This window comes from Ursus arctos, unplaced genomic scaffold, assembly GCF_023065955.2.
Source record: "Ursus arctos isolate Adak ecotype North America unplaced genomic scaffold, UrsArc2.0 scaffold_26, whole genome shotgun sequence".
Lineage (NCBI taxonomy): Eukaryota > Metazoa > Chordata > Mammalia > Carnivora > Ursidae > Ursus > Ursus arctos.
Window position 1 is genome coordinate 43,796,380 of NW_026622941.1, and position 71,634 is coordinate 43,868,013.

Genomic DNA, 71,634 nt, shown 5'->3' on the forward strand with positions numbered 1-71,634 from the left:
GGGCAGGGCAAAGCCACTCTGCCCTCATCAACCTGTTTGAGGTACGACATGTATGCCAGGCAAAGTGTGTAAGGCTGTGGACCCATGCAGCCACACCGTCTGCTCGCTTCCACGCACAGAAATCATCTGCTTTCATGTGATTCTTTATCACTGACCAGTTAGAGTCCTAACGATGTGTTTGGAGGGAGAAAGTTGTATTAAGGAATCATGATTTTGTCATGCACTAAACAACAGTGAAAGAAATTTTCTTATGAGAGAAAAATTTCAATTAATTAATTAAATTTATTTTTTAAAAATTTTAAAATTTTTGATATTTTTAGATCTTTTTTTTTTTTCCTGACAGAGAAAGACAGACAGACAGAGCACAAGCAGGGTAAGCAGCAGGCAGAGGGAGAGGGAGAAGCAGACTCACTGAGCAGGGAGCCTGATGCGGGACTCGATTCCGGGACCCTGGCATTATGACCTGAGCCGAAGGCAGACGCTTAATGACTGAGCCACCCAGGCACCCCGAGAAAAATTTTTATAAAACAATTTTCGTTGGCATTGTTCAGAGCCATTCGTCATCTCAGTTCGGGTCTCTTGTGAAAGCCCTTGATGGAAACATCTCTGCCTGGAGACAGAAGTAAGGAAAGATGGATCAAAGGGAGGGGTCTTCTCTGGCCACCTCCATGCTAGGAATTCCGATCCTCACACTAGCAAAGAGGCAGTTAGGGGAAATGATCATGGTCATCAGCAGATAATTCGACAGCAATTTTGAATTAGATCTTAACAAGCACTGACCATCAGACTTCTCCGCCCCTATAAAATTCATGTCATTAATGTGGTTTGCTTTATAAAGACTGTGAAGTTAGTTCATGTTTCCTGGGACCTAGAGGCTGTGCAGGTTTTAGAACAGGCAGCAGAATATGTAGTGAGGGAGGGCAGGAAACTGGCTGCAACTGAGAATGTGCCTTGGGGGGCACCTGGTGGCTCAGGTGGTTAAGCATCTGTCTTCAGCTCAGGTCATGATCCCAGGGTCCTGGGATCCAGCCCCACACTGGGCTTCCTGCTCAGCAGGGAGTCTGCTTCTCCCTCTCTCTTGTACTCTCTCTCTTGCTCTCCCTCTCTCAAATAAATAAATAAAGTCTTTAAAAAAAGAAAAAGAAAAAGAAAATGCATGTTGGAAAATTGCCAGAGTACAAGCTGATGACCAGGTAATTGAGATGGTTGTTTCATGCGAAAAATACTGTTCTCCTGTTTTAAAGTCAGCGTGTTCTAAAAATTTAATGAAGCTCAAAATGGAAGAAATCTGAGACATCACTTTTAACATTAATAATTTCAAAGGGAAGCCTTTGTTCCCTGGCTAATAATAGAATCTTACCCAAGTGATTAATAAATGCAAGGCATGCTTCTCTGCTCCCTACAGAGAATAAGTCATTCAACGCCCACAGCGAGCTTATGAATGGCGTAGTAGTATCACTATTGAGCAAGGTGACCTTAATGTTCTCTGTAACTTGACTAGGCTTTAGGCAGGCTTCTTCCAGATTCTAGGCCCCTGACCTCCATTTTCTTATAGTGTTTCCTTTAGAGAACTTATCATCATTGTAAATTCTTCCTCTGCGCCTTTGAGATGTAAATCTCCTCCCAGGCCCTGGCCAGTTTTATAACTCCTTCAAGCCTTTCTCCAGGACAGGGAGCCATCTCTCTGAAATACAGTCATCAGAGAAGATTAACACCTTTATCTCCTAATTTCTGTGGGAGGCTCAGAGCCTAACATTAGAGCATGCCTGGCTTCAAGCAAAAGCATCTCCTGTTATAAAGATATGAGAGAGATTTTTCCTTTGATAAAGCTAGTTAGCAAATACAGATGGCCTAGGACTACCTCTTAAGGTCCTCTAGTGCTTTTCCATTAGCTCAGTCCAGCTCTTAAAAATTCTATCACCCAGGGGCGCCTGGGGGGCTCAGTCACTTAAGCGTCTGCTTTCATCAGTTCAGGTCAGGATCCCAGGGTCCTGGGGTGGAGCCTGGGTCTTTGTGTCCTTGGGCTCCCTGCTCAGTGGGGACCTTGCTTCTCCCTCACGCTCTCCCCTCCCACCCACTTGTGCTCTCTCATGCTTCCCCCCTCAAATAAACAAATAAATCTTAAAAAAAAAATTCTGTTATCCCTGCTTCGGCAGAGTTGACATCACACTTAGCGCTGTCCTTTCTCCCCTACTGCAAGAGCCACAGTGAAGTCTTTCTTGCCTGTTTCATCGGCGCCATTTTTACTTCGACATTATCCACAACGTGCTGATGAAAGAACCCGAGGCTCAGAGCCCTTGAGGCACTTGTCTGCGATCACCCAGTTAGTGAGTGGCTTGATTCTAGTACCACCCCTCACTTTGCTGACATACGGATGCCGTGAATCGGGATTTTCTGTGTCATTGAATCCTACCTCGAATAAATATCACTGTCTCTAAAGCACTTTCATTCCATTTTTCGTTTGATCCAACCCAGTAAACTAGACAGGGCAAGTAATTGCATCTTTGTAGTTCAGAACTTAGGGATATTAAACACTTTGCTTATTCACACAGCTGGGTAGTGAACAATCCAAGTAAATATATTTTTCTTTTTCTTTTTTAAAAGATTTTATTTATTTGACAGAGAGAGAGAGAGCACAAGTAGGGGGTAGGGGCAGAGGCAGAGGGAGAAGCAGTCTCCCCACTGAACAAGGAGCCTAATGGGGGGGGGGGGCTTGATCCCAGGACCCTAGGATCATGAGCTGAGCCAAAGGCAGACACTTAACCGACTGAGCCACCCAGGTACCCAGGTATGTTTCTGAGTTATTCTTTCTAAACCCGAACTTTGGGGTTCGTGGAGCTGTGAATCTGACTAGAGCCAGATACCTGGGAAGGGCTAACCTGACATAACCACCAGAGTCTCGGATCTTAGCAACTCTGGAAGTCTATACCCTCTCCAAGCCTGCTCAGTACCTCTGGTCCCTCCCTCCCCATTCCAATAGTACCCCCCAACTCCCCTCGTTCACTCAGCAGCCTTCGGAGGCCTCTCTGTAGTTCAGGAAGGCCATCTCCTACAGGCTTTTCCACTCACATTACTTTCCTTTGAACCTGCTTGCTGCAATCACTTTGGCATTCCCTATCCTTTTAGAATTTACTTAGGAACCCTAATTTGAATATAAGTACTTGTCACTTTGCCTTGGGGGCGTCCCCAGCATGAGCTCCAGCCTGATTCTTGCAGGTCCCATCTCCCAGATTGGCCTCTCTTCCTTACCTGGGGTTTCCTAGGTAATTCAGAGTGGCAGTGAGGCAATGGGACGGTGGGGTGGGGCAAGAGTAGTCGTGGTGGAGACAAATCAGCCCTGAAAGGATGTTGGTGAAAGAGGATTGCGTGGAAATTCTTGGACAGCACAGAGAATGGATCTAATGGAAAAAAGTCTAGTCCTGGCTGCCTGTACTGTGATCTTGGTTACATTCATTCCCTTTCGCGGGGCCCTTTTTTCTTTACAGTCAGACAATTAAGCTAGTCCTTTCAAGCTGTGCCATTCGGTGAGTCTCAGGCCTCGACTTTCTCAGTGGGAATGGCACTCACTGGGGTGTAGCAGCTCGGTGGGGACAGCTGGTAAGGGGCGGTACATCGGGCTCCAGGGGCTTTACTGAGACTAGGGCGCCTGCGCTCCCGCTGCACCTGCCGAGCCGCGGAACTGCTAAGGCCTCCAATCCGTTTTTCCCAAACTGGGCGCCCGCCCTGGTAGCCACTCCGTCCCTCTCACCCACACCGGAGAGGGGAGAGGCGAAGACTGCGGGTTGGTCCCACCCGCCCCCGTCGCCGTCCCTGTGGGGACGTTTTGTGACGGGGGACGCGGGCTGTGTTGCCGGGTTGTCCTTAGCAGCAAACGGGAGGAGGCGGAGCGAGGCAGACGCTGGAGAGAGCTAAGGCGAGAGCGGAGCGGGGGGAGCCTTTGTTGCCCAGACTAATCACGGAACCTTACCCAAACGATTCTGAGTACTGTCCGAGTTCTTGGGAGTCTGCTTGGGAGGGGACCAGGAGCAAATGCACTGTTTTTTCTTCTCTCAGTTATTGCTTTTGCGGATCCATCAGTTACAGCCCCGAGGAGGTTATCTTGTCCATTCCCTGCCCCAGAATGCGAGCCCCATCTCCCCCAGACGCACTTTCTAGAAGCCTTCAGTAACTCAGTCCTGCAAGGAATCCGCCAAAGCCGAATGTGACGGTTGCCTTTTCCTGCAGCCCCAGCCCATTTCCTCAATGAGATGGGCTCAGATATACTGTCCTTTAGGCTCTTTAAATGAAATAATCTCAGATCTTTCTGTTCTCTCTCAAGACCAAGATGGCCTTAAGTTTCTTCTCAGCTTGACTGCAGTTTGGACTCCCCACCCCACTCTAGGCCCTGCTCTCTGTTTTCTTACAGCGTTTAATTTAGAAAGCTTGTACTGTAAATCCTTTCTCAGATCCTTTGAGATACAAATCTTCTCCCGGCCTCGTTCTAATTTTACAACTAAGGCAGGTCTTTCTCTGGGATCTGAGAGTCATCTCTCTGAAATGTAAACATCAAGGAAGATAGGCCCCTATCTCCCAAGTTCGGTAAAAGGGTGGAACTTAACTTGGGGGGGGGGGGCTAGCTCCCCGTGGTCACAACGAAGCCAGAAAGCTTACTTGTCCTTTAGATAAGGCCGATCGGCAAACCCAGGTGGTCTAAGATTCCTCCAGCCCAGCTCTTAAACTCTCGAGCTCTTTGTGTTCTAGCCTGACAGCCAGACTTCACCAATGCTCTGCACGTTCTCCCCTCCGGCCGGCAATATTTTTGAAATAAAATCTACCTCTGTCTCTTCGTCATATCTGGTATGATTTTTTTTTCTTTGACACTCACGGTGATGCCTTCCCTCAAATCCCTCTCTCCTGGTCTTTGCTGTCTTGCAAGTTATTGGGCAACTGAGTACTACATTACTGGAAATATATGTGTGTGGGGTGTGTGTGTGTGTGTGTGTGTGTGTGTGTGTGATCTCTCCTGCTCTACTAATGTTTTCTTGGGGCAGCAACACGCCCCAAACGCTCTGTACCACATACTGCCTGCGAGAGTGTGGTAGGGGCTCAAGTCTTGTTTGTTAACAAAATATTTTCCCTACTACACAAACCACAACTGTTAACTCTCTTTTAAAACATGCCAAGGTTTTAAAAAATATTTTTATTTGTGTTTTGTTCTCTGCCAGCAGAAAATACTGTGATTGTATTGCAATGGCCAAGAGGAAGAATGCTGAATCCCACTCATCTCTTTTCCTATGAAGATATAAAATTTGAGCTAGAGGAAGAAATTTGGGATAAGGGGAGGCTCTTCAGGTGAGATTTCAAGAAGAAGAGCAGGACTCTGGTGTCGTGGAAGACTTCCTCGAATTTAATTGGGAACACATCAGGATATATAGAGGCTCCAAGGGAAGGACCCCAGGGCTGGGTGCACCAAGGTTTCAGGGCCTGAGGTGGGATTTCTCCTTCTTCATTTAGCTTGGGTCCTTTCAGAATATTCCAGTAGCAATCCTTGTTGCCCAAACTGGACCATCGTTAAATCCTCTAACCGCCCTAGGCAGTGTCAAAGCTCGGGAGCAAATTAAGTCTTTGTCTAGATTACCACTGTCCACCTTGCATATTCTAATGCCCACATGATAGAGAAACCACAGCACAGAGAAATGACGGGACGTGCCTCAGGTCTTTCTCTGTGCATGCAGTGTGCACCATAGCCTCAGGGCGAAGATTCCAAGTCTCTCAGTCTGGTCTTCTTTCCAGTGTACCCTGCTGCTTTTCTCCTACCGAGTTCAGGGTTTGTAGGGGCAGGGAGCGGGAGCTGGGTGTTGGGGGCAGCACAACCCCTTCTAAGAGGAGGTGGGAGTTAGGCTCGTCTCTGAAGCCAGAGCTCTCAGAGCATGTATGGTTGTGGTGGTGGAGAAAGCCTGCAATGGGGATGAAAAGAAACACATCATGCATTTTTGAGACAACTCTGGGTACTGGGGTTGGTGGATGGTTCCTACCCCACCTGTTGAAATGTTTCTCACTGCTGAAAGTCACATGTAGAGTGACTAGAAGCGGCGGCGGCGGCAGCAAGGAAACCCTCACGTAACGTTTCTGCTGTGCTCACCATGAAGTGAGGTTCCTGGAGGGGTTCGCTTCTTATGTTTTTATACTTACAAAGATATACTTTTATCCTTATTTGTTGACGTGGATTGCTGAACACGGCTGGAGAAAACTATTATTGTTTTTAAAAGACTGTATTTATTTATTTGGGTGAGGGAGAGTGCGCAGGAGGGCAGAGGGAAAGGGAGAGGGAGAAGCAGACTCCTCGCTGAGCAGGGAGCCTGATACGGGACTTGATCCCGGGACTCCAGGATCATGACCTAGGCTGAAGGCAGATGCGTAATGGACTGAGCCACCCAGGTGCCCAGGAGAAAACTCTTCAATCCCCATCAATACATATTCTGCACCTGAGCTGAACCCTAATATTATTCACCTATTCAACTATTAATATGTGCTTCTACTAATAAACATTTCTCATTTATTTTTCATAGTGACAATCTCAGACCTTTACTATTATCTTCAAGTTCCCTGCCTCACACTGTTTAGGGATGATCCTTTCTTTAGGAAAAAGAGAGAGACCAATAGGCAGAAATTTCTTGACTTCTCCAGGTGGCCAATGTAATTGTATTCACGTTTGTCCTTTTTCCTTTTCTCTAATCTCAAAGATCTGTACGTCTAGGTCATGGCTAAGCCCTCCAAAAGCACTTTGTTTTTACTTTTAAATTAAGTTTTCAAAAGTGATTTGGATCTCAACTCATTCCAATTTTCCAGTGACTTCATATCATCATTCTCTCTTCCTTCCTGAACCATGGCCTCCCCTACCCTATTGATTCTTTCCCTTCAGCAAATTAGAAGCTTAAACCTTCCCCATCCTAGAAAAAACGGAGCACTCCTTAACGTCTCTTGACCCCTTTATTCGCACAATTTCCTATTCACTTTTCACATTAATATTTTAAAGCCCTGTCATACAAATAAAAATTCTCTTATCAATGTTTCTAATCATCGTGTAGTTGCAAATCCAATGGTATCTTCGCATTCTCCTTCCTTCTAGATACTTTATGACATGTTACTGACGACGACTCCCTCTTTCTTGAACAAATCTCACTTGGCTTCTATCTGAAACTTTCCAATCCATATGGCTACTCCTTTATGACCATCTTGTGTTTGATTGATTTTTAAATATTAACGTTTCTAAGGGTTCCCTTTACCCTCCGACTCCTGACTCTGCATACTTCCCTGAAGCAAACTACTATTTCTCATGCCTCACCTACTAGAAGTAACCCTTGAATCCAACAAACTCTGTCCTCAAGCTCATATACCTAGCTGCCTGATAGACTTCTTTCTTCTTCTTTCTTCTTCTTTCTCTAGTTTAGTATTTCCGAACTACCTCAAACTCACCATATCTAAATCTTAACTCACCAAATTATTCTAGACTTGGAAACAGACCAACAAGATTACCGAACGTTCTTTCAGGGCAGTGCTAGTCTTGAGTTTCTCTTTCCAGGGCTATTTACTACTCTGTCGGGGCAGAGGTCGCCTCACAAATGTACGTTGAGTAGAGACGCAAGGACTTTATCTCCGGTGTAACCAATAATCTCAGAGACGAGAGTCTGTGGTGTGGCTGCTTGGTAACTGGTTTTGTAGCTAACTCAGGTTGTGTCTTTATAACTAGCTCCTTAAATATTCTTTGGACCAGTTCAAACACATTACTGGAATTCTTATTAATTGATGGATAAAATCTTTGAACATGTTTGTCTTATATTAACACGAGAGTCATTATTTTATCTTTTTGAAAATTATACTTTAAAATATTTGCCTTCCAACTTGCTACTTCTCCTGTATTTTGTTCTTAATAAAAGGACATCAATATTCACTTAGTCACTCAAGAAGAAACCCGGAAATTTCCCTAGGTTTTTTTTCTTTTCCTACCCACTCCCCCCAAACACAAATCTGATTGGGCCTCCATTTTGCCACTGGGCATATTAAATATCTAAGTGCCACTGGTCCCCTCCATTCCTAGTACGCACGTCATATTTCTCTGGCTGTCACATTTCTCCTCGGTCTTCTGTGGTAGGCTTTTAAATGCTCTTCCTCTCTCCATTGGCTCCCTATTCTATCCATCTCCCATATTTCTGCCAGAATGATCTTTCCGAAAGACACATCTAGTCGTATAACTTATTTTGTAAATTTTTAAGTGCCTCCTTATCTTTCTAGACTAAATCAGAACACTTTAAATGACAATTGATGACTTTTGTTTCATATCTAATTTCTATTTATCTTTCCTATTCTTAATTTTGGTCTCCCACATATCGCCGTTCTCCCACGTGGCACAAGGTGTAGTTTCTGAAGATATTATGATATTCCATTTCTCTCTACTTTGAACATGTTTATCTCTCTGTCTGGTCTATCCACGGATAGACTATTGCTGCTTCCTCTACTTCCCCCACTATTCTTCCCCTGTTCGACCTTTCCTCATGTGTCCAGATTCATCTGCGCATGTCAACCTCTAGGAAGTTCATTTTTCTATGTCCCTGTGGCATTTAATGAAATTCAATAAAAGTAACTGTTTATTTTCTTTGTCATGTCTTTTGCTAAGCTGCGAGCATTCCAGCTTAATCTGTACAACATTCCTCTTGTCGGTGAGTTTCTAAGAAGACATGCAAAATCCAGGGGTGACAACGGTAGTGAGGGTATGGGTGCTCAGTGCAAAGGCTTAGGACACATAGTCAGCGATGGTCAGACTCAAGTACACATCGTGAGGCTTGCTCTGAACCCTATCTGCAGCCCGAACTCCTGCACACCCAGGGCAGTGTGTTCTGATGAAAAGAGCACTGGCTTGGGAGTCAGGAGATCTGAGTTTTAACTAACTAGTTATGTGATCCTGCAAAGTAAATCTTTTCTCATCTGGTCTATATGATTAAAAGACTGACATTGAGGTAATGGCTCTGAAAGTGCTATATAATCAGCAGAGGCCCCGTCCACCTGAAGGGCTAGGTCGGGCGCTGTGGATGCAGCCGGGGACTCTGCTTGGCACATCTCCACGAACAATGTTTGCACTGCAGGCTATGTGCACGCTGACCCCTGAAGCTGAGGGGCTCGACAGCCTCGGATGTAGCTTTGGAATTCCACAGAAACATCTGAAATGTAACTCAGAAAATGGGCATTATGCAGGGCAGGGAGAGAGGATCCTGCTTCCTTCCAGAGCTCCAGAGAAGAACGGGGCAGTATGGGTAGAGGGAGGGCCAAGGGAGAGAAGAGGTGCACACACAGGTGTGATAGCAAATAGAATGAAAAATGAGAGGCTTCATTTCCCCTGTTGTGGAAACGGCTTCCCCTCCTTTTCGGAAAGTGTGTTTCTTTAAAAAACTTCCAAGTTCTTCGTCTTTTTGAAATTTATACACATCTTTTTAAAACGCAAATAAGCCTCTTGCCACCTTACCACCCTGGTATGTCTTTCTCAAGGATTATGGAAGCCATTGCTTTGAAATGTAATCATCAAAGATCCTCGTCTCTCAGTCCCCATGAGAGGGTAGGAGTGTAACTGAGGGGCCCGGGTCCCCCTGGCAAAACCACCTGTGCCATGAAGATACAAGAAGTTGTATTATTCCTTTGGATAAAGGCAATTAGTTGACACGGTTGGCCACCCCAGTTCCGAGGTGCATCTAGAATGAACGTGTGTGTGACAAATGGTCCTGCGAGTGCTCTTCCTTGAGGACTAGTTATTGTATGGACGTAAGGGGTTTTATCTGCCTGCTTATAGACGCGGGTGGGATTTCCTTCTGTCTTTGCGATCTCTTTAGTGGATGGCCTCTGACACACATCATATTAAAAAATAAAACTCTTTTCTTTTTCTTATACTTTTCTGGAGAGGTTTTCTGCAGTGGCAGATTTTGTTTTTAGAACACTTTTTTTTTTTTTTTCAAAGCAGACTCCACACCAGCATGGAGCCCAACTCGGGCTTGAACTCACGACCCCGTGATCGAGACCTGAGCTGAGATCAAGAGTCAGATGCTTAACCGACTGAGCCACCCAGGAGCCCCAGAAGATTTTGTTTTTAATTATATTTCCTCAATAGATGCAAAATAATCTTGGTAAGAATTCCAAATGAGGCAAAAAAAATAGTGGCCACATTCTCATGATACCCTCTTGCCTCCCCTCTCCCTTCCCCATCCCTCCCCACACCTCCTGTCTGATAGTCTCTCTTCAGAGACTATGCCAGTGTAATCATCTATAAACTGAGGAACAATAAAAAAGTTGTATCATTGGATTAAATGATTAATTTCCACATAGTGCCAAGGCTTATGCCTGACATGTAGTAAGCACTATATAGAAACATTCGTGGTTAATATTGTCACGGTGGAAAATCTTACAGCAAAGAGCAAGTCTGTAGCTACCTGGGTCACAGAGGTTCCACTAAGTGCCAACAGACAGCTCTGAATTACCTGCCATTTGGGATTATCTAAGACTAGTCTCCTTCTTTACCCTATGTTCTGCACCGGCTCCTCCCACTGCCACCATCAGAGTTGCCCAGAAAAGGCAACTCTTGTGTCTGATGTGATCACTTTGCAAACAGAACACAGGTTAGCCTGTGCTACCTCAGATCTGCTAAAGGAAACACACAGTAACAAAAAATAAAACCTTGGCCCCGCCTCTTATAAACTTGATAAAAGTCAAATGGCTTACATTTCAGCAACGGGGCACTAAGAGAAAGGGCCGTGCATCTGACATTTTTGAATAGGGTGCAAACTATGAGGAATGATGAGGGTCATCCTTTCCCAGGATCTGGGAGGAAGATTAAGTCCTCTTCTCTGGCAGAGACTAAACGAGAGAGTGGAAGGGAAGAAAACTGATAGCTGGGGACAAGGTCCTCTTTTAAGAGAAGGTCCCCTTGTGTTAACCACAGAAAGGCACTCACTTTATGTAGATGAGTTAGGAAGAAAAAAAAAAAAAGGAACTCCCTCTTAGGAGATGAAGACCCTTGAGATTTTGGATGGTAAGCACAGAGAGCTGGATTTCGACCCCCTTTGTCTCTTTGAGAGTCTTTGTGCAACATGAGGACTATACGTCTGGACCCCATGGCCAGATGGGGGCTGCTACCCCTTCCTACCCATGCTTACACCCCTCTCATGCCTGGTGACAAGTCATAGGTGAACAGGGGGCTTGCTACAGAGCTCCTGGGAGATCATTAGTCCCCAGGAGATAATCACAGACCCTGGAGGAGGCAGAGAGGACTTGTTTCTCCGTCGTGCTGAGGAACTGCCCCAGCTCACTCTGCCTTCGATAGTAGTAAGTGAAATTCCCCTCCATAGTTATCACATGGCCTTTAATCTTGCTAGTCCTGAGGTGCTTTCATAGGTATTCCCCCCTTCTTGTGCTCTCTTAACGGATGATGGAGGAGTGGATTGAGAGAGATAATTCATAGCTTTGTGAAAAGATGATTAAACAAATATATGGAACATCTGAAAAATTGGGAACCACTGTGACCCCCTGTCTCAGCCAAAGACTGTGTCAGTGAAGAAGAGGTCTCTTAGTCTTCTAGGGAATCATAGAAGGGAAATCTGCGAAATCATTTCCTCATTTACCTGAGAGAATAAGTACATCTAATTTCTAAAGTTACTGTGTTTCATTGAATCTGATAAGCCATCTTTTGCAAGACTCAATTATTTTGTATTTCATTAAGGAGGAAAAAAATAGAGACGTTAGCTGACAATGCCAATTGTTAAGACCCATTCTATCTCAGAGATATTAAAATGTGGAAAAATGCATGCCTTAGAATAATTGAGACACAGCATTTCTAACCGCAATCTCTTGTGCTGTGATGAGATCCCATAACTCTGGAGGAAAATGGAATGTCGTTCCTTATCTGAAATGTATAGCTCCTAGCAATACTTTCTCCCTGGCAACTCAGTTCTAATCTTTCTGTACACTGACGGTTGGCCAAAGGTGGGGCCGGTGTGAGAGAGGAACTGGCGTCCTGGGTGTTGCAGGTACTGCCCAGAAAGGTGTATAACCTGATAGGTCCTGCGCCCAGCCTGCTTTGCCAGACATCTTGGTATGTTTTCTTGTGTGAGGCTGACATCTGCTGGACAAATAACACAGGAGCAAAGCTTCGCATTTTAGAGTAAATTTGGGTTATTGGCAAAGTATCATATTCTATTTGAATATGATAAGACTACAAGTTAATTTCCTTTTCAAATTCGTACACTGTGGCTCAGTCCGAATGACTGGTAGCAAGAAAGCTTACTCTCAGTGTATCTTTAATATGTGAGGGTAAAGCTCTTTGATTAAAGCAGAGTGAACGAGAGAGAAGGAGCAAGGGGGGGGGCAGAGGGAGGGGGAGAAGCAGACTCCCGGCTGAGCAGGGAGCCTGACATGGGGCTCGATCCCAGGGACTCCAGGATCATGACCTGAGCCAAAGGCAGATGCTTAACCCACTGAGCCACCCAGGCGCCCCTAAAACAGTTATTCTTCACCCCCATGGTGCACCCGAGTCAAGGTGATGGACCGTTTATGAAGATGACACGACAACCCTCCCATTCTACACGGCTTTTTTGCTTTGTGACATTGTCACTCCTGTTAAAACGTAGTTTGTTTTCCTTCCCTTTGAATCTCGGTTGGCCTTGTGACTTAACCAGTAATGTGCTAGGGGGGACATTATGAAACTTGTAACACACCCATAAAAGGAAGCACTGCAATTTCAGTTTTTGCTGAACATTTACGTAAGACGAGTCAAGACTGGTAAGGAATGACACAGCGCCCGGAAAGGGCGCCCCCTGCTGGTCAAGACCAACGTTCCAGACTTGCCGGGGAGCCCATTTCTGACCTTTCAGTCCAGGACAGCCAGACAGCCAAAAAGAGCTGCATAAGGGAGCCCAGGTGAGACAAGCAGTAGAACCTTCCAGTAAACCCACAAAATAGTGACGAAAAAGAAACAACTTTTTCTTTAAGCAACTGCATTTTGGGTTTGCTATGCAGCAAGAGGAAAGTTTTAAGAGAAGAAGGAACGATGATGCCCGAGTGCAAACCTTAAGAGATTTGCATTTAAGCCTATTGGTTGGAGTCCAGACAACAGCAATCAAAAAAATCTTGTAGGATTGAGAATCGCTGATCTAAGTATTTTATGCTCCCGATTACCTTTTCTAAAATCAGCAACAGCTGCAGCAACATCATTATTATTCTAATATATTACCTTCACACACTCCCTGTAAGGTGTTGAAACTACAGAGAGGCCAGTCCACATATATGTAAATGGAATTATTATTCTCCTGTTATGTAGGATCAAATTAAAAGTCCAGTGATTTTTGCAAGATCATGGAATTAGTATAGGGTTGGTCATTTGACCCCACATCCTAAACATTCCCAGCTATGTATAATTATTGCTGCCTTCTGATGTTTACCTCCTTTGTGACTGCTGTATACAAACAATTTATACACCTGGAGATGAAAGTGAGGAGTAAGCGAGAAAGAAGAGTGACTAGGGCCCTAAAATCACAGAGATTTAAAATTAGAAGAGTTAGAAGTATAAAGATCTTGGTGATTCTGGACACGTAACACTGCACATTAAAGGTATTGACCAAAAACAACTCTTGGGCCAGGACGTGCAGGAAACTAAGACATTCGAAATGGAGGGAACTCTAAGCAAGACTCATTGACTTGATTCAAGAAGGATATCGATTTCTACTATCTTAGAAAATTTATTTGTTTATTTGTTTGTTTGTTTATTCATTCATTTATTCCTGATGCCATCTTCTCTCTGGTACTAGAGGGTAGGTGGTAAAAACTACAGGAGCCTCATTTATACTTAGTTTAACAAGTCTTTAGTAAAAATATTCAGAGGCATAAGGGATATCTCTGATACAGTTAATGCTCAAAACTCATATCAAAAGGAAAGACATTTTAGCTTCAGTAACCACCTATGTGAGATTCCCTGTCCTTCCCCGAGGGAAGGAGAGCTATAGACATCAGACCCTCGCTGCAGGAAGGAACTCAGAGCCTAAGGGAGCATAGCTGCGAGACACCCGGGGTCTTCCCCATGCGGCGAGTGGGCTGATCAGAATGTGGGCTGATTAGGATTCCCCTTGAGCAGGAGCTGGGATGAAGCTCTTTATGGCTGGTTGTCACCTGTTAAAAAACCATAGCAGCTGCTTCTCGAACTTCAACATGCAAGCAAATCACCTAAGGATCTTGATAAAATACTTTAAATCCGGGATGGGATCTGAGATGCCACATTTCTCACAGAATCCCAAGTGATGCTACTGCTGCCGGCCCGCAGACTACAGTCTGAAGGTCATGCATTTCTAGAACTCGAACGTTCTCAGGTGCTGATCGCCAGACCAGCAGCATCAGCGTCACCTGGGAACTTGTTAGAAATGCAGCTTCTTGGGCCCTGTCCAGAGCTTCTCAATCAGAAACTCTGGGATTTGGGGCCCAGACACCTGCATTTTATTTAACAAGCCCTCCAGGTGAGGCTAAAATCTGAGAATCACTGATCTAGACAAGTGTCTAACCAGCCATAATAGAATCACCCAAGGAGCTTAAAAACAAACAAACAAAAAATCAGGCACTGATTTCCATGCCATATCAATGAAATCAGAATCACAGGATGTGGGACCCTTCCTTGTGGGTATTTTAAAAAAATTCTTTCTGGGCAATTATAATATGTTGCCAGTTTTGAGAATCACTGCCTGGAGGAGGGCGGGAGAGAGAGAGAGAGAGAGAGAAAGGAAAGAGAGACCCACTTACTTCTTGAGTCTTTGCCAGCAAAAGTCTAGTACAGGTGGGGGTGTCTGGGACTGTTGGGCCCGCAGCTCTCGTCCTCCTCACTGTGGCTTTGCACCTGTAACCAAGATCCCAGCGGAACTCGGAGCCAGTGGGGAAAGGTGTCGGATGGCAGGTGGCCGTAGGGGAAAGAGGCTGAGTGTACTTGAGAGACTCGGCTTCTTCTGCGGTGGCAGGAATGCGGTGGTGAGGAAGGCAGCGGCTGAGGCCCCGCTCTATGTCCAATGAGAGCTGGCGTACATGCAAATCATCACAGCCAGGATCTGAGAGCTTTTCCAAGAGAGCTCAGCACTGGATGGCAGTACTGTCTAGAGTCCCAGGCAAGAGGAGTCTTGAGTTCTCAGAGTCCACAGGATGAGGAGTTGGTGGACCGACAGGTCGTGCCCGCCCGGATCCTGCGCTGCCCCTTCTAGAACATGCTCGGTTACACAGGATACCCAGATACGCTGTTCGGATGCCCCCGAGTCTGTTTCAGGGACTTGCACTGGTCTCGCCTGGTGTCTGTCGTCTTCAAGGGTCGGCCTCTCTACTAGGGTGTGCACCCCCAGGCAGGAGCGATGACCAGAGGATGTGTGGGTGGAGGGTGTGTAGCTTCTGGACATGCAGGCCAGGTGCTCGCACATCTATGTGCAAAGCCTCGTACGGGCCTGGGAAGAGCAGGGGACAGGCCAGAGCTGGGAGTGGCTCTGCCCGCACGGCCGTGTTCTAGCACAGAAGTCCAAAGAGTCTGAGAGTATTAGCTTTGAACCTGGACTTCTAGGTGTTTATGGTTACATGTGTATTAAGGTAGCAGACAGCATATTCTATTTAATAGTGTTTAGCTTAGTGTATCACCACCCTCTGTTTATACCCTGGGGTGGATCCCACAAATGAATGAGCCAGGTGTGCGTGATGAGGAACTTCCGTGAGGATCAGAGAGGATGAGGAATTAGAAAAGCCCCGAAAACCTGGATGCTCTTCGGGAACCAAGCCTATTTATCCTTTTTCTTCTCTACGAACATGTTCCCCAAAGTTTCTGAATGTAATTCAAGAATTGGTATATCTGGTGAGGACAGGGGGCCTGGAGTCCCTTTACTGAAAGGCAAGAATCCAGGACCTTGCTCTGCCGGCCTCTCTCTTGCCCCCAACCCGCTCACCTCCTCCAAGACACAAGTGTCCTGCAGCTGCTGGGCTGGAGATGGGTGCAGCGCTGGTTGCTCCTGACTCTGCTGGATGACGGACAGGTCCAGTGACTTAACTGTCTTGCTCGTGGGATTCTTCTGAAACAAGCTCTTTCTTGCTCTGCTCTTTCTTTTCCAGGAAGTCTCATCTTTGGCCAAATGGACTTCCTTATTGGTGGCCTGTAGACCCCACAGCTGTCTCTTCATCTGTGCGGGGTCTGTGCTCCGCTGTAGATCTGCTCTGGGCAGAGAGTGTGTGCAACAGGTTGTCTCTGGTTTAGGATCCAGAGTTTGCGATGGTGCTTGCATTGTGGACATCCCCTGCTGTGTTTCCTCTTTGGGGCAAAGGGCACATGGACCAGAAGTGGGCAACTTTGGATCCTTGATGAGGGGCACAGGATCTTCCTCTGAGCCTGGCCCAAGCCCAGGGTCTTGCTGCAAGACAAGCTTCTCTCCTCTCACTCTGTCCATCACTTCCCTCACCACTTGGTCCAAACTGTTCCTTTTGGGGATATTCTGGGGTGGTGACAGCCGATCTCGGGGGCTCGTATACAGACACATCTTGGAGATGGCTTTCCGGAGGCGCTCCCTGGGGGAGTGAGGTTCAGGTTCTGGAGCCAGGATCCTGATGGATGGCACATCGCTTGGGTTGTAATTCCAGAACATGTGGGATGGTGTGAACTTCTGGACAGGTGTCTTAGACACATAGGAGTAGAGACAGAAGAAGGCATCAGCAGTGACAGCCAGTGTTTGCACCTGCTTAAACCTGCCTGGGCACAAGGGTTGAAGATGGTGAATCTGGGGGTCATCAGCATACAGATGTCTCTTGTATCTCTTCCGTCAATAGCCTTCCTAAGGCTCAAAATTCAGAAAGAAGATGCTATTTTCCCCACCAATGTTTCTCCCACTTAGATTTCTCACACCCAGGATCCCCTTTCTTGACTTTCTTGACTTCTTGACTCCCTATCCTGAATAGATATTTTCCTTCGTCCAAAAATTAATTCTATATGGGACGAGGAACTTTCCTATATCTTGATTTCACATATCTTTTCTGCTGTCAGTATATTCTAAACAAAGGCTTTGATTGTTGTTTGCTTTGGATGACAAACATGGACACAAAAGGGCAAAACCCACCTCATTTTCTTAGCAACAGAAACTTAGGATTCTAGAAGGCTTTGGAGCAGCAACAAATTGGAATAATGGCAATTACTAACCAATGGACTAGGATGCAGAAATTTTGATGTCTTTTTTTTTTTTAAGTAAACTCTCTGGCCGACGTGGGGCTCGCACCACGACGTCATCATTTTATTAGACCTTGCTTCACACAGTGTGGTCACTAGTCCAGGAGCATTGGCTTTGCTTAGGAACTTGAAATAAATGGAGAATCTCTGACTGTATCTCAAGCATGTTAACAATATCATTTGGGATTTCATATGCACATCCATGTTTGAAAAGCACTGTGATAAGCCACACATCTCTTAAACTGTAAGCTTCCAAAAGGCTGAAGAATCCTGTCCCTCGGGGCACCTGGGTGGCTTAGTCGTTAAGTGTCTGCCTTCCGCTCAGGGCGTGATCCCAGGGTCCTGGGATCAAGCCCCGCATCAGGCTCCCTGCTCTGTTGCGAGCCTGCTTCTTCCTCTCCCACTCCCCCTGCTTGTGTTCCCTCTCTCGCTGGCTGTCTCTTGCTTGTCAAATAAATAAATAAAATCTTAAAAAAAAGAAAAAAAGAATCCTGTTTCTCTTGTCTCGTCTGTTCTTCCAGAATTTAACACCTAATTATGTACCTGGCACATAAAATAAATTCAATCAATTCTACTCTAATTTTAGTGTGTATAAGAATCATCTAAGTTTGTGAAAATACTCCAACCCAAAGTCCTTGTTGCAGCAGGTAGAGCTCAGGAGCGTGGTTTTACCAAGGTTATTTCAAGTTGAATCCGATGAAGAGAATCTAAAACAACACTGTCAGAAACACAACCAGGTTGGGGGTGTAGCAGAACGTAATTGGAAACATATTCTAACATGTAGAATCAAATAGAGTCTTTCATGCCTCATCCAGCTAGAGAAACCCTCTCATATCTTTCCTTAGTGTGAAATCAGGACCACTTAAATCATCGTTTCCCTGGATATGGTCTAAGGATTATACATGAGAACCTTATTTAAAATAAAGTCTCGTGAGCCTTTCTCTCTGTGGGAAAAAACCTACGAATATGAATGTTTTATAAAGTTCCCAGACAATTTAACGTATTTAACTTTGAGAACTTTGAGAACATTGCCCTGAAAGAAATGACTTTAATACAGGGACTGTACAAAAACAGACAAACAAACAAAACAGTGGCTGTAAATGGGGAACATTCTATTGTTCCAACTGAGAAATAAAGACAGGGGTAAGATTTAAAGACACTGTTCTCATTTGATTCCATGAAAGGAGAGAAGGCCTAAGAAAGCAACAGTGATATGAGGTCTCTTGATGACTATTTCTTTAAGAGGAAGAAGCAGACATCAAAGTTCTCCATCGTCACTGAAAACAGTGTGCCAGGACATAGACAGAGGAGACAAAGGGTGGAGTGAAACTGTCCAAGAGAAAGTAGGATCTGGAGCCACTGATCCCTGTCGTGAATGGCAGAGAAGTAGAGCAATGGGTCCATGGGAACACTCACTGGCCAGCATGAGGCAAGGGTCCTCCATCTCAATCCTCCGCACCTGGGCCTTCAGGAAGAGCTGGAAGTCGATGCCTCTGGCCTGAGAGGGGGTGGTGAAAAATCGGGCAGGAATCCGCGAAGTGTCCTTGTGGTCCTCTTGGCCAAAGCCCAGACTGAAGAGGACATCCTCTGCGTCTTCTTGCACCTTGTCCAGAATCTCAGAGATGCTGAAAAGAGGGAGTTTGGTGAATAGGGGCAACTTCGAGTGACAGGGTCATCCAGAGTATTCAATAAACGTGTCAGGAGACTGACCTGCATTTCTGATCATTTCTTTACCTTCCATTCTGACTTTGAGAAAAGCTTTCACTTCTGTGAACTACATTTTTTCGTCTGCAACGTGGGAATTACAATCCAGCGCTGGTTTAAAATGGAATTAGATTCTATTGCAGTACTTTATTATTATTTTTTTAATATTTTATTTCTTTATTGAGAGAGTGAGAGAGACAGAGCAAGTGAGAGTACGAAGAGGGGGAGAGGTAGAGAGAGAAGCAGACTCCCAGCTGAGCAGGGAGCCCGACTCGGGGCTTGATCCCAGGACCCCGCGATCGTGACCTGAGCCGGAGGCAGACCCTTCACTGACTGAGCCACCCGGGTGCCCCTACTGCAGTACTTTAAACACCGTTACAGATGAATGAGAATTTGCTATAAGAGGGATCTGAAAAACCCGAAGCATTCTAGATTTAAAGAAATCCTGTGGTTGTGTTATTAAGCGGTCGTTTCCCACCTGCACACACTGTGGTTTGGCTGGCTCTTGCCAAGGGCTTTGCAGCTTGCTCCCAGCTCCGCCTCACGGTTGTGTGGGACAGCGAGGCAGGAAGTATGTCAGAAACACAAAACTCTTTTTTATTCTTACCCCGAGGGTAAAAATGAACCAATGTAGGTATGCTCAGAATTCTGAGAGGTAGACTCCTCTGTAGCAGTATTTTCAGGACAGAAGCCCTGCATTAGGAAGATCAAGTTCTCTGTCTCTCTCAGAATGGCACTCACATGTGTCTACACCCAAATCCGGGTACCAGCAAGCTGGTGACACGCGAGCTCAGTAACTACCCGTTGCACAGACGTAAGGCGTGGGGATGAAAGTGCAGGATGGGGGATATGGCAGTGACACTGTAATAACATTGCGTGTGACAGATGGTGACGACCCTTATTGCGGTGAGCACAGCATACGATTGTATACAATTGTCGAATCACTATGTTGTACACCTGAAACGAATATAACATTGCATGTCAAGTATACGTCAATAAAAACGTGCAGATATCAGAGTCTCATCTCCAGAGATTCTGACGTAATTGAAGTGGGGTGCAGCCAGGGCTGCGGCTTGGTGGGGGCAAATCACTACGGGTAGTTACATGGCTAATAAATCTGAGAACCGGGTCTCAAATTCAAACTTTGAACCAAATTCCAAATACTTTTTTTTTTTTTAAAGATTTTATTTATTTGACAGAGAGAGACAGCCAGCGAGAGAGGGAACACAGCAGGGGGAGTGGGAGAGGAAGAAGCAGGCTCCCAGCGGAGGAGCCTGATGTGGGGCTCGATCCCGGAACGCCGGGATCACACCCTGAACCAAAGGCAGAAGCCTAACGACTGAGCCACCCAGGCGCCCCCCAAATACTTCTTCTTATACCGCATTAGTTCCCACCACTTTCCGTCTTGTTTTGGAGTTATTTGTGTGTGCCTTTCGTCCACCCTATTAGATTGTTGAACTCCTGGGGGCAAGCACTTTGCTTCAACTTTTCCAATTCCACATAGTAATGCCTGGCCTGCATTACGGGATACAAAATGGCCCTAGTGAATTAATATCTTGTTGTTTCATTTCATTCAATCAACAAATCAATCAATCAATCAATACCTTCATTGACTATTGATTGAGCACTTACTGTAAGTCCAGGGACTGTGATGAGCCCCTTGCTACACCTCCTGGGGTCCAAGGTCACCTCCCTTTACAGAGCACCCAGCTCTAAGCAGTAGGTCCCTCTGCATCCCCCAGTGTTCTTGAAGCAAATATGGTCATACGTCTCGAGTACGTGAGTGCATAAAACCTCCAGTAAGAGAGCCCAGAAAAAACGGGCAATGGTCCCTGGCTCCATTCTCTTCTGCCTCTCCTCTTCCCCACCCTTACACCCCTGCCAAACCCAGGACCTACCTTGAACTAGTCCTGTTGGTGCCACCAGTCATGCTGCTGGAAGCCAAGCTGCAGCCGAGATCGAGGAGCTGGCAGGGCCGGGCTGTGTCCAGGAAACTCCTGCAGGGATCGGAGAAGATGTCTACTAAGCTTGTAAGCAGTCCTCACCCTGGGTCTAAGACACGTTCTGCTGGGCATATTGACTCCCTGCTGGGTACCGTCTACCGTCTACTGGGAAAACCCAGTCTAGGGGCTCATTCCTAGTTGGAAAATCTCACTCTCTCCTGTGACCCTTGAGCTGGTCATTTTCATCTCTTTGCTCTGACACCTCCAGCAGTTCACTAGCTCCTAAAGAAGACACCATTCCGTCTGGGGACCTAACACTTACCTGGAGAAGACTTTGCCATTGGTGGCCAACAGTGTGGCTGGACAAGGAACAGAAAGGCAAAGAGAAAGTTAGAAGGGAAAATGAAAATCACCTAAGCTGCTTCTCGGAGCGTAACACCAGCCCCCTTCACTCCCCTCTGCCACTACCACAGGCTACCTGAACCCCATGAACTCTGCTCTTTGTGGGAGGATCTCAAGTTCATCAGGCATAGACCTGGAGGGGGCAGGTGTGGCAGGAACAAGTGGGCCTGAGCCTCTGGACTTACACACCATGACTGGTGTTGAAGCAAGAGTTTCTCTGTCCTGAGGAGGAGAACACCATTCAGCCCTCCAGGCTAGTGTTCTCGGCCCACAGCCTGAGTCTCCACAGGTCCAGGAGACACTGGCAGTTTGCTATATCTCCATCCTTTATTCAAGCTCTTCTCTCCTTCAGCGTGGTCTCCTGCTTACTCCCAGGGTTCAGGCTGCTTTGGGTTTCCTATACGGACAACAGTTTCACAGCTGTCTGGGCAGCCAATGTTATGGTGATTTTATATGTTGTCTCCCCAGGGGCCACATGAGAGCCCTAGTGATGGACGGGCGGGTGTCATGTCAGGCTGGTGAGGAAGTTTTTCTGGGCACATGAAGCTGTATGAACTTTACATTAGATCATGACGAGACTGCTCTTTCCCTTCAGGTAAGACCCCAGGGAATGGATTGCTTCTTTCTACAGTTCCCTTTCCTTTTACCCCGAATTCATCTCGTTCAGCCTCTTCCTGATTCCAACATCAGAGGGCTGTGCCACTTACCCTCTGCTCCTAAGGTCAAGTCATCTTCAAAGCTGGTTCCATGGCTGAGGCACCCTGTCAAATAAGGCACAGATCACAGAAAATAGGCTTACACACACACACACACACACACACACACACACCTGTATGTATGAATATCTATAACCACGTAATCATGTCAGACATCACGTGTGCAGAACTTTCCCCAGCTCTACACACCCTACCTCAGAAATCACGTTCATGTTTTGATTCAGAAAGACATAAGCAATCACCTACAATTACCCTGTGCCCTATGTCATATAGTCGCGTACACAGTCCTGTGTCAGATAGTGAGCACATGGGGTGTGGACTCACACACGTCTTTTAAAGCTCTTTCCCCACGGCAGCGGTGGTCAACCGCTAACAGAAGATAATCTTCGAGGGCTAGTCAGCCTGTCAGCTCTGAGCGAACGTTCACTCCATCTTCTGGACCACCTGCACTGCCTTGTGACCACTCATAGGTGTTTTGCAGACAGTTAAAAGGCAGTCAGCATTCTTATGCCTGCATATGCCCACGTATGTGCATAAAGACACACACACACACGCACACTCACACACACAGCCATGTCACTATCCACGTAGAACAACAGAAGAAAGAACAGAGCCTGTACTCACCATTGTAGCTCGACTGTCCACTTTCCTCAAAAAACCCTTCTTCAGAGTATCTGAGGATTAGAAATAATCTTACAGGTTGCAATCACTACGTTTTCCAAAGAGCTCCTCCTCAAATGTGTCCCACAAGTTCACATAATTTTCGGGTGAGATTCAGCAGTATTTAATTGCTTTTACGTTGCAGCAAACCAAGAGTAGTTACTTGACAAGTTCCCTGAGGAGGCCAGGGGAAGTGGGACCGGAGCGCACTGGGTTTTGTGCTGCCCGGGGCTGCGTTGTGCGTACACGTGTCCGCACTGTAGGGGGGCTGCCATTGCACCGACCACACTGCGCACAGTCAGCTCGGCGAGCAGCAAGTCCGCCGGTGCTTGGGCAGATAGGAAAGACAGAACAGACACAAAACCGGAGAAATACATTGATACGAGCAGGGGTTTGGGGGCCATCACAAATACTGATATTTCTCAGCTTGGAGGGGGTCAGCTCAGCTCCCCCACCTTCTTCCTTTCCTCTGAGCCAGGGTCTTGCTGATGACCGTATCTCTCAGGAAGCAGCAGAAACTGCATCTTGGTTACAGATTTTAATTTTACATTTTAAGATAGGGCCTTATCAAACTTGTTACCGTCTCCACAAGAGGAACAGACAGACATCAGCATCCATGATGGCAAGAAACAACACAGTTTTACAAGCAGGGAAGAATTCTGTGTGTAAAGCAAGTGAGCAGAACAGTCTATGAAAAGTGGTGACCCCGGACCAGAGCGCCCGGCTGGCATTCCTGCTTCCTGGCTGCTGTTCTGGTCTCAGATAGTACGCAGAGGGACCTGGAGGCCTAGCTGTGATCATTATCTAAGCCCACTTCAAGGACTAATGCGTTATGGGCTTTATAGAGTTCATTTTCCTGAAAGTTTTTAAAGGGAAGTTGCACATGAGGCTTTGAATGTAATCTCAGTATGTAATCACTCAATGAAATGTTTAGTAATAGCGACGGGTTTCCTAATTGAACATCTGTAGATCAGGCTGTGTTTAAGTTTTACAAAATAAATCACTGCATGTGTAGACATCTTTTATTGATGCCTTTCTTTCAATAATGAAACATCAACCATGTTTTCCAAAATCTGGACTTTTATGTCTTCATGAAAAAAAACCCCTGTACATCAAGGTACATTACAACATGTGACACGATACCCAAGCTAATTAAGAAGGGGTAACTCTACTAATGTTAACTAGAACCATGAATGTGTACTTCTTTTGCTAACAGATAATTACAGAAAAATGTATTTTAAGATAATATCACAAACATAAATGTTAGTTTATATACCATTACAAATATCAGTATAAATTTATATTTGCTATTACTCCAAAAAGTCCTAACTTATATATTCAACTATCAGAATACTGAGATTTACTCTTGCTTTAATGCTTGGGCTGCAGCTACACGTTAATGCAAGGGCCAAAGCCTACTGTTATTATAACTACAACTAATACACAGTAGTGTTCCACTGTCTACACTCAATGGAAATGCCTGTATTCGTTCACTAAAAGAAATAATATTCATAATAATCCAGAACCGGGAGACACCAAGTATGTATTGTGAAATGGATAAATTGTATGATAAATATACAATTTACTGCTTCACAGCAATAAAAGAGAATGACCCGTCCCTGCGTGTGAAACCACGGGCGAACATCAAAACATAATGCTCAGTAAAAGAAACAGACGTACAACACTACACACTGAGAGAGGTACGAACTTCCAGGTATAAAAAAACAGGTTACAGGGATGAAAAGTACAGCTTCGGGAATATAGTCAATAGTACTGTAAAGACTTTGTCTGGTGACAGATAGTGAGCATTTCATCACGTAGACAGCTGTGGAATCGCTGTGCTGTACACCTGCAACTAATATAATATTGTAGCCAAGTAAACTTCAACAAAAAATTGGAATAAAAATACTACAGCACCTATTGTATGATTCTATTTACATCAAGCTTAAAAAGTGCAAAATGTTTCTATGATGTTATAAGTCAGGGTTTTGTTTACCCTTGGAAGCAGGCTAGTGAATGGAGGGAGACCTTCCAGAAGGAGACTTCTGGAATGCTGGCCATGTCCTGCTTCAGGTTTTGTGGTTGTATGTATCCTCTTTGAGAAAATTCATGGGGCTCTATATTTAATACTTGCTTATTTTTCAGTAAGTGTTTTATTTTTCAATATAACTAATATGGCTATTATTTTAACAGCTTTGTTGAGGTAAAACTGCCATGCGAAGAAGTATACCGTGTTACGGGATTGGACATATGCGAACACCCGTGGTACCGTTGCCAGTTAAGGTCACAACATCCAGCATCTCCCAGAATCTCCTTTTTTCCCTTAGACTTTTCTCCCCCTGAGGTGAGAACATTTAACATGAGAGCTACCCTCAACAAGTTCTGAAGTGCGCAAACTGCATCGTCAACCCCAGGCACCGTGTCGTACAGAACTGACCCACCCAGCGGACCTGAAACTTCTACCTGTTGAGTTGTCCTACAGGTACAGTAAAAAGAAAAACGCCATTGATATGTATGCTGTACTTCAATAAAATTTACGTTAAAAAATACCACTGATAGGGGCGCCTGGGAGACTCAGTCGGTTAAGTGTCCGACTTTTGATTTTGGCTCAGGTCATGATCTCAGGGTCGTGAGATCAGATCGAGCCCCCCTTCCAGCTCCGTGCTCACCTGGGAGTCTGCTTGAGTTTCTCCCTCTCCCTCTGCCCCTCCCCCACTCATTCTCTCTGTCTCTCTCAAATAAATAAATAAACCTTTAAAAAAATGAAGGAAAGCTTCCTTCTGAAATTAAAAAAAAAATACCTCTGATAAAATTTCTGGTTTGTCCAAACAAAACCCAGTACTCTTCACTAGACACCAGTCTTTGTTGGGTGTTCGTCCTGCGTTTCTCTTCTCTAGTTGTGCCCCGGCAGGCATGCGCGTATTCTTTATCTGAGGACCCGCCTGGGAGGAGCTCTGGGACCGTGGGCTGTGTGTGTGGAATCTACCCCAGAAGCGCGGACATGCGCCTGAATCTACTGATCAAACTGACATTGATTGAAAACTTCATGCCATCACCCAAGTCCCAGGCCTTTCATGGGTTATTGCTTAGGACATAAAATGATGACTAGGGACCAGATCTATGGCTGTTCGTCTGTCTCCATCTTCCACTGAAAGATCCCCTAGCATCACTTCAAGTCTGTGACAGAAGAGCCAGGGAACTGCCCCTCCTGTATACCAAATTCAGAAACAAAAGGAGGAAGGAGGATCAGATTGTGAGAAGGATGTGACTATTTTCAGCTTCTTCCAGCAATTTCCATGGATTTTGCCTGCAGAGATTTAAGCTAAGTCCACACAGATGATTTTGGGGCTCCTAACCCTACCTCCAATGATTCACGAGCAACACATTCATGTCCTAGAAACCCCCCTGAGAGCCGTAAGAGGAGGAAGCAAAAGGACAGGCATAGTGAGTAAAGGTATACATGATCTTGGGGCGCCTGGGTGGCTCAGTCATTAAGCGTCTGCCTTCGGCTCAGGGCATGATCCCGGATTTCTGGGATCGAGCCCCACATCGGGCTCCTCCGCTGGGAGCCTGCTTCTTCTTCTCCCACTCCCCCTGCTGTGTTCCCTCTCTTGCTGGCTGTCTCTCTCTGTCAAATGAATAAATAAAATCTTAAAAAAAAAAAAAAAGTATACGTGATCTTGACCTGCAGCAGGAGGGCCTGCCACTAGCTTCAGTACACTGAGAGACACCGACCCTCAGTCACCAGGAAGCTGGTGGGCTTTCTTGGACAGCTTGTTAGAAAGCAAAGCTGTCTCGATATTAGAGGATATCTGTTTGGCATTGGAAAGAAAATGGAAGCTATACAGTCTTGAAGTAAAAGTTGAAAAGGGCCTCCCAGGCACCTGTCAACAGAGTGGACAGGTGTCCAGTGAATGCAGGTTCCTGTTCATCTTCTTTCCTGTGGTCTTGACAGCCCAAGAACTGACTCAGAACGGCCTGTCTGCAATGCCTTTCCCCCTCTTCTTCATCGTCTATTATTACAATCCAGTGATCTCGACCATCAACCATCATCAAATTTTTCTGATTTTCCCATATAACAAAAAAGTTTACATATATATTAGGGAGAAATATTTATATATATAATATATTATATATATTTGTTATTATATATATATATTTGTTATTTGTTATATATATTATATATATTTGTTATATTATATATTATATATTTTATGTTATATATTTATTACATATTTATTTATATATTTATAATATAATATAATATAATATAATATAATATAATATAATATAATATATATGGGAGAAAATTGGAAATACTTTATGAACCTAAATTCCCCCTGCAGAGACAAAGGTGTGTTAAGAGACTTTCCTGTGGGCTTTTCAAAGTGTAAATATTAACATTTTTTCAACACATAGAAAGGGATAGAAAATGCGACAGACACCCCTGCACTTGCCACCCCGTTTTCACACATGTAAATGTTTTGTCATTTTCGTTTCTGATCCCTGTGAATAAAAATATAAAAATAATACTAAAAATATAACTGAAGTCTCATTTTACTCCCATTCTCTCCTATTTTTTTCCTTCGCAGACGTAGCTGTGTTTGTCACTTCTGGACGTGCTTTTCCCAGAAATAACGAGATTTAGACAGACAGATGCTAAGTCTGTAGGCAGAGCTCTTCTAAAGTGGCCAAAGCCCCTACACTATAAACCTCCCTGCCCATGTTTTAGTACCGGGCAGACAACCCCTGTGCACATATTACACCGTTTAAACCCCACAAGAAACTCTGAGATGTTGTGATCCTAAGTCTCCACTTCATAGGCGGGGAGTCTGAGAGAGAAGGCGTTTGGGCTGTTTTCCTACAGTCGCTTACACAGAGAGTTGGCACAAGTGTCCGCCCAGCTCTCTGAGCCTGTGCACTCGCCAGACCACTTTTTCAGCACATGTTTTGGTGTAGAATCTAAGTGGGGAAACGTAATCTCTGGGGTCTACAATCTTGTGTTTCTGTGAATTTTTTCTTTTCAGCTGGAATGTAGTAAGTTTGAAGTCAAGGAGCATATTTTAAACTCCTTGGCCCCCTTCTAAGCCATTTAGACACTCAGACATCAGCAAAGGCACTGGCCACCATTACTGATGTAAACTGACTCAAGCGTAGTTAATGATGGAAGGACGTTAGCTGACTGGTTCTCCTGTAGGTATCGGGTGAGGCACTGCAAATCCTAGGCTAGTTGGGACGCACCAAAACGTGCAAACATTCCTATTCCCACCATCCGTTCGCTTCCTGAACTCTGAGGCCCCTTCTCAGACTGCGAAGTCAATGCCTTGTGAACCAGGTTAGGACGACAAGGACAAGTATGTTTTGCAAACCCACAAAAACACAGAATAAATCCTTCCTGGCATTACGTTCTGGGGCAGAGTTGAAATAAACAACCTTAGATGATTCAGTGCTATTTATTTCCTACCAAATAAACACGGATGGGTTTATTTATGAGTTCATGGATGAGTTCAGATTAAAGGCTATATAAAGTTTGAAACATTCCTGGAGGGGAAAGAAGGAGGGGAACAGGCAAGAGTCATAAATTCTCAGAATTATCACACAAATGATCAGGCTTAAATAGGGCACAGAAGCTTTCCCTCTGTGTCTGGGTAGACTGACCCTAAAATGGTGCTGATGGGGTGTGGGGCCTCATATTTTCGTGTTTCTGAGGAGGGAGGTACTGCGTTTTGCCTTGAAGTAACTGTTCCAGTTCTCCACTGCTTTGGATAACTGAGGTAAACCCTTAGCCCATCGTCCTGTGTTGTGATCATAGGAGCAACGAGGTTTCCAACTCCTCTACTGTTACACAGTGTAAGACTCCAGTCTGAAGGAGGAGTGATGGAATAGGGTTCTGCAACTCAGCCCAGACAGTCCCCAGAGCTGCAGATTTCCATCCCTCTGGGCTTAGACCACATCCAGCCTGGATTTCCAGATATTCACCTACTTTCATCTCAGCCCAGAGTTAAGCTTCATTTACAGCCCAGGCCCAGTGCCCACACTCAACCCAAACCCTTATAATCTGCCCCCACCCCCACCTTTTCAACCTCGCTTCTAATCGTTAGGCCCAAATCAAACCGATTCCCCTCTCTGTTCCCAAGAGTCGGTGCCTGCAGGCGTATCCAACACCAGCACGCTCACTGCCAGGGCCTCCAGCTCTTACCCGCACTCCTGCAGCCAGTCTTCAATCTTGTGGATTGGGTTCCCTGGAAATGTCAGAGGTCGGATCACTGCGAGAGCTGAAGGGGGTCAGACTACCTCCCTGCAACCCACCTCGTTCCGCGAGTGTACCCTTCTGGGAGCCACGTCATAAGACTTCCCCCCATACACTTTTCTTTAAGACATGAGAAGAATACACCCGTGTATAAAAATAGTGGCTGCTGCTTCTCTCTCTGCCTCCCGCCCCCTTCCTCCCAGAACCTGGAAAATGCCCAGGATGGCAGGCCCACTGCTCCCTTCTCCCCAAGATTTGGGAACAGAGGTGGATCCTTCTCCTTAAAGTAAAATAAAAAATAAATAAAAAGGAAAACAACAACAACAAAATCACAATCTTGTGTTCGTGCTTTTGTGTTTTTGGCCAGATAAGCAAGGATGGGTTTATATATATAAGGGTTTTTTCTTTTCTTTCTTCTTTCTTTCTTTCTTTCTTTCTTTCTTTCTTTCTTTCTTTCTTTCTTTCTTTCTTTCTTCTTTCTTTTAACTTTTGTGTTTGTAGTCTCATTCGAACCTCAAAGAAGCTCTGAGAGGCACGGATGAAAAGTACTACTGCGACTTCGGTTGCTCCCACTGCCGCAAGACAAATACGCGTCTGAGGGGTAAGGGACCTTCCAAAGGTCGCACAGCTCGCCAGCAGCACGTTTGCAGCCAGAGTCCAGGCGCCCAAACTGAGCGTTACTTTTTGGACAGACCAACTAAAAACACCCCAATGTGTTCAAGAGAACCCTGACCTCAGGCCCTTACAGACAGCTTCTAGGGATGATGCAAAAATGTACTTTATTTTTCCTAATCTTATGCTTATCTCTCTCCCCCATCATTTACATTTTGTATTACTTTACTCTTCCTTAAACGCATTAAACCCATCAAAACGGAGCCTCCCTGAAGCCGAGCCTCAACTGTGGACGCTCAGCAGACCCGTGCGTGCTGGCACGTTTTCCCTGGCACGAGGTCGTGTTGTCTAACTGCTGCTTACCTTCCTGGAAAACATCATCCAGGCTGGAAGGCTCAGGATCAGAGACATCTCGCAGGGCAGCCGCGGCCTCCTCCTCCAGGACCTGGGTCTGCCAGTGGCGGCTCTGCCGGAGCCAGGCCCGCCGTTTCTCCCAGGAGGTGGGGCTCAGCACAGAGCCCTCCATGGCCCCAGGTCAGACTTCAGGGCCTCCCGCCACAGGAATGCCGTTCTAAGAGCTGAAATACAGCGATCACCCCCTTGTGCTCTGTCCAGAAACCACCCCAGGGCTGCCCCCACATCTTTCCACTCAGCATGAAGGAGCATAATCCCTCTGCCCCTTCTGGAAGGGGGAGGACTTGTCCAGCCCTTCCTCTGTCCCCCCAACCCCCACCCCGCACCCCTCTCCCCTCCATGCTCTGACACATACCAGGGCAAGTGTTTCAAATCAGCAAATCTCAGAACTTCAAATATCTTATGATTTAAGGGATATTGAGAAAGTTCTTCTAACTTAAAGAATTGCTATGTCTCACGATGCTGGCGTACTGTCTTAGAAAACAGCTTTCTTTAATCCTCAAGAATGTTGTCTTTCAGACTCTTCCACTAAAATTAGAAGATCTTTAAATCAGCAATTGATAAAATTCACTCGATTTGGGCTTCGTAAAGATATAGGAAGAATTTCCAGATCTCAAACGTGCCACAGCCAGGGTGTCAGTCCAACTACAGTCATTCTGAGTCTGTCGTTTGCTTTGTTTTGTTTCCTGTATATATAGGGGTCCACATAATATTTCTTTTGGAAAAAAAAAATCCCATAATACAAACAACAGGGAGACGTTGCCTTATGCAATGTGCAGCCACGACCTTCAGGATCATTCCTTTCTAATTTGTCAGCGTGGGTTTCTGCACTGCTAGGAGTTAGCTCCTCAGTTCGTCCATACATTTATATTTCATTTAACACGGCCCACTCAACATCTCTGTGTTCTTCCAAAAGATACATTCTGATGGCACTAGCCACTTATTCAAAGGGGGGGGGGAGAATCTTGTCTGAATAGACCTTAAAAAGCCTTGAGGCTAATGTGCATTCATCGGCTGATGCTCGGTCCTCCTGCCTCTCCCCCACCTGCCACACTCAACCCGCTTACAGTGGCCATGGGAGCCGGACCAGTGCTCTTCACCGGCTCACCCTCTGCTCCCCGGAGCTGCCCTGGACAGCTCCGTCCTCATAGCAATGCTTTTAATTGTCGGAGTAAGGGAAAGCAAGAAGAAAAAAAATAAGAAGAGTGCCGGTGTCCAGGGACTTCTATTCTTCAAAGACTAAACTAGCTATTTTTGAAAAGGCCGTCCTGAACCTACAGTGCCTTCCTAGGGCAATAAAATTGTTTTGGATGCCTCTGCTTGCTACAGACAGAACATAGCCAGAGAAGAACAGCACATAGTTACTGTTACTTGGATCTAAATTCTTCCACTTCGGGTCCAGCCCACTGCCTAATCTTCTCCAAGGAGAGACAGCAGTTGGCGCTCTGAGACGTTGTAAACCCTGAGCACCTGGTTCTTTGTCCACTGTCTGGGCCTTTTAAGGGCAATTAAATGAATAAATTCAGCTAGTGAGGCGGGAAAACCACAAAGAGGGGCAGAGAAACTTGTCCTTCAATCAGAGCTCTTGCGAGGTGATAAAAGAGAGGATGAAACAGCCACTAGAAAGAACTTAGGAAATCTAAAAGGCCTTGATCAGGGTTTATTTACCTAGTTCTGCACCTTCCAAATATAGAATAGGTTGGTGTCGGTTGGTCCAGAGAAGAAAACGTCAAAGGCTGACTTGCCTACTGTCTTTAACGCCCAGAGTAAATGGACCTCATCTAAATCAGAATTCTTCAGCTCACGAAAAAGGACTTTGTTGGTAATGAGGGGAATTTAAAAGGAAGGCAGGAGGGCAGGAAGAAAGAAGGGAAGGAAGAGGGGAAGGAAAGAAAGAAAGGAGGAAAGAAGGAAAGAAGGAGGACGTGACTCCTGCGCTTCACTTTGCCGCTCTGCTAGTGGTACGACCTTGGAAAATTCAATCTTTCTCTGGTCTCAGTTTCTCAACTGGGACGTTATGCGCTACAATTTGATGCTTCTGGTACCGTAAGCTCCCGGGTGTGCCGTTCTATAGCTGAGCCCCCACAGTGCCCAGTGCCGTGCCAGAATCTTGCTAATTGAGATGGTAGATAGTTATCTCTACTTGGGTTTCGACATCCTCTGTGATACGAATCTATTCTACCTTCGCCTCACATCTTTGAAACTATGTTGCGCACATATAGGCTAATTTCCCCTTTGCCCCTGAAAATGCTCATCTCCTTTAAACCCTGTGCTTTCCTCCTGTTCTTTTCCCTCTCCATCCTCTTGACCCTTGGCCTTTGACACACCGCACTTGCAAAGCCCAGCTCTTAGCTAACCTTCTTCGTGAAGCCAGGCCTGGCTCCTACAGCCCACAGTGGCCACTTTCACTGATTTCCTTCTCTGCTTGATCTTTTTTTCTTCTTAGTCCTTATCACTAACATACTTTATATTTTAGTTGTAAATCTAATCGATGGTTTGCTCTTCTGATTGGAATATCAGCTCCATGAGGACAGGGGTTTTGTCTGCGTTATTCCTTGTTCGCTGCGGTATCCCTAATGCCTAAAACAGAAACACACTCATTGTAGTTGCTTTGTAAATACTGATTCTCTAAACGGATGAATATTCAGGAGACTCAGAATATTCAGGAACCCACTGCCTTCCAGATGCACCATAAACACATGTAGGGAGAGCAGTTTTTGAAACTGTTAACAAGTAATCTGTGACTGTGTGTTACCAAGCATGAAACAATGTTTCATGCAGCAAGCTAGAGAAAAGAGATGAATTTGAAGGTTATCCTAAGATTTATTTCTGCTCTAGGAGTTCTTATAATTATGACCAGACATTGTATTTTCTTAACTATTCCTATTTGCTGTTCTGTCCCATGCGCAAAGGTTTTACTCAATGCAAATACCTAAAGGAAAAAGCCTATGGAAACAGAATGCTCAACGCCTAAGAATTCCAAAGAAGGGTTTATAAATAAATGGCTATTATGGTTATGGCAACAAAAAGGCAGGACGAGTTAAGGACTCTACCGCCCACTGAGAATGGCAGCCATTTTCTAAGCAATGTGGGTGAGAATGGAATAATTTCTTCCCTTAGGAAAGCAACATGGTTCTGAAAGAAAAGATGCAAGGCACATCTCCGCTAATCTTCTCAACTGTGGCGGACTGGACATGGGCCCAGGGAATTGGACAAGTTCGTTTCCCCCCAGTCTCTGCCGCAGAGACCTGTTCATGGTGTTATGTGGGAACAAGATGAGCACAGGGATATTATGAGGGAGGGACGAGTAGAACTGTCTGGTCAGAGATCGCAGGAGGAAGCTGTGCTGCTGAGAGATAAGAAACTGGTATCCTCTGTGGGAATCTGGAGGAAGTGGCAAATGGTATCAGGCAAGAACATCAGTAGTGACGGCGTTAGAAAGAATTGCAGGATGGGTGCACGCAGATGGCAACTTTGAGGGTCTTGGGGCTCCTTGTGATAGAGAGAGAAGGGCCTGGACACAGTTCCTTCAGGTAAGCACACAGACACATACACCCATATGTACAACAGACTTGGGAGCAGTGAAAAGAGTAGTGACCGGGAATCAGGGTAGACGTGGGCATTCTTTCAACCTTTTGGTCCAATTCATGGACTTCTGGCATGTCAGTTAGGTTTCCTCCTTGGGCAGGGGTTTCACCCTCTTGAAAATGAATTGGTGGGAGTCAGTGTTGTACAAATTTGCCTTCAATGCCAATGCCTCTGAATGTACTCTAGTCGAGTCTGAAATATCTGTATGGATAATGCCTGCAAAAGAAAATGCTTTGGTACGGTGTTCCCCAGAAGCGTTAGGAAACGGTCCCGCGGCCCAGAGACACTGACTTATGAGGTGCTTGCACTTCCAACTTCCGTGGACTCAGGAAAGCGCTGAGTCTTGAACGGGGGAGGCCCAGAAGGAGCCCAAAGGAGTGTGATTGTGTTAGGCATTGCTCACTGAGCTCCAGCACTGTTTGAACACTTCCGCTATTTTTCTTCAGCTTATGCAATTTCATCCACCTCCCCTCTATCCAGACAAATTCTGTCTACACTTTGAAGGCCTGTTCAAGTCATCTCTTTTCTTCCCCACCTCTGGCAACCAGCACATATGCTCACACCACATGCGGCAAGAGGCAAGAGGTCACCTGTCTCGTCATCACGCCCCCTTCCTTGTAACCCCTCCCCCAAGCCCCATCTCGGGACCCAGCAGGGTACCTGCAGTAGGAGGGGCTCAGCAAACACTGTACGTGCATAGAGCGAGAACCCTACCGGTGCTGAAGAGCTATCCTCATTCAGCACATGCCTGTGGGACAGGGGCTCCCGACTCGCCACAGGGGCTCAAACCCTAATGTACGTATACTTTTATACCTTGTCGCGAAAGGGAAAGAGGCTTGGGGCAAAGTCACGCTGATCTTTTGCTGATGGAACATAGGGGTCACACAAGTCTGACAGAATTTTATAAAGCTTAAACTATCAAATTGTTCTCTATTTAAAAAATATTTTCCCGGAGTCTTCCATGCAAAGTTTCCGCTCCTTGGTCAGAAGCTCCTTCTGGAATCTGAGGACCATCTTTCGTGATGCTGGTTTATTGTATTTAATCTAACCCTGTGAGGAAGGAAGCCCTAGCCTGCTGGTATTTTTTTCTCTGATGTTCCTACTAACTGACCGCCCCCCAACCCAGAAAACTCCACACTGACTCTATTGCTATTTGCCTGGATCACTCTTTAAATGCCTTCTTTTCCCTTCTGCTCTCATTTCCAGCCCTTCGTCCTTTCCTCTTTCCTACATCTCTCTAGAGGTTCACTCCCTAAGTATTTCTCCGCAATCTGGCCAATGTTCTGGAATCTGACTTCAACAAATAGAGCAGGAGGGAATTCTCTTTGTTTCAAGGATGTTATAGAAATTTCAGCTGACAGGATCAAAGTTAGACAAAGAAGATTTGGGCGTTAAGAGCTTTGAAAGGAGTGTCTTCTAGCAAAAATCATCAGCAGAAGCAGCAAGAGTAGTAGCAGGGGGAGACCTCTACGGGTCTGTCATTGTTACTGGACCGAGTGCACCATATACCGCCAGTCCGTGTCCTAAGGGAAGTAGCCAGAGAGTTCCCGTATATTGATATGGGCCAGTCACAGTGATAGGTGCTAAAATCACTGGGATTACAGAGTACCATTATATTTATCCATGAAACCTTCCTGTAAACTATCTCACTTAATCCTGACAATCACCTTTGCGCTAACTACGGCTACGTGAAGCTCAGGAACACAGGTGACTTATCCAGGGTCATATATTCAGGATCTTGTAATGTGGAGAACTAGACTCAGGTTGGTCTGACTCTAATTGTATGGTCTTTCCATCAATTACAGAACAAGAAAATAACCTAATATTTCCACCCAAGTATCAGTGTACGTGTAATTTGGGATAAAAGAAAGGAGAAACTATTTCAGTAAATTCTCCATTTTACATGCTACATAAACTCTCTCCACTTCATAGCATCTTATGTAAGAGGCAGCATAAACCCAAATTAATTTGCTCTTGGCTTTGTGACAATCTTAGGGAAGGAAATGTTGCTTTGTTTGGTTATTAGCATAATTCTCCTTCTTAAGTCCAACTAGATTATGAAGCAGTTTTGCCTTTGTCAGGCTCACAGCAGCAAGGGTCCAACTAGGTTCTAGTTGAGAGGAGAAAGTCTGCCTGGGATTCCACATTGCTTTCAGATTGTTGGGCCATTCAGAACACTTAAGGATGGTTTTAGAGCAGCACTGACCAATCATAGGTGACACCAGTCACAGCCCTGTAGCTGGGTCCTACAAGTCTATGGCATTGAGTTTCTGGTGCCAGTCTGGGGAACCTTGTGGGAAGAGCTGGGATAGTTGGGTTAGTCATGGGCACTCAGTGGGCTTGGGGCAATTGATATTTATCATAACTTGGTATGGAAATATTTTAACCATCATTATGGGTCTACCGATTTGTACCTGTCAAATATCAGTTCTGCTCACAGGTGTCTCATGGGGATATTTTTCAGGGGCCCAGTAAGGATGGCCAACTCTCGAGAAGGAAAACTGTAGAAAGAGCAAGGGCCTTGGGATCAGAGTTAGCCTTGTTTGGAATCACGGTTCTATCTACTTACTGCATATGTGTCCTTGCTAAAGTCACCTGCCCCCTAAACCTAAGTTTCTTCATATGTAAAACAGGTAACACACAACTTGTTGGGCTACTGGGGGTTAATATCAGGTAATGGATGTTAAGTCCCTCTTATATTAAGGAAGTGCTTAATAAACGATAGCAATTATTATTATTAGTTTTCCCTCAGTCTAAGCCATTCACTAAAGTCAGAACACGCTCAGGAATAAGAAGGAAGAAGGAGTGAGCAGCAGGGTATAATAGCGGATGTAAAATCCAGATGGAGGAGATTATGCTAAGTGAAATAAGTCAAGCAGAGAAAGACAATTATCACATGATTTCTCTCATCTATGGAACATAAGAACTAGGAAGATCGGTAGGGGAAGAAAGGGATAAAGAAAGGGGTGGTAATCAGAAGGGGGAATGAAACATGAGAGACTATGGACTCTGAGAAACAAACTGAGGGCTTCAGAGGGGAGGGGGGTGGGGAATGGGATAGACCGGTGATGGGTAGTAAGGAGGGCACGTATTGCATGGTGCACTGGGTGTTATACGCAACTAATGAATCATCGAACTTTACATCGGAAACCGGGGATGTACTGCATGGTGACTAACATAATATAATAAAAAAACATTAAAATTAAAAAAATAATAATAAAGTAAAATCCAGATGGGGAAAGAGGGACACAGCTGCTGGGCAGAGATAAAACATAAACTGTAAGTAGTTCCTTCCTTCTTCCTTCATGCCCAGACGGACCTGAGAGATCATCTAATGCTGGTCAGTCATTTTGAAAAAGAGAAAGGGCGGCAGGGGGAGAAAGTGAGAAGAGAGAGAGAGAAGGAGAGAGAGGGAGAGGGAGAGAGAAGGGGAGGATTATCTGAAATCACATAGACTATTAAGGTTATGAATGGGACTGAAACTCACAAGATCTGAGCCCCAGGTCTCTGCTTTTTCCTTTACACCACAGCGCCTTCCTCATGCCCCTGTAGTTTCCACTCTGGGCCTCCTCCCGGGAACATGTATCAGACAGACCTCTCTTCTCTTCTGTCTGTACTGTGCCTACACCCAAGCAGGGCCTGTAAACGGGGAATGAGAGTGAAAACAAGCGTGGGAGGAGAGAAGAAGGAAACAGAGTTTCCATGATGGGGCCCACAAGACCTTCTGCATCTTATCCCCATTTACAGCCAAGATATGCACATATCAGCTCCATTGCAAAGGGCTGTGGGAAACCCCAGGACCGCCATTTTGCTGCAGATGGGACAACCTCCACCTCAAGCCAGGTTGACTGCACCCCATTCGGCACACACCCCAACCTGCAAAATGTTCTCACATTCCTTCATAGATAGGAAATACATTCCTAATTTCTAGTTCTCGTCCATGTCACTGCAGTCGGGAAGATCTTCAGAACAAAAATTCCCCTGAGCCTAGCATTGGAGCATTCCGAGACTCCTATGGTCTAAAGCAGCCGTTCAATCTATTTCAGGGAAAAAAGGGGGATGTTATTTGATAAACAATATGAAGAAAAATTCCAATGAATGAATATAACTATTTTACCCTCCGCTCTTACCCTCTCTCTCCCATAAATAATTTCAGCTGAAAAATACTGAAAGAAGACCATCTAAAACCTCTTTCTCTCTCCTTCCTTTTCTTCCCTATGCCCACCTCCGCGGTGTGAATGAGTTTTATGGGAGCCTCATAAAGTGCCATGGGAAACATTAAAGGTATACATTTGGAAAAGAGTAATCCTGTGCTCTCAGTGTTGGGAGGCATGGAATTTTTTTCACCTGGATGGGCTACAAAGACAGCAGGGCGAAGAAACATACGTTTAACCTGTCCTGGTTTGCAGATGGCCTGGTCTGGAGACAGGAGTGAGCGTGAGCAGATTTCTTAGCTCTGTGACTCCATGTCTTCAATTTTTCAGTCCTGTTTCCATGGGAATGCAGTTCTTTCCCTCATGTGCTCATTTTAATTCTCCCCTCTTTTTCTTTCACAATGATCTACACCCTCTCTTCTCTGAATCTGTGTTTAGGCCTTTCTTTCTTTTTCTTTTTTTTTTAAATTTTTTTATTGTATTATGCTACTCACCATACAGTACATCCCTAGTTTTTGATGTAAAGTTCCATGACTCATTGTTTGCGTATAACACCCAGTGCTCCATGCGATATGTGCCCTCCTTAATACCCATCACCAGCCTATCCCAATCTCCTACCCCCCTCCCCTCTGAAGCCCTCAGTTTGTTTCTGCATTGGGCTTGGGTGTGGGCAGGGTACAAAGTACTGTGGGTACTAGAATAACCACTTTGGTTTTGTCCTTTCAGTGGAAAGCAGAATAGTTGCCAGTTATCAAGTGGTGTAAGTGTCTGATCTTTTTCCCTTACTGTAGCCCAGGGTGGACCCATGAGTCATGGTCTAAGGCGGGACCAAACTTCCTCTCCATTCTCTATTAGAAGCCCTGAACTAAAAATGACTGTGTTGATTCCCAGGGCTGCTACGTAATGCTTAATCCCAGGGCTCCATCCTCCTTTCAGGGGCCAGGGGAGTTATGAGAAACAGCTGTGAGTAGGGCTGTAAAGAGTTTCTAAACTCCCCGCGGTGCCCGTGAATAAGAAATCATTTGTTAGGTCTCTTTCTATCTCTCTTGCTACATCTTCTGCTTGTTATCTCTGATGATATTCTAGTAGAGATAGATAATAAACCTGGCCTACCCTCCTCCTAGTACTGCTTCCCGTTACAGGAGAATCATACCAGATCTTCAGCTCCAATCACTCAAGCCCAACACCCGGCAATCTGCAGCTCAGACACATAAGCTGAAAGCCTCCCACCTCCAACTTCCTACCCTCAGCACCTGCTACATACTGTCTCAAAAGTCCTCTCTCCTAGACAGGCAGCCACTTGTGGTAGAGTCACTGGTACTTATAAATGCTCATGATCTTATCAAACCATTTCTGGGGGGCTCTTTTATCTTGTCGCTGTTCTGTGTAGGGGACCCGCCTCTTCTCCACCCACTGGAAAGCTCAGCAGCATAGCAGGGGCCTGGGAAAACCCCAGTGTGGACCATCTTTCCACTCCTCTACCTTCCCCAAAAGTCATGTAGGTGGTGACATGCTGAGCCCGGCTGCCAGTAAGACAAGGGATGCTGGAGGGGCACAGACCCTCCCCCACCCGAGATGACGTAAGTCATTAAGTGGTCAACATACCCCTCCATCCTCCTCTGAGATGTACAGCCTGAGAGACAACCCCCACAGATGGTTATCACTCTTGAGCCTTCCAGTGAAGCTGGCCTGGCACCGTCCAGCGTGTGACTTCTCCCTCCTATCGACGCCCAGCCTGTCTTGCTGTAGCTTATCTCCTGGCCAGCTTTCTCCTGCAGCTTCGGAGGACAGTAGTCCCCCCACACAAAGCAGCACCGGTTTAGGCGGGGTCTTTCCACTAGTTCACAGTTACAAGCACGAGAATGGGACCTGCAGGGAAGTGAGAAACTTGTCTCCTTGAGAATCTTTCAAAGTTAGAATCGGCTTGAAATTACAGCACAAGGGAGTATAGCAAGACACAGAGAGGAACTTCCCACATGAGAAAGGTGAAACATTCCTAAATAGTAATTCGGACCATCCGAAGAACCCATGGTTTGTGGCCCTAAATAGAGTACCTCTCCTGTAATTGGAAGAAGAAGAAAAAAAAGTAAAGTGTCCTTTCTATTCCAAGAGGCACAGTGATGAATTTTTTAAGATTGAAGTCAGGGATGTGGGAGATTTTCTCCTGATTTTTCCCTTTTCTTGGCAACCTGATTTCTCTCCTGTTTCCTCTATCTCCCGGCACTGTCCCAAATCAGTATAGTCTTAAAATCGAGGTGGAAATTATACTCACAGGTCTGCAGGCAGAGAGCAGAGTTTGAGGCAGAGCAGTTAGCAAAGTCGGGCCAAGCCCTTCCCAGGTATCGGGGTCTGAGTGAGGACAATGACAAAATATCATATTGCATGTTGTACCTTTCTCTCTGTCCTCATTAAACTGCTGTTGCCAGCTCAGAAAGGGGAAGCGGAAATGAGAACACACGCACACACACACACACACACACACATGCACACACACACACACACACACACACATGCGTAGTCCCCGCCTCCTACCCCAGCCACATCCTTTGCTGTAGCTCAGGAGACTGAAGAACAAAAGACCTGAAGTCACTGAGCTCACCAGTAAGGAGCCCTTCCTGTCAGAGGGCTGCCTTGGCCTTTGTGAAACAAGAGATCTTTTCCTATTAAGGGAAAGGTACAACCCATTGAACAAGGCGTGTGTAGGAGTCTTCCTACCATGTTACTGGAATCTCGTGACTGCGATAGAGCTTTCTGTCCCCAGGAGGAGGGGTGTCTAAAAGTTATCTCACATTCATCTGAGAAAATGCCTATCGCACTTGAGACAGCTCTGAGCCACAACTGATCAGTTTGCATAATTCTTTCACACTCTGGTAAATTCTCTAGGTGCTTATTTTCAAATACTGTGTGCCATCGTGGACAATTTCTTTTGGGGTTGACTTATTAGCCCTTTGTTTTTATGTTCAAACCACTTTAAAGTCTTTTTCTTCCTTCCTTCCTTCCTTCCTTCCTTCCTTCCTTCCTTCCTTCCTTCCTTCCTTTCTTTTCTTTTCTTCCTTCCTTCCTAAACAAAAAAATAAATAAATTATTGCTTTTTCAAGGACCTTTTAAAGCTGAATTTTTAAAACTCGGTCACAACCTGGAGATGTCTCCAATGTATTGGCTTTCAGTTCCAAGAAGCTTTCTTAAACTCTGAAAGGTTTTCCCCAACCTTCAACCACTGTCACCCCTGGCTAGCATTCAGCACTGGTGACCAGCTGTCTCCCCACTTTTCCAACACCTGCCAAGACTGCGCCCTCCCTCGCTCTCCATTTGATGCCCTCCGTTCCAGCTGTCTCTCATCCCTCTCTCTCAAACCTATTCTGTTCCCTTCCTTGTAGCATTTATTTACAAATATTTATCACAATATTCGTGCACAACGCACACCTCGAATGTTCTGAATGAGACAGGTTTCCACATATCCATTCTTTTCTTTCTAATTGTATGGCTGTACCTACACTTGGGTCTCTTTTCACCACGTCCCCGAATTCCATTCCAATTGCCAGTGGGACGACTTCACTGGTTATCCACAGTGTAGCTGTAGTGTGGTGGAGAGAAGCCTACATAAAATTCCTGCTCAGCAGATGAAGTGCTCTAAATATTATTTTCCTCAAGGACAATATTAGCAAAATAATAATTCTCTGTTTTTCTTTCAAATATGTACACACACACACACACACACACACACAGCATGTATTTACACGTGGGGATGAAAACGTCTGACCGTTTCCCAGTACATAGTAGGTGCTTTTTTTGGAGAATTCCTTCAAAGTCCACAAGTGAAAAAAACCAAACTCAGCATTCTCATGGTCTCTTTATCACTATTCTTTTCTGTACAAATTAACTACAAAAACTATAGTAGGGGCACCTGGGTGGCTCAGTCGGTTGAGCTTCTGACTCTTGGTTCAGGCTCAGTCACCGTGAGATCGAGCCCTGCGTTGGGCTCCATCCTGAGCATGGAGCCTACTTGAGATTCTCTCTCCCTCGGCCCCTCCTGCTCTCTGGCTTGCTCTCTCTCTCTAAAAAAAACAAGAATAAAAACAACAGCACAAAACAAAGACAAAAACAACTAAACTAGTGGAGCTCTTTAAAATTCTTTTCAGCCCTGCACTTCTGAAATGCAATATTTTCCTTAACAGTTGGGGTCTAGAGAGGAGACCTCCAGAGGCAGTTTGTGAATACGGAAGGGCAATTTAATCTTCAGAGGGGCAGTCGAGCCGCTCCCGTATTTAGTGCCCGAGGGCCAGAGATGCTGAGTGCCTCTGAAGGTACAGGACTTTTCAGCACAGGAATGAACGGTCGGCTGTCCTGTCCAAAATGCTAACGTTTTGATCGACATAGGTAGTGTCACGGTCAGGACAGCAGGCGTCAGCATCAGACTCTGCTACTAGGTGGCTCTGTAGTCCTGTGCACAGGACCGGCCGACTCCCGGCCTCAACTTCCTCGTCTGCGCAATGGGGACAATGTTCCTAAAGGAGAGGCTGCAAAGCTATAGGAATAAAGGAATGTAGAGTATTTACTCACCACAAATGCTAAAAAATCGCAGCTATTTTTTATAGATCTTTTATATACTGTTTCCAATTTATCCAGCATGTTATGTACTTTTATACATCAGAATCACTTCATTGTTTAAGTAAGCCCTTTTCCAAGCACGTTTCTAGAGATTTTTTTTGTTAATTAAGGAAAGAAAATTGCTATTTGTGTGGGATTTTAAAAACTGTTTTCTTCTGTACCAGCCGTGGCTGGCAGATGCAAATAAAGCCTGCAGAGATTCCTAGGAGCAAAAGGAGATGCGCACATTGTGGGATGGTCTTCTTTCTCAGTTGTTGAGTGTTTCCTTTCCCACAGTCTCTCTCTCTCTCCCACTCCCCCCCATGTCCGCTTCTCTCCCCCCCCCATCTACTCTTTCTGGTGTTTGAAGTCATTAAATGCCTCTACACCGCCGACGCTGTGAAACGCTCCCATCACCTACCCCACGTGCGTCCTGAACCAGCTGCCCTTTGGATTTCAGGGTTGGTTGGGTTTTTTTTTTTTTTTTTTTTAAATTTTATTTATTTATTTGACAGAGAGACAGCCAGCGAGAGAGGGAACACAAGCAGGGGGAGTGGGAGAGGAAGAAGCAGGCTCACAGCGGAGGAGCCTGATGTGGGGCTCGATCCCAGAACGCGGGGATCACGCCCTGAGCCGAAGGCAGACGCTAACGACTGTGCCACCCAGGCGCCCCTGGTTGGTTTTTTTTAATTAAGATTTTATTTATTTGAGAGAAAGAGAGCATGTGGGAGAGAGCAAGTATGAGTGCGGGGAGGGGCAGAGGAAGAAGTAGACTCCCCGCTGAGCAGGGAGCCGACGTGGGGCTCGATCCTGGGACTCTGGGATCATGACCCGAGCAGAAGGCAGACGCTTCGCCGACTGAGGCACCGAGGGGCCTGGATTTCAGAGTTTTTAAATGAGATTTTGCTCGTTTCTCCCCCTTGGTTAAAAGCAAAAATCCTTATAGGGAACGAGGCCAGCAGGTAGCTCTGCGGCCCTGCGATTAGCAGCACAGCGCCTGGTCCCGGGCGTGTGTCCCTCCGGGAGCCCCTCCCTCGGCTGCTCAGGAACTCAGCATAGACTCTGGACGGGGAGTAGAAAGGACCCTCGACTTTAACATTAACCGTGGGGCTGTTACTTAGTTTCATGGACATCAGTTTCCTTTTCTGACAAATACAGAAATATTTTCAAAGATTCTCTTCCCTCTAGGCATCTCCCATCTCTACAGGCACTAGTGTTCTTTTCTCTCACCTGACTACATGTGCTTTACTGTGGAAAATGAAAATATTAAGTGACAGACCTTTGGTAAGAAACCATCATGCAAGTAACAGAGGATGCACCAGAAAACAACTCTTGTCCATGACAAAGCCAAGTAAAACTTGCTTGTGAATGATATCACCCCCAGACAGGAAGCCTGACAACACTGATGGGGAAGAATGATTTCTGGATGCCCACGCGCCCCTCCAACAGCTGAGCTGGAGTTGGGAGCGACTCTGGCTGCAGGATGCGGGCCACGGAGCTGGGACAGCCGCTCAGAGAGGCTGTCTGGTGACGGAGAAGCTGCAGCCCAAAGCCCTGCTCGGCCGCGCAGCTGGACCCCTCCACCCAGGCCCAGATGCGAGTGACCTGCTTTCATTTCCGTCCTCAGCTTTGCCCTCTCTTGGATGCGAGGCTCTGCCAACACCCGTTCTTCACTGAGTCTGGCTCCTTCACACGCTGATGTGGGAGTTTGAGTTTGTTTCCTTGCCACACCAAACGCTCAAAAGTGGGGAGAGTGGATAGACCCTTCAGGGAGAAGGCTGTGGTTCGACTAATCCAGGGCTTTCTAGAGTTTCTGCAGACGGAAGAGGGTCCACCACGGTCATCTCCTTCCCCTTGCTTCTGTGTTCTGGGAGTTCAGGGTTCCAACAAATGGGATTTGGTAACTTTTCTAACACACCCTGCCCTCTGAATCACTCAGAGGGAACTCAGTCGCAGGAAAGTCCTTCCTTCTGCCCTGTTTTGGCTTCCCTGTTTCTAAGTCCTGCAGACTGGGAGAGCAATCTGTCACAGGCCTCTGCCGAGAGTATTCCTTCAGAGATCTGAAATTAGAATTCTAGCCAAGTTGTATTTTATTGCGTAGTACCAGGAAGAAGCTAGATCCAGGGGCATGTGAAGAGAGCAGTATAAAATGCTATCCCTTAGAGATCTTACTCTCCAGTCTGATTAAACAGTTTGGGGAAACATACGGTTAACAAAACACAAACTGAAGCACAACTTCCTGAAGATTTTGGTAAAGCTGCTGAGAATGTGACTCTCCTAGAAGGAGTTTGTAGTTCCCAAACATATTTGTCTCTATATACATTTGTTTTTTATTTTTATTTATTATGTATTTATTTTGCTTGAGGACCATCCCAAGGAAATTAGTTTCAGGGAAGCTGCCCTCCACTAAAGCCGCTCCAGTCCTGTCTTCTCTAGATTAAATGGTGACATTCATGTCTTCCATCACACTCAAATGGTTGGAGACCGTTTGACTATCCTGTGAGCTGCGTTCTACCTTTCTTCGGACCAAGCCTGTTGAAGTAATTACTTAATTTTTTTTTATTATGTTCAATTAGCCAATGTTTGGTACATCATTAATTTTTAATGTAGTGTTCAACGATTCCTTAGTTGTGTCTAGCACCCAGTGCTCATCACCACACGTGCCCTCCTTGGTACCCATCACCCGGTTACCCCATCCCCCACCCCCTCCCTTCTGTAACCCTCAGTTTGTTTCCTGTAGCCCAGAGTCTCTCACAGTTTGTCTCCCTCTCTGATTTCTTCCAATTCAGTTTCCCCTCCCTTCCCCTATGGTTCTCCGCACTATTCCTTATGTTCCACAAATGAGTGAAACCATATGATAATTGTCTTTCTCTGCTTGACTTATTTCACTCAGAATAATCCCCTCAAGTTCCATCCATGTCGATGCAAATGGTAGGTGTTCATCCTTTTTCATGGCTGAGTAATATCCCATTGTATATATGAACCACATCTTCTTTATCCATTCATCGGTAGGAGGGCATCTCAGCTCCTTCCACAGTTTGGCTACTGTGGACATTGCTGCTGTGAACATTGGGGTGCATGTGCCCTTTCTTTTCACTACATCTGTATCTTTGGGGTAAATACCTAGTAGTGCAATTGCTGGGTTGTAGGGTAGCTCTATTTTTAACGTCTTGAGGAACCTCCATACTGTTTTCCAGAGTAAGCCTGTTTAATTTAGAAGCACAGGGCCTCACTGCGGTCTCAGGTGTGACTCACATAGTGAATGCTCAGTGCTTTACAAGCCGGTTGAGGAGGACAGAGCCTGGGGCCCGTAGGATGGCGTGTAAGTGTAGTGGAGGAGGAAGGGCTTGGGGATATAGGTGGGTGAGAGTCAGGATTCTTTTGGGGCTAGGTCAGCCCCATGGACTCGAGGAACAAGCAGTGTGGAAAAATTTTCATCTCGGTCTCCCTGTCTAGAAGAAAAGAGGGCTTCCGTAGGGCTCCTCTCTACCAGGTACCTGGTACAAAGTGGACACTCATGACAATGATTTCATTGATGGCAGGAAAAGAAAGAGGGTGAGAGAAAAGCAATATAACTTTTTGAGTAAAAAAGCATTGAAGGGAGCACCTGGGTGGCTCAGTCAGTTAAGTGTCTGACTCTTGATTTCAGCTCAGGTCATGATCTTTGGGTCATGAGATAGAGCCCTGTGTTGGGCTCCGTGCTGAGCGTGGAGCCTGTTCAAAGTTCTCTCTCTGTCTCTCCCTTTGCCCCTACCCCCTGCTCATGCACACATTCTCTACCTCTCTAAATAAGTAAGTAAATAAACAAAGTTGCCCTTAAAAAAAAAAAGCATTTAAGGTGGGTTGAACCTTGGAGGAATTATGGAATAAGTGCCAGGAGGTTAGTGACCTCATGGATTTGAGGAACATTTAAAACTGGGGTCTTTGGGTCCAACACTCTAACATCTTTAAAAGGACAGGCACGAAGAGCCACAACAGCAGATAGAATTCGGGGGCTGCTGTAGATTTGGTGTAAGGGGACAAAATGTGGGGTGAGTATGGGGTCCAGTGTGGCAGTAGAGCACAAGCCCTTGGGTTTCGGTGAGACGGGGCAAGAGGTGAAAAGACCGGAGGCAGCTGTGGCTCTTTTCTAAGCCTGTGTCCTTCTCTGATCTCTCCAGAAGGGAAGCCCTGAAGCTTGGAGACCATCCCACCAAAGTCAGACTGTTCTGCAGTCACAGTGGACTAGAGACCCTGGCAGGAGAAAGAGGGTGTGGAGCAGAACCCAGTGATGGACTGGAGAACAAAGTAGGATTTCTGGAAAGATGTTATCATGGTGCATCAGTGTTGTGTCAGTTAATCAGAGGAAGTGGGATAACTGTTGTCTGCTGATCAGAGGGAGAGCTGCAGGAGGGGAAATGGTGTCTGTGTTAACCCCAGCCCTTGGTCTGTGCAGGAGTCTTGCCGCGAAGGAGACAGTTCTTTGCTAGTTTTAGAGAAAAGGAGGAAGAGGTGGAGAAGAAGAAAGAAGAGACACTGAACCGGACAGAAGCACAGAGGGAGAATCTGAAAGGAAGAGATTCACACACCAGAGAAAGTGAAAGTGAAGCCTAACCACCCAGATCGTTCTGGTCTACCTCATTGGAGGAGACATAGCACCCTTCCCCGGGCAGCAGCCCCTGCCGCAACCATCGTCCTCCTGCCTCCTGCTCTGGAGTCCCCTCTTGCCCTTACCCACTCGGAGCTAGCAGCTGGCAGCCTGCCTTAGAAGGTAGAAGTAAATGACGGGTCGGGTATGAAAGGTTTAGACCACTCAAAGCGTTCTACGATTACCTATCACAGTTTTTGCCGTGCTCATAACGAACTTGCTTCTCCTGACCTACATTTGCTAAAGGAGTGAGGGGCCAAGCAATCTGTCTTTTAGGCCTGGCTCTGCACCTCTCCTGGATTTCATTTTCCTTAACTATAAAATGATAAAACGGAAATAAATGGTCTTTGAGATTTAAGTATACTATTTTAAGTTTCTAATTATAATAGCTCTCATTTATTGAGTAAATATTCTGTGAAAAGCAATGAGCATATTTAACTGTAGTCTCCAAACAATCCATGAAGTGGATTTTTATAACCCACAGATGGGTTGAATGAGACTGCAAGCAGAATCTGTGTCCTGACTTCCCATCCTGCAAACGGGCTCACAGATGAACGCATGTATTCCTAATGACCACTAGCTGGCAGCCTAGACTCGGTCTCTGAGTTCCGCCTGTGGTTTCCTGGGCGGAATCTAAGACGAGCCCACCCTGCTCTGAAGGTTGATTTAACCCAGACTTAGGAGTAAACCCAGCAGACTGGATGGATTTAGGAGTTAACGAGGGTTTCTTTCTTAATATTGGGTGATTTTTTTTTTTAAGATTTTATTTATTTATTCGACAGAGATAGCCAGCGAGAGAGGGAACACAGGCAGGGGGAGTGGGAGAGGAAGAAGCAGGCTCCTAGTGGAGGAGCCTGATGTGGGGCTCGATCCCAGAACGCCGGGATAACGCCCTGAGCCGAAGGCAGACGCTCAACTGCTGTGCCACCCAGGCACCCCTGGGTGATTTTTTTTAAAGGATGTCCAGGGTTGAATAGGATTTCAAAAGTTCAAGGAGTAAAAAGAAGTCTTTGCTGGCAGAGATCTGAGCGAGCGTGAAAACCAAGGTGGAAAGCATAGGGTTTGTTTGGGAAAAGTCAAGCAGCTCTGTGTGGCTAAATGTGACTTTTATGACCAAGAATGAGTGGAACATAAGATTATTCAGACAGTTTGAGATTATATCTAAGAAATCCTTGAATGTCTCTTTTTAGGGTTTGAATTTTCTGTTTAATTTTGTAAATTCCTCTTTTGAAATCATTTCAAACTTACAGAAGAATTGTCAGGAGAGTAAAGAGAACTCTGGTACACCTGTCCCTTGGATTTTTAAAAAATATTTTGCTTTATTACATTGCCTTTTTTTCCCCTGAAGCTTTTGAGAATCATTTGCAGATGTTACGCCCCTTTACCCTTACCTAAAAACACTGATTTTCACAACCACAGTACAATGATCAAAATTAGGAAACTTAAGACTGATACAATATTATTATCCAACCTGCAGACTTAACTCGGATTTCATTAATATTCCTAAGAATGCGTAGAACCCCGAAGTGCATGTGGGATTTATGTCTCTCGTCTCCTTTAAGCTGGGACAGCTCCTCCGCTTTCCTTTCTCTTTCATGGTGCTGACCTTTAAAGAGCACAGTCCTTCTATTTTGTAGACCGTCTCTCACTTTGGTTTGCTTGCTGTTTCTCGTGAGTCGCTGTGGGTCAGACAATTCTCTTGTACCCTTGGTGCATCACATCAGGGAGCACGTGGTACCACTTTTCCCATTACTGGCAACATAAGATGCTACTTTCCTTCTCTTGATTTTTATTGTAAACTTATAATTTTTTAAAATTACAATGCACTTCTAAAGATTGCAGGACTATGAAATACCCTATTCCTTATCGAACTTTCAGTTCTCGCCTGCTCATTCTAGCATTTCATTTTCTTAACAGTGGAGAGTCAAAAATAAAACTAGATTGAGTGGGGCAAGATGTAATTGGAGCCATGCTCAGAAGTCTCATCCTGGAGGCCATGTCATGCTGGAAGCACGTGTGCTTGCAGGTGCATGTGCTGATCTCACTGTCTCTAACTCCTGTGCACGGTGTCCTCCTTCTGCCTGGAACTCCGGTACTGGAGTCCCAGCTGGCTTCAGGAAACCTTTTAATGCTTGAGTCTAGCACATAACAATCTTGGTAGATTGGGGGGCAAAAATGACACCTTTCTTCCAGGACGATGCAGCTGGGTCTCAGAGTATGTACCTTGGTTCTATTTGCTCTCTCGGGGAAGTACCTTTATTCGAGGTCCAGCCAGCACAGCCATAGCGCAGGGGCCTGCAGCCCTGGGTTGGATTTGGGGAACACTGGAAGCTGGGAGAGGACAGACCCGTCTCAAGCTCTCACGAGCCACCTACGTCTCTTCTAGAGGTGTCACCGTCCATCCCCTCACTGAAGCCTGTGGCAATTCTGCAAGGCAGGCAATCTCATCCCGAGTGTACAGACAAAGGAAATGAGCTCCAGCCATCTCAGGAGGAGCCCAGGATTTCAGGTCTGGTCTGTCTGATTCTGAGACCTGTGTCATTGGGGCTGCTGGGTAGCCCTGTTCACTGTGGTGACCATACTGAGAGCAATCCCGGTCATTGCCTCGGTAACTGACATAACCGGTTCTTCACAGACATTTTCCTGTCATTCTCACCACTTTGTGAGAAATACAGAGCAGATGCCATTTGTCTCATTTTACAGATGAGGTTAGTGCCCACACAGCTAGGGGCCAACCCAAGCTTTTTGAGGTTCAGCCAAAAGCTCTTTCCAATGATAGCATGTGCCTTCTTCTGAGCAGGCCAGGGAAGATTCTGGAGTGACAGAGGGGACACAGGGAATAAAAGCTCTATGAGTGGAGGATGTCAGAGGATAGGGAGACCTGTGAGGTCGGGATGCCTCTCCTGGCTTCCTAGACACGGACCGTGGAGCCGCCCAACGGTGCCTCTAGGCATCGGGACGCAGGACACATCTGCGCCCTTTTTGGCTCCTTTTGCCAGAGCCCAGGAGATTGGCAGGGACCCTAGAGAAACCCCACTCCTGGGTGCAGGGCAGGTGCTGAGCAGCTGAGCAAGCAGGACAGGCAGGCAGGGAGGGCCATCTCCTCTGCTGACTCTGTTGTCCCTAGGCGAGCCCAGCATCCCTCCTTTCCTCCTTTGGGAGGAGGAAGCTGGCTTCTCTCCCTTCTTACTCCCAGTGGCTCTCCAGGCCCTGGAGGGAGGCCTTTGCCTGGGAAAAAGAGAGCTGGGAGAGTCATGGAACTGACAGAAAAAGAAGAATCTGGCCTCTCCCCTGTTGGGGTTCGTGTTTTTCTACAACAAGAGGACCCCAGGATAGGACAGAACGGTTTTGCAGGTCCTTGCAGGGGAGGGAAAAAGGCTACAAGCCACAGGGAAGCTTGACTGTGAGAGTAAAGGGAACGATCCCTAATACAGTTATATGTCTTTCCACTCCCTCAAATAGGCTGAAATGTGGTTTGTACTGGCTGAGGCTTAAAATTAAGGAAGATTTCTATGGGTCCTTGAAGTTTCATGTCACCTCATGGAGTGGATAAACCTCTTGGCTCCGTCATGGACACAGAAGGAAGGGGGCAATGACACCTGATGGAAAAGAGTGTGGCTCACAGGGAGACAGCGATGAAGAGAATGGGCAAGTGGTGTAGCCTGGAAGCCTTTGTCTTCTCACAAAACATGGGACGATACTAGTGCCCACCTCCAAGTGCTGTAGGGATGAAATGGGAGGGTGTGTCACCCAGGACACACTACGTGAGCAGAGAACTTCGCGGTTGTTATCATGCTTCTTAGTTCTAGTGACAAAAGCATTGGGTTGAGGGTGAGAAAAACCTGCTTTCCTTTCTTTCTTTCGTTCTTTTCTTTCTCTCTCTCTTTCTTCCAGATTTTATTTATTCATTTGGAGAGAGAGAGAGCACAAGAGCAGGGGCAAGGGCAGAGGGAGAGGGAGAGAATCCCAAGCAGACTCCATGCTCAGCGTGGAGCTTGACATGGGAGACTCAATCCCATGACCCTGAGATCATGACCTGAGCGGAAATCAAGAATCAGACACTCAACCGACTGAGCCACCCAGGGGCCCTATTTCTGTTTCTTTAATGTATCCAGTTCTTATCCTGGCAAATAATAGCTGCTTCTTTCCCCTGTAAGTCCTCTATGCAGAAAGGCAGTATTGTGGGAGATCCAAGTTCTATTTCCAATTGTGATACTAACTCACAACTGAGGCTGTTAGTTTGTTGCTGGTCAACAGAGTCCGACAGGCCTGATTTCAACCATCCCTTCTGCAATTTACTAGCTGAGTGACTGAGGGCATCCTATTTGACTTCTCCGAGCCTCAGTTTCCTCAATTGTTAAGTGGGGATTATAATACCAAATACCTTGTTGAGCTTTATAAGAACTACTTAATAAAGTATAAACTGCTTAACCCAGATCCCAGCACAAAGTTGACTCCCTAGAAGTAAAATTAGCAGCTGGTCACTTTTTAGTATGAATGAAATTTCCTAAGAAGTATTCTTTTAATCGCCTTTCTTTTGCCAAAGGCAAAAAGAAGATGAGTGTGCAAATTTAAAACCCTTTTTCTGCTTTCCCCATTTAGACGGACCCACTGAAAAAGTATCTAAGATGGGTCCAGAATTCAGCCATAACCTGCTCCATCACCCCCTCTGCCGTCCCCTCCAAGGTAACCAACAAGGCCATCCATCAACCCTCAGTCTCACCTTTGTCATGCAGAGTGGACTAGCCCCGAGCTACAAAGCCCAGGCCCTCCACACACACCAACACACACGCATCCCATACACCACATCCATAATTCCTCAAAAGCCAAATTAAGGTTGCCATCCATCCACTGACAGAAGCCTATTTCCTATTCCCTTCTCCCAGGGGAATCCTCACTCCCCCTTGACATCACCCTCCCACCGCCCCCACCCTGGACACAGGCACAAACTGGTCACCGTCCCACCTCTCCTCCCCTTCTCTATTGCTCCATAATTATGTTCTCCGCCTCCCAGTGTCATGCTAATACAGGCTCCTGGCACAGCTGTCCAGATTAAATTAGAGCCCAAACCAGCAGGCTGACTAATTCTATTTTCTGGCCCGGAATTCTCTTCCCCCACCTTTGGGGTACTGGGCCAGTGAAGAGTAAATGAGCACTGCCAATATTTGCTGAGGATATTTGACTCCTCTTGCCTGGGTGGTTTTGTCCTCCCCTACCAATCTGGGCCCCTCGAATTAGATTAGACTAGAATGAGAGGAGAGAATTGTACTCAGAGGGACCTTCCTAAATCCCATCCACTCTGCTGCCTGATTGCTATCATCAGGCCGAGGGAGGAAGAATGGCATGGAGCTCGTTCTCAAGACTGAGATTCTACTGTTCTCTCTCCTGGTCCTTCCACTCTTCCCAGCTCCTAGGTCTTTCCTGCAAATACTCACTGCCGCTTGTCCTGCCGTATCGTTGCGGGATTCTTCTAGTTCTGTTGCGTGTGGAAAAGAATGCTGCTCCCTTTAAAGAGTCCTGTCTCATAACCTCTCTCCAATGCTTTTCTTCCTGTATTCATGCCTGCAACATAATAAATGTTGCCATTTGCCCAGGACACAGCTTACCTGGCCTTCATATCTTTACTCCTCTAACATGCCTCGCAGTGAGACGGATGTTAAAGAAATAAAGACATAATTTCTGTTCTCAAGAAGAGGAGGGCCTCATGATTGGTCTAACTATATGTAGATGTGCAGCCAGGCCTTTCAGGAGATCCGTACGGGGTGCAGTGCTGGTGCAAGAGGCTTGGGACAGGAGCCAGAAAAGGCATCATTAAAGAGGTCTTTCGAGGGAAGCTTTGAAAAATTGCTCAGAAACAACAACAGGATGAGAACAGGCAAGAAGGTAGAGCAGTTTTGTGACCTGCAAGCATAGGGGATAAGACAAAAAGGAGTAGCCAGGACGGTGAGTCTTGGGAAGTGGAGGAATGTTTTATTTCTAGATCTTTCTGGGTCCCAAATTCATGTCTTCTTCACTCAGGGAGAACAACTCTGTTTCTCAAAGTCCTGAGCTGCTCTAGTTTGGGCGGTGCCTTGTATTAACTTTGCTCTTCAAATTTGCATGCAAGAATCCCTCCCACACGTAACTACCCCATTCCTTTTTTTTCCCCAAAAGACTTTATTTATTTATTTGACAGAGAAAGAGCAAGAGAGCACAGGCAGGGGGAGCAGCAAGGGGAGAGGGAGAAGCAGGCTCCCTGCTGAGCAGGGAGCCTGATGTGGGGCTCAATCTCAGGACCCTGGGATCATGACTTGAGCCCAAGGCAGTGGCTTAACTGACTGAGCCATCCAGGCGCCCCGACTCTCCCATTCTTGATGACTATCTCCTTTGGTGTTGCATTTAAGGAAGAAGCGAAGATTTCCAAGGATTTGAATGGAAAAGTGCTGGCGGTAGGGTTGCTAAAAATAGAAGAAAACAAAACAAAAACCTTGGACTGGATGTCCATGTCTTCTCATACAGTCACCAATCTCCTTTTCCTCTTTATTCATGTACATGCTGATTCAGCACATATGTTTTAGTCCTTTTCTGTGTCAAGCACTATTCTAGAGATGGTAAGAGAGTCCTTCCCCTGAGGAATTCAGTCTAGAGGAAGATAGACTTATGCGTAGATACGTAAAAAGAAGGTATTGCAAAAGCGTGGAGGAAGACACCCTATTTGTTTCCTAGGGCTGCTGTAACCAAGTCCCAAACCCTGGGTGGCTTAACACAACAGTTATTTATTGTCTGGAGGCTAGAAGTCCAATATCCAGATGTCGGTCAGGCCATGTTCCCCCTGATGCCAGGGGAATCCATTTTTCTTCTTCTTACTTTTTGGTGATTTGCTAACATCATTGGCTTTCCTTGGTCTATACATGTATCACTTCCATCCTCTGTGTTCACATGACATTCTCCCCGTGTGTCTCTGTCTTCGGATGGTCTTCTTGTAAGGACACCAGTCATATTGGGAAGGGGCCCACCCGCTTCCAGTATGACCTCACTTTAACTAATTACTTACTCTCCAAGAAGATCACATTCTAAGGTCCTAGGGGTTAATTAAGATGTCAATGCATCTTTTTTTGGAGGGAACACAGTCAGCTTGCATCAGGTACCTAACTCTTCCTAGGTGTTTCAAGAAGTGTCCTAGAGGTGGGAGTGATTGAACTAAGTTTTGATTCTGGACAATCAAATAAGAATCATCCAAAAGGGTGATTTGGGGGAAGATATTCTTTTGGAGGAAGTAACATTGGAAGACACAGGAAGCCATCAAAAGGGCATGAACAGAGCAGGGAAGTGTGAAGTTCCTGCAGCTCTAGAATGGAATATTGAGACACAAAGCAGTGAATGATGGGCATGAGAAATGTGCTTGGATCACAGAGTGACGGGCACTAAGAAGTGTGTACTTTATCCTGGTACCAACAAGATGCTGTGTCTTACTTATACGGACTTGGACTTACTGCTCTGACCACAGAAAAACGGGAGCCTGACTGCTAGTAAGTGGGATATGGGAAAAGGGAAGTGATGGGTGGCTCTTCCTCAGTGGTTGAAATGGCCATCCTACTGCCCTCCTAGCATCACAAGCATCATTTTTTTGGACCTCCCTATGAGATATCAATCCCACAGGAAAGAGACTCTGTCCTATTCCTCACCACAATCCCAGCTCTTTGCACAATAGCTGATAGAGCATGCGTGCTGGAGTTCGATGGCTGGAATGAATGGGTAGACAGAAAGGCGCACTAAGTGTGTCAAAACTCTGAGCAGACCCTGTTGGCCAAGTAACGCACCTGGGCTCATGCCATGTACCGATGCTGGTGTCCACCTCACTCGTCTCTGCTGTCTTTAAAGCAGCTTCAGGGAGGGTCTTGTGCAGTACAGAAGGACTCACAGAAGTCTTTCAAAATCCAGGTTTACTACCAGGCTATGTGGGGAAGTAAAGTAGCATGAGAACACATGGCAGTGGCCCAATTATTCTGAGTCCCAGGAATGCCAGGATACTGATGCATGGGGAGGGCGACGGAGATAATTGGGAACCAAGCGGGCTCTCTTCCCTCACGTTCTGTGTGGACCTAAGTTTGCCCTTCCCGGGACAGGATCTGATTAGGTCTTCTCACCAACAGGTGAAATTAAGTTTTCCTACCGGGGTGTTGCCCCAGGCCCCTTCAGAGGGGATCGGCCTCCCTCACTTATAAGCTACCCAAGGTCTGCCTCTGACCACTGGTCCAGGCAGCTCCGTTGTTGGGTTTCAATGTTTCGATAAAGCCTGAATTATAGCTTTAGGGAGGATGAACCACTTTTCTCAGAAAGGCACAGGAGCCAAGCAGACACTTGTTTTTAAGACCCTTCCTTAGAAGAAGCAATTGACTGTATCAGAATGATCTGGGTCTGAGATTCCACAGCCCTTGAGGAGTCTGCCGCTTGCTCAGCATGCACCCTGTGTGCGCTTCTTCACATTTTACGTGCCTTTCATACTCTTCCTCACACACGAGCCGTAGTTATTTCCCCAACCGCTCTGGGCAGTCAAAAGATGATGAGTTTTCCAGTCGGGTAAACGTGGGTTGGAGTCCTGCCGTGACACTTAACAGGTATGCACCTCATTTGGTTACTTACTTTCCTCTTAATTCATGGTCTTTATCTGCAAAAGAGGAAATAACGTTTCTTCACAATTTCTTTGGAATATTGTGTCAGTCAGGGTTCTCCAGAGAAACAAACCAATAGGAGACCTATCTCTCGTCTGTCTATCTCTCATCTCTCATCTATCCATCATCATAGGAACTGGCTCATTTCCCCTCCTACTCTACATCTTACTTCCCTATTCTAAACCATTCTGCTTTCTCCTTTTTGCATTCCAAACAAACTCCCCGGATGGATCCGTTCACACCTCACTTCACTATTTTCTCTTGGGATGCACGGCTACACTTTGTAACACATATAATTCAATTCCTTATACAGTGTTTTAAACATTTTAAAGTCAGAAGCTCCTTGAGGCCTGTGACAAAATATCTCTTTTGAGTTAAGAATTTTCAACAAGAACATCTCACTGGGAAAGAGAAATAGCATTTCTCTCCTAGATAGAACATTCTGACTTCAGAATATTATTCCTGAGAAGCACTCGTGAAACTAAATTTTCTAGTTTCTATTTACGCATATCATGTAATTGGAAAGAAACTTGTCAGTCGAATTCTTCACTGGTGCTTGGAATGGGGTCTGGCAATTATATGGGCTTAGGAGGAATTTATGCAAAGATGTCAGTCTGTCCTATCAGCAGTGCAGGATTCTTGAGACAACTTCTCACAGTTCGGATTCAACAAATTCAGTAACTGGGCTGTGTTGTGTGCTGCAGAGATTTCACTGAAAACTAAGACACAGTTCAACATGGGGAGAAGACGAATTCTGTAGGAGAAATGTACAAACAGCGTGAATTATGATAACGCAGTGAATCCTGATAAGTGTTATGGTAGAGGTAAAAAAAAAAATGTGCTTCTTTCCCTTACTGGAAGGGCAGGCTGATTGTGTCTTGGAAGGAAAATCATGGAGGAGGTGGCATGCCCTAGAACAATGAATGCGCTTCTACCAAAGAGAGGCCGAGGAGTATCTTTTGGAAGATAGAGTAATCTGATCTGAATATAATTTGGGGTATAATAGGGTCGTAGGGGATGAGGGTGGGAGCACAGGAAGATCGGGGTCTTTAAGGAATAGCAGAGAAGCTGGTGATTCTGGAGCAGAATGGACAAAAAAACCAAAAAAAAACCAAAAAAAAAAAACCAAAAAAAAAAACAAAACAAAAAACCCAGAGGATCCGAGATCCAGTCATAGAGGTTGTAGGATGGGGAGGAGGGAAGAATGGATAGAGAGTTATAAGTCATTGTAAGGATTTTGTGAGTAAAGTGTGAAGCTATTAGAAGTTTTTGAGCAAAAATTGGACATAATTCTCGCTTCTCTGCTGTGCAGACAACAGAGAATAAAGATGAGAGATGCAAACAGGGAGACCCGTCAGGAGACTGTGACAATAATCCAGATGTAAGATGATGATGCTTCAGACTGGGTAGTAAGGTAGTAGCAGAACCAGTGGGATTCTGAATAAATTTTGAAATTAGGGCCAACAAAAATTGGTTGCTGGATTGGAAGTGTAAGAGAAAGAGAGTAGGCAGGAGTGACGGTAGTTTTTTGCCAGAGTCCGTGGAAAGAGGGGTTTTGCCAGTAGTAACTGAGTTGTGAAAGCTTGGAGAAGATCTGGGGAGAGGACTTGCTCAGCCCTAAACATGCTAAGTTTGAGATGTCTCTGCATCATAACTTGGGGATATCAAGTTGCGGTCGGATATGTGGGTGTGGAGTCCAGGGGTGGCCTGGTGTTTCATCGCGAGTTCAAAGACGGCTTTGGAGTATTAGCATGTAGAATTAGATGGAGGAGATCAGTCTTCAGAGTTAGCACAGAGTCAGAAAAGTGAATTATAGAGGGAAGATAGAAAGCATGGAGATTTCAAAGTCTGACCTCTGAACCACTATCATGTTGGATTGCTTTCAAATGATTTTATGTTCTCTGTGCCTTAATGATGTGGAATATAGTTCAAGAAACCTGCAGAGGGGGGCGCCTGGGTGGCGCAGTCCTTAAGCGTCTGCCTTTGGCTCAGGGCGTGATCCCGGCGTTCTGGGATCGAGCCCCACATCAGGCTCCTCCGCTAGGAGCCTGCTTCTTCCTCTCCCACTCCCCCTGCTGTGTTCCCTCTCTCGCTGGCTGTCTCTCTCTCTGTCAAATAAATAAATAAAATCTTAAAAAAAAAAAAAAGAAAAGAAACCTGCAGAGGGGTGCCTGGGTGGCTCAGGCGGTTAAGAGTCCGACTCTTGATTTTGGCTCAGGTCATGATCTCGTGGGTTGTCAGACGGAGCCCCTCTTTGGACTCCATGCTCAGTGGGGAGTCTGCTTGAGATTCCCTCCCTTTCCCTCTGTCCTTCCACCCCACTCGCATGCATGCTCTCTCTCAAATAAATAAATAAGTCTTTATAAAAAAAGAGAAATCTGCAGAGACTTCATGAGATTTATACATTTGACTAATAATCTATTTTAAACTTGTAAAACATACATTTTTTTACTATAAAAATAAACAAAAATCAAACATAGCATACTGCTTAAGGATAACGATTGTTAAAAATCTTTTGTATTTCTTTCTTGCTATTTTTCTTTGAATGTTCAAAAATGCTGGATTCCTCAAAATTTCTACCAATATAAATTGCTTGTAAGACAACGTTTGGCTTCTTGCTTTCCACAGCAAGGGAGATCACTATCTTGTCAGAGTCCCAAGATGGGTTTTGTTTTGTTTTGTTTTGTTTTTTGAGTCAAAAGGGGATCAGGCTATTTATAAGATGGAACTTTAAGAAGGTTCTTCCAATGTGAGAAGTAAGGATAATTGGGTAAAGCTTAACAGAATAATTTAGGATTGAGAAAGAAAGCAAGAATTATGAGATGAGAATTTTATTTTGTTTATTTTATGATTTTATTTATTTGTCAGAGAGAGAGAGAGAGCACAAGCAGGGGGAGCCACAGGCAGAGGGAGAAGCAGGCTCCCTGCCGAGCAAGGGGCCCAGGGTGGGGCTCGATCCCTAAACCCTGGGATCATGACCTGAGTTGAAGGCAGACGCTTAACCTACTTAGCCACCCAGGCACCCTGAGATGAGAATTTTAAAGTCTTGATAGTAAAGTCATTGGATATACGTCATTCAATGTTCATTTAAATGGTTTTGTTTCAGCAAAATTCCTGAAATAAACAGTAAAGTTATTTGAAAGCTTTTTCCTCCTGGGCAAGAACTTCTAGAATAGGGAAGCCAGGTTAATGTGAACAGTAAGCTGCACGGGTGTAGAAATGATTCAGTTCTTAATATACATTATAGGTAATTGAGATCACACTGTATACAAAATTTTATATGTTATGTTCTTCTTACTTACTTTATGCCATTTTTCTATGTCTTAGAAATCTGCTGTAAACACCCAGGAAAAGCAGCAAGGTTTATCTCTTGGACTCACCTAATAGGAATTAACTATTCTATTGAGCTCATCTCAGTTATCTCCTATGTTAACTCATGTAAATAATACAGGAATGAATTTACTTACACATGAGGCTATTTCTGATTTGGGATTGTTTCCTCTAGCTACATCATTTGAGGTGAAGTTATGGAATCAAAGGATTTAGTCACATCTTAACACTAAAGTGGCGATAGGTGGTTTTGGTTTTGTTTGGGGTGTTTGGAGACAAGTTTCAGTCACGGAGACAAGCCCCGTCCATGGGTAACATCATTCAAGCCACTCTTCTTGTGGACATTTTACCTTTTCTTTTTTTCCCATTCACAAAATAATTCAGACTTTCTACCCAAGGGAGTTAAACCTAACTTTAGCTTAGCAGATATTTAGAGCTCTCTGCAAATAGGGGCTTGCTTTTATTCTCGATGGTTCCAAACTGTCAGAATCTTGAAAACTAACACTATTATGCAGCACTTTTCCCAGAAAACAAGTTACTGAATTATCAACCCCAGCCAAAAATCTGCGGATTTTCCTTAGCACTCACAAGCAAAACAAAACACAGAGACAGAACACCCTAGGGTTTTCACCTTAAACGAATAAACTCCCGCGAGTTTGCTTATACACAGTACCTACAGATTACCCTGGTGCTTTAAAGAGAAATGCACGTACACGCCCGGTTCCCACTTGGTGCGGAGTTAATGGGAGGACGTCTGGTCAAGGCACAGCTCAATTCCACCGCCTGCTGGAACCACTCCCTGAGCCTTGAGGCACCTTCTCCAAGAGTCCTGGAGCACATTTTCCTCTCCTCACTATTTTCCTCAATTAAAGCTATTTGTACATGCGAATAGCCTCCCTCAGACTGTGACGTCTTGGCCTCCTTGGAGTGTTTCCTATTTTATTCATGTTTGTGTCTCCAGCACCTCCCAGGATTTGAACAAATAGATATTTGTTAAATGGGATAGAATTTTGGATTATGTGCAGTTTGGGATTTTCTGCACCATCGCCCCGTCTCGTCAGCGTGCCTAACCCCGACTTTACTGAGAATCCAGTGTACTGTTAGACGAGCAAGTCTTAATTATATGGCATCAAGCTTCCCAGTAGGGTCGAGAGGGCGCAAAGCGCCTTCACCAGACTGTACTTCTCACTGACTTCTGCGGCTTCAAAGGCGTCCCTTGCAGGGACGGCAGCAATCGAGCCGAAGGAGGATGGCGGAGAGCAGGGGAAAGGAAACCAACAAGTGAGGTGGAGGTGGGAAGAAGTGGGGTAAGGGAAGTTTGCCTACATCTTCCCCAGCTCTCTTAGAAACCGCCCACGGGAAGGGAAGGGGAGGGAGGGGCGATGGCTGGGGGCCAGGGAGGGATGGCGAAAGCTGACAGATGGAGTGCTCCCTCTGCGGGCTCTCTAAGGACCGGCCCTTGCAAAGCCACACAGAACTAAATCAAATCGAGGGACATGTGCACTAAGGAAGGGGAAGGATGGGAGGGGGAGAGGACACACAGTGGGGTGGGGGCGGAAACGGTGGGATGGAGCCCCCTCGGAACCGAGGAGGAGAGAGCACAGGGAGTTGGGGAGAGAAAAGGAAGCCAAGTCTTGGGAGGCTGGCATTTTTCTGGAACAGTTAGGAAGTAAGGGGAAAGATAGCGCAGGGCGGCTCAGAGAGTCATAATTCCCAAGGCCTCAGGGAACTGGGAGGAGCATTTCAATGACCTCAACTCTAGGCAAGACTCAATTTTCAATACTGCGGATAAATAACTGTGTAGGAGGGAAAAGCAGTATCTAGGGAAAGACTTCACCAGCACCCTGAATAATAGGTGGCAACTCTCCCCACGAATTATTACGGGAGCTTCCCCGGAAGATAGAGCAGTGGTTTCAGCCTGGCCTCAGCTGGTACGCAGAGAAAATATTCAGAGCCTTGATTTAGCCTTTAAAGACAACAAATCCCTTCTAGCCTGGGGGAATAAATGGCCCCCACCCTTAAAGCTGGATTTGGGCTTCTAACTCCCAGCTTCAGCTGGGTGCCGGCAGAAGGAGTGGGGGCTGAATATCAAGACCTGGCCTGGGGGTGTTTTTTCACGGGGTCACTGGATGGGTTAGAGGGAGGTTTTGTCTTTGTGTCTGCTTTTTAACCTCTTCTCCCGCACCTTACCTTCCCCAATTCTCATTGTAATCATCTTTGCTCATAAAGCCCCGCCCTGCAATATCTTCACAGCCCTCCAACTCCCTTGATCATGAGTCCTTTGAGCCTGGGGGAGGAGTGGCAGCCTTTCGCCCTTTCATGGTGGAGTAAGCTAATAGGAACAAGGAACAAGGGAGGGCTAAGTCCTAAAGTCCAGGAACAGGCAAGTCTGGAACTTCAGGGCAGAGCGTGAGTAGGGGATCATACGGTGTACATGAAAGCTGGGATTTTTTAAAGTGAAGGGGGCTCTAAAAATAATTAATGGACATTAATTGATCTACAGCGGGCACAAACCGACTAGACTAAGCAAACCAGGACTTATGGTCACCCTGGATATGAAGAAATGGCGTGTAACACAACAGTTGTGTGTTGTGTCTGTGCGAGTGTGTGTGTGCACACACATAGATTTGGAAGGATGGGTGGGGATGTGAAGACTGTTCAACCCATTATAGAGAATCCCTTTTTGTTGTAACTACCTGGAACCATTACTTGCCTTTATTTCACCAGGCTTTCAAAGTATAGCCTTCATTTCCTGGCTGTGTGATCTTGGGAAAGTCACTTGGCCTTTCTGTTTTGTTTGCTGATATATCCCCAGTGTTCACTGCACAGAGGAAGCAGTCAAATATTTACTGAATGCACAGATTAATGGACCTTTTTCTCCTCATCTGTTAAAAAAAAGGTGATAATGCTAGTCCCCATCCCAAAGAATTGTTGCCACAATTAAATGTAGTCATGTTGGTAATGCTGTCAGATAAATGTAAAAATTCACAAAATGCTGGCTGTGTTTCTAAAAAAGATGATATATGCAGTTTACTGATGCAGCAACTGTGTGGTGTGGACAAGCTGCAAATGTCAGTTTCCTGCTTTATCCCTACCCTTTCCCTCCACTAGAATTCCTGGATCTTAAAATATTCACCTTTGAACCCCACAGGGCCGGCATAGCTTTATATTCTCCGTGTTGCCTGATCCCCTGCCTTCCTAACTCATACCAGGAATTAAAATGTCTAGAAATGAAAGCAGTTCCAGCTGAGAGAATGTGTGAGCAGGAAGAAGGGGAAAATGTCTGAGAAATTCAACCAGACCTGTGTGGTTGAAAAATCATTCACTGCAGAAGCAGAAAACCAGAGTTTGGGAACCAGGCTATGCGGATATTTCATGATTCTTTTGCCCTCTTAAAATTAGTGGGAGAAAGGAAAAACCCCATCTGGAAGATGCGTCTCACGCAGGTGAACAGTAGATAGCCCGCTTCTAAGCCAGATTCCACAACGGTCTTTCAATACTCTGCTTGGCTCAAATCCTAGGAGGTTTTACATTTTATTTTCATAAGAGAGGTCATTCTCTCTGCTCTGGATTAATAAAATGCTGTCTGAGAGCTTCAGATCTGGGGTAGATTGGGGTTCAGAAAGGCCAGGTGAGTGGGGAGTATCTCTCCTATTGTAAGAGCTTCTAGGTACCAAGGTGCTACCATCTCTCCAAATTGCATTATCAGTTGTAGAGGTAAAAAGTCTCCCAAAATTGAATCTCAGGTTAGTATATTATGGGCAAAACACAATTCTTTTAAACATACCTTGGACTGCAGGGAACGAGACGAGGATGCCATTCTGCCAACTGTTCCTGGCAAGGACTGTTAATCATTTTAGTTTCAGTATCCCTGCTGGGCCATCCAGGGAGTAGATTTTAAATGTAGAGTTAACTATCAGTTACCTGCCTTAGGAAGGCAATATCATGTAGTAGAGGTCGACTATTTGTATCCAAATTCCAAGACCATCATTTAAGACCCCATCACTTCCTGTGCGGCCTTGGGCAAGTGATTCACCCTCTCTGTATTGGACCAATTTGCCTATAAAACAGAGATGATCCTACTGTTAATACCTACCTACCCACCCACCTCATAAGGCTCTTGTGATGATAAAATAAATTAATACATGAAAAGCACTTAAAACAGCATCTAACATATGGTATATGTCCTATAAGGATTAGCTGTGAATTATTACTGTTAGTAATCAGCTTCTTCTCATTGGCTTCTACTTCACTCAATTCATGAATGCTTAGGATGAGTGATGGGACTAGAGCACTGGCCTAATGAAGCAGACCACTGAAAGCTACCACACGTGCAGGGGGACAGCGTCCATGATGGCGTAGTGTCCACTTGGAGAAGTGGAGCCTTGGCTGTGATGGGAGAGTACCAAGGGCAATGCTCTGCTGGGTCTTCCCAGAAGGCTTGGTTTTATTCATCTCTTCATCCTCATCTTCTTCCGGTGGCATAAATTAAGGCTGGATTCTTAGGAAATCCCTATTGCCCTCTACCAGATATTCTCAGGGCTTAAGAATCACATGATTGAAGCCCCTTAAATTCAACATAAAGTTTGCTCCTAAGACTTGGCAAATGCTCTTGGAGCTGAGGGTATGAAGGCAGAATTGGTGGGAGCTAGTGTGGTGGTCTTGTCATGGAAGAGGTATATTGCCGTATACCCAGTGTTTGGGACTGGGGTGGGGTGGGGGGGGCGGCGGCTATCAGATCCTTTCTGAAAATAAGGTTGGCTATGAGTGGGACATAAGATTTTTAAAGTATCATATATTAATTATATCTTCATATCAATTTTGCTTTCAGAGATTATATATGAATACATTATTCTTGGACCAAAAGAAAACAATCTCCTTTGATAACTACCTAATTTCAATCTACTTAATCTCCATAAGGAGATATCCTGAGGAAAAGACTGAGGGTTATCAGTTTGCAGGGGTGTGTGTGTACAATATCTGTCATTTAACATATATATTTGAAACAAGCGTATCATATGGAACCTGCATGTCTACACGTCCCTTTACATCTCCTCTCACAGCATGTTACTACATAAAGTACACTTCTTGTTACTACACACAGGCCAGGTCATGCAAATTAAGTGACATTCTATTGGTTGGCTAAACCATCGGTTACTTAATGGACTGACGATGTGCTTTCTCACTATTAAAAACAATACTGCAATGAAATCTCTGTTCTATACGTGGCTCCTGGGGCACATATGTAATTGTGTTAGAAAGACATTGAAAGTGGAGTTTTTGATTTATTTGTTTATATAATTTGGTTCTCTGCCTCTGCCACTATACTGAAAATTGGTTAGGAATGAGGAATCTTACTCAGCTTTGTATTCCCAGAATCTTACACAGTACCTAGGGTTTTATATGTACATAAAATTCATTTCTTGGATAAATGAATATGGTACGGTCCTCATTATAAAAAAAGGAATACTTATATAGAGGTAAGAGCACAGAGATAGGAACTCTATATGAAGATCCTGACAGTTTTTCCTTGATTTCTAAGAGATGAAAACTCAGATTTAAATGTTTAAGACAAAATATCAATAACAACTACAGTTCACTGAGTACTTGCAGTGCCAGCCTCTATACTAGGTGCTTTGCATACATCATCTCATCTTTAATGAAATACGTACTCCTCAGGGCAGGTTTATTGGGTCAACATGATTACCTTCAATTGACAGATGAAGAAAGTGAGGCCCAGAGAGACAAATAACTTCTCTGAAGTGGCTTGGTTAGTAAAAGGCAACGTTAGGGTTCAAAAGAGCGCAAGAGGACGTTGCTCGGAGCAATTGGGTTATTGCAAGTGCAGAGAAGGGCACTGAAGGCAGGTGCTAGAGCTCTCCAAGGCTCAGAAGTTTCCCAACAGATTTTAAGAAATGTAGGTAGCTATTCTGTAGCTGGTGTGAGTCACTCTTTGTGCCGTGTGAATGTCCAAATGCATAGGCCTCGAATGAATGGGGTGGAAGAAGTTTTAGTCAAAAGCGTCATTCCCAAAAGAGACCAGGAATCTGGGTGGAGAGAGGACACCCATGTCTACTGCCTGTTTTCGAAACCCACTTTTGTCATTAACCTGGTTTGTTATCTTGCTCAAACCTGGGACTCAGAGTGTAGACTTTCACAGGGCTAGTGTTTTTCCCTCTCAAAGGGGGAATTGCAACACAGAACTATGTCGTCATCACTAAATGTTAGTGCTGGAAGGAAGCTAAGAGGTCATGATCCAACCCGATCATTGACTGAGGACGTGAGGCACAGAGAGCTCATATCGCTCATCACGGTCACACAGGAAGACGCAGACCAAGGTTTAGAGCACAGGTGTCCTTACTCCCAAGCTTTTTCACCCACTACATCTCAGAGTTTGGTAGAAGAATGAAGGAGTTTACAGTTGTAAGGAAGGATTGTTAAACTCCCAGATGCCGGTCTCCAGACTGTTCAGAAACTCAGCTGACATCTCTGTTCCATTGCAGTCTTTATTCAGGAGAGATTCATGTCACAAATCACTTTGTTTCGACCTGTTTCACGATTATTTTTGACCCTGTGTCATTGCCCTACTGGAGCTTCTTGAGGTCGGGGACTGTGCTCCTTCCCTTCTGCCTCCATCCTTACCCTGCTCCGACCCTGTACAAACCCTTGGAGAGCAGCGCTAGGATCTGTTCAAGTTTTACCCTAAATATGGGCAGCCTGAATCCTCACTTTCTACCGTCCCTGATTTATGGCTCTGGACTCCATTTGTTGGTAGTATTGGTTTCAATTCAGCAAAAGCTAGCGGTCTCCCGAGGGAAGGTGAGAAGGAGGGACATCTGGGGATCTTAACAACAGGATCTGTGGCATGTAGCTGAGCACCCTGGGGCCTAATGTCAGGCATTGGTCCCGGGTCTTCAGTGTCTGGTCGAAGAAGGCAGTTTCTAGCCCCCTCAGAGGCCCGTGGGCCAGTCTCCTTTGGGGGTCAGGATTACTGGGAATACTAATTAATTCATTAGTGGGCTTGATGGATTATCAAGCTGTCTCCTGGCAGAGGGGCCTGGGGTGGGGGGAACAGATTGCTGCCCATAAATCTGCCTGTTGCCTCCCTCCTCTCTGCTTCAATGGCTCTCGGCCTGTGGGCCGGCAACGGAGCGCTGGTTGCATTTCCCCACCTAGCAGATGGTTCGAACAGGTTAGCTCAGAGCTTTACAAAAAGCACAGAGAAAGAAGGAAGGCCCGGGGATTGGCCCTCTGGCCCAGAAACCATGTGGGGGGAGGAGAATGAATGTAAATGCTCTGCAGGCAGTCACCGCCCCCTTTCCTCTGCGGACTGCACACCCCCCTCCGGCCCCTTCCTGCTCTCTGAGTTCAATAGCCAACTGTCTGTATAACCTTTGAGGAGTTGTGATGAGGGTGACCCTGATGAAATAGATTCCATCCCTCCCTCTGCAAAAGGCAGCTCCTAAAGAAGATTCAGTGTCCTCCTCAGTGCCCTCTGCAGGCTGCACACGCAGGCACACACACTTAGACACAATTGAACGTGTTTTGAGAGCTAATCCTATTGTGTTTAGTTTCTTACATCTGTCAGAGAAAGCAAGGAGCTGCACAGAATGTTCTGTGCCCACCCTCATCTTTGTCTCAATATGTTCACCTTTCTGCTAATCCACTACTCTCCCCTGCCCTCCGAGCATTGCATAGGCAGGATACTAACATCACCAATACCCCGCACTGTCAAATATCCATGGACACGGCTTCAAAGACACAAAGCAGGGGATCAATCCATTCTACACAAGCTCATTGCAGCTCTCTCCTAAGCACAAATTACTTCACAGATAGGTTTCCTCTGGCTGAAGAGGGGAATCTGATTCGGTTTTCAGAAGCCCACCTTTCCTAGCATGTGTTATTTAATTCCCCTGAAGATGAAGTTTATTTTGCTGAGCAGATATTTCCTGAAAAGAAACAGAAGAGAGATTAGTAAGAGCTTTAAGATTTGCTGAAGATGAACGACTTCTTATAAAAACTAAAGAAAAGTTAATTTTATTCTGTGTGTGTGTGTGTCTATAAAGGACAAGAGTCATGTGACACCTATATCAGAGTTTTTAAAAAATGAACTATTTCACACCTAAGACATGCCTTTCCTCCTTATTGACAGTAAACCCATCTTGTGTTTTAATCTTCTGCACCTTTCCTTGCACATAAGGCATTCTCATAGCTCTTCCTCTCTATTAGACCTGTGTCCATGACATTGGCAGAGAGGGTGATTTCCAAAACCCTGGGGCATTCCCTTCAAGGCAATTTCAAATCTTGCTACTAATGGGAAAAACTTAACTGATCAGATCCTTTTACAGATGTGAAAACTGCTACTGTGAAGGTGAATTACTGAATATCATTCAGTCAACTGCTTGATCCAAGCATCCTTACTGCCCCCCCACCCCCACCCCCCGCCACTAGAAGTTTACAGAATCCTTACATCTTAAAATGAAGATGCTACGCTTTGCCTTGGTAGCCTTCTGTAAAGCATATCCATATATTTTCTTGAAATCTTTCCAGGTGTAGTTTTCTTTTTCTGTTCTAGCCAATGAATATTACTTCAAAATACTACAGGGATTTTAAAAATTACAGGACCTTTCTTTTCTTCTAAATCCACTGCTACTAAGGTGGACTATTTCTAAATGAATGCTTAACAATATATTTTGATATGTTTTTGAAAAGCAACAGTGGACCCCAGCTTGTGATTCGAGGAGCTAAGTGTCCTTACATTGAAAGATTTCATTCATTTACTTTATATTTTTATAAATTCCAAGCAAACAGAAAAGTTGAAAGAACAGTACAACAAATAGTGGTGTGGCTTTCTCTATATTCACTAATTACAATAACAAGGTTTTAAATGGAAATAAGTTTGACATGTGGAAAAGCAGGGAGAGGAAGATACTTTTTCCTTTTCCTTTAAAAATTTTGAAGTTTTAAAACTAAAAACTCCAATTTACATGTTCTGGGCCTGTATCTTTCTCATTTTTGACTCTTTGGACATGGGCCACTTTTTTCATTCACCCTTCTTAGCTCTCTTTCCAAGTCTACCTCAATTTTCTCTTACCCCATTTCTTACCTTTTTAACCACAAAGATTTCCAGTCCTCTTTTTCTTTACTTCTCAACTTCAGCAACTCTCCCCCCATATTCTCCTCCTCCTAACTTCTATCCCTATTTAAACAAACAAGCAAATAAACAAAACACATGAATGGTGAGCTGGCCAAAGGAGCCCTTTGAAGTAGGTGTGTCTTTCCGCTGGGGAAGGGGAGGAGTCAGACCCCGGGCAGCATCACCCCGCCCTGGTCAGCTCCGAAAGCAATCAAAACTGCTGAGACTGCGAGGCTCCCGCCAGAGCGCAGGAGCTGCCCAGAGGCTGTGGTCCTGAAAACTCCGCTCCGGGGAGCTAACCACGCAGAGGAGGTACTGAAGACCAGCTGCAACGGGGGCATCAGCCCGAGGGCGTCCTGGAGGAGCGTACAGAACTCCAAGGAAGGAGCAGAACAAGACGCAGTTAGACAAAGCAGATTCGGTGGCATTTCTAAGAGGCAGTGGCCGGTTGAACATGGATCGCGAAGAGCACCTCCTTCTCCTATGATCTGGATGGTCAGGGACACTTGGGTTCTCTGAGTCTCCTCCAGGGCACAGATTCACAGCGTTCATACCAGGGACCGCTACTGACAGAGGTGAGCCCTTGGATGGGGTGGTACGGGACTAGTAAAGTTTCTGCGGGAAGTTCCCACAGACCTAGAGGAGCAGTTGGGTTGAGGTAAGGCTCTTCTGGACTAGGAGAGGAGGGAGTAGGACTTAGGAAACTTGAACGGAGAAGCAGAGAGAGAACACTTAGGGACAGATATTAAAGTTTTAATAATTTCACTAGTTCCCATAGCACCTTCTACCTGAAGTGAAACTCATACTCCTAATCATTTTTACAAAGTAGAGATTACAAATTATCTTCCCCCTTTTCTGTCAAACCAACCTTTCCATTTTATTAATGCAGGAGAAAAAGTGTCCAAAAAGTTAAACTGCTTCTCTGAGGTGGCTCAGCAAGTAGGTTGCAGGACCTGACCCATCCGCTGCTCTGCTCTCAGCATTTTAGGTCTGTGCAGAGAGTGGATGGGCACGAAGGGGAATGGCAATAGAATAAGGAATGGGAGAAGATGTTGGAAAGCCATGGGGTAGATTCTTACCATTGCCCCCATTTGGTCTGCTAAAAATTCTTAGATAGTTGTAACAAAATGGGGAAACTTTCCTTTTCCTCAGCACTTTCAGCTAAGAAAACAGAAAAGAAAGATTGTCCATGTGTGTTTTTGTCTCCTCTGCCTCTCACTCAACATTCACCACCCCAAAAATGTATTCAGAACAGTACTAATACATGTAAAATGCTTCCCTTGTTTTTCGACAGAGGGACCAAAGATGAAATGTTCGAGAACAAGGAGGGAAAACTGAAAGATTGAGTAATTTCTGCTTATAAAGTTCACCTTTTGAATCCGAGGCTATGAGAACTGAAGTATGACACAGCTATGTTGGATAAGATGTGCCCGTGTGTGTGTGTGTGTGTGTGTGTGTGTGTGTGTGTGTGTGTATAGGTATTAACCAAAAAGGAAAGTGGTAGGTATAAAAAGTTGTATAGGAAGAGCACAAAACAGCCCACTGGATGTTTCTGGGCAGTGCAACTTGTAAGCACCCTGGGCTGCATTCTGTCTTTTCACTGGGAAGACTCTGCAACTCTGAGCAAGACATTTAGCCTGTCTGGTGCTTAGACTCCATAGAACTGAGCTGAATAGTCCCCTTTCTGTTGTATTTAGGATTTAGTCATAGGATCAGGAGGTGAAGTGAGTACAATCAGCTTCCAAGAGGAAAGACACTGTCTAATCACCACATGCACACATGCAAGTACTCCTTGATCACTTATTCATCAATTGAAACTTCTCCACAACAAATAAAAAATTAGTGTCAGATGAATTCTAGTACAGCTTCATGTAATAGTCATGCTCAATGACCTCAGCCCCAGTAATTAAAGTATTGGGTAGTCACAATCATTGCCTAAGCAAACATTTTGCTAGAACAGGTTTTTAAAAAAGTTAGAGACAATTTCAAATTTGAGAGAATTCACTAAATGTGAAATTTAGGAAAGACCCTAAAGGGAAAATTTTGTTATAACGTGCCGATGCATAAGGATGTCTAAATTCCAAGATCAAAGAATAAAATGGGCTTTAGAGAATTAGAATGCATTTGAGAGTGGAGTCAAGGAAGGCTGTATTCTACCTCCAGAGCCAGTATTCATTGATTTTTGCCACAGTGGAGTCAGCTTCATGTGTATTTTGAAAGTTAATATTTTTTTGTAAAAATTGGGGAAACTTAAAATGGTGTGTCACAATACTCTGTGTAGTGCTATAGACTTTCCCATACTGCTTCTATCAAAAGATTGCCAACCTTTACATTTGCATAATAACTTTACAAAGTCTAAGTACTTGTGCTATATTTCTTTGCTTTTCATAAAAGCTTCTAAATGAGAGATGAAAGACAGAAGTATTATTTCCACCTTGCCCTAAGGGTAAAAAAATGAAAATAATTTTTCTGTGCTCATTTAATAGGTAAGTAATAAATGAGTGAAGAGGGTGTCAGTTTCATGATTCTTTTAATACACCTCTGAGCCGGTTCATTAATAGGCTAGAAGCCATGGTAGAATTAGATACTTGTTCCGGAGAGAACCAAGGTGGTTTCCTTGATCAGAACTCAGAACTATACCACACACATTTTCAATTCTCAAGTTTAAAACTGGATGTTCATCATCTTTTCCCCTCTGCTAACTTTTTGATGCTTGGAGATATTTATGTGGGAAAAGTCAAAGGCAAAAAAATTAAAAAAAAAAATCTTTGAGGAGTTCTGGCTTTTACTTCTATTTGAGAGACACTTTACTTTTCTCCTTAGAGCTAGCTCTGGCACTTGATTCTGGTAGGAAAGCCTCATCCCCAATAGTGTTTAATCAAAGAGAAAAGGAAAACTGTCCAGGGGCCAAGAGTTGTCTGTATTCCACCAGAAACGTCATGAACCTAAAAATTCATGTAACTGAGTAGGAGTGTCCAGCAAATTGTTGTCTCCCAATTATAAAACAGAGTGAAAGAGGCTAACTTCCTTCTTGAATATGGTGGAAGAGTGTTAGTCAATTTGGTAGAGGCAGCTGATAGAACTCTGTTTCCTCTCTCTTGCAGCAGGATAGAAGATTTGATATTTAGTTTCAATAGGAAGTTGCATGAGTGGGTTTGTCAAACATCTTTGAAAATGATTGTTGAGATAGAGCCATTGGCTTTTGTTGGCATGAAATCAATATTAAGCACAGATTGCAATTATACTTATTTTTGTCCACGTGGCCGGAAGAAGTCATGATGAACTTTAGGAACAATAGTACCTAAAACTTACATGGCATATTTGATGTCTGGCACTATTCAAAATCTTTAAATATATTAGCTCATTATGCTCACAATAATCCTATGAGGTAGGACTATTATTATTCCCATTTTAAAAAGAGAGGATGAGGCACAGAAAGGTTATGAAACTTAGCTAAGGTCACCCATCTAGTAAGTGGTAGAACTGAAATTTAAACTCAGGTAATCTGACTCCCGAGTTTGCTGTCCAGCTGCACTGAGAAAACCAGGGGGCTATTGGGCAATTGTCAGATTATCTTCTGAGCCAGTCAGAGGAGGTTCCCTCAAGATAATAAGAGGCATAGTA

General features: G+C 45.2%; 1 protein-coding gene across 4 annotated transcripts; it reads right to left on the reverse strand.

Annotated features, from left to right (window-relative positions):
• Window positions 1-13,731: 13,731 nt before the first annotated feature.
• Window positions 13,732-40,108, reverse strand: TESPA1 (thymocyte expressed, positive selection associated 1). 4 transcript variants are annotated; one of them, XM_057303307.1, is made up of 12 exons: window positions 39,952-40,096; window positions 39,285-39,548; window positions 37,419-37,562; window positions 37,013-37,164; window positions 29,887-30,101; window positions 28,861-28,903; window positions 22,626-22,675; window positions 21,993-22,046; window positions 21,206-21,242; window positions 20,839-20,937; window positions 18,653-18,861; window positions 13,732-16,765 (listed from the first exon to the last, which is right to left on the reverse strand). In XM_057303307.1, the coding sequence occupies exons 5-12, from the start codon at window positions 30,047-30,049 to the stop codon at window positions 15,807-15,809; spliced, it is 1,614 nt and encodes a 537-aa protein (XP_057159290.1). In that variant the 5' UTR covers window positions 30,050-30,101; window positions 37,013-37,164; window positions 37,419-37,562; window positions 39,285-39,548; window positions 39,952-40,096; the 3' UTR covers window positions 13,732-15,806. The 4 variants fall into 4 exon arrangements, with proteins under 4 accessions (XP_057159290.1, XP_057159289.1, XP_057159291.1 ...); XM_057303306.1 differs by lacking the exon at window positions 37,419-37,562; XM_057303308.1 differs by lacking the exons at window positions 37,013-37,164; window positions 37,419-37,562.
• Window positions 40,109-71,634: the final 31,526 nt, after the last annotated feature.

Excerpts from the sequence above, each read along its gene's own strand:
- TESPA1 (XM_048216831.2), bottom strand. The coding sequence starts at position 30,049 with ATGGAGGGCTCTGTGCTGAGCCCCACCTCCTGGGAGAAACGGCGGGCC. Across the intron at positions 18,862-20,838 it reads ACCAACAGGACTAGTTCAAG|CATCTCTGAGATTCTGGACA; the intron begins GTAGGTCCTGGG and ends CCCTCTTTTCAG. Across the intron at positions 16,766-18,652 it reads CCCTTGCCTCATGCTGGCCA|GCAGGTTTAAGCAGGTGCAA; the intron begins GTGAGTGTTCCC and ends CCTTGTGCCCAG.